The 72,089-nt window shown below is 35.9% G+C and overlaps 3 protein-coding genes across 19 annotated transcripts; 2 read left to right on the top strand and 1 right to left on the bottom strand.

Annotated features, from left to right (window-relative positions):
• Window positions 1-25,757: 25,757 nt before the first annotated feature.
• On the bottom strand, window positions 25,758-36,256 carry LOC112769930 (uncharacterized). Its single transcript, XM_025814378.2, has 3 exons — window positions 35,609-36,256; window positions 28,473-28,628; window positions 25,758-27,366 (listed from the first exon to the last, which is right to left on the bottom strand). Exons 1-3 carry the CDS (start codon window positions 36,009-36,011, stop codon window positions 25,892-25,894), a joined length of 2,034 nt encoding a protein of 677 aa, XP_025670163.2. The 5' UTR covers window positions 36,012-36,256; the 3' UTR covers window positions 25,758-25,891.
• A 5,344-nt stretch (window positions 36,257-41,600) lies between these two features.
• Window positions 41,601-46,414, top strand: LOC112770971 (coiled-coil domain-containing protein SCD2). 17 transcript variants are annotated; one of them, XR_011875855.1, is made up of 11 exons: window positions 41,601-42,056; window positions 42,209-42,313; window positions 43,098-43,208; window positions 43,331-43,434; window positions 43,912-44,061; window positions 44,330-44,426; window positions 44,696-44,812; window positions 44,902-44,944; window positions 45,159-45,260; window positions 45,393-45,571; window positions 45,794-46,414. XR_011875855.1 is itself a non-coding variant. In XM_072223996.1 (11 exons), the coding sequence occupies exons 2-6, from the start codon at window positions 42,261-42,263 to the stop codon at window positions 44,396-44,398; spliced, it is 471 nt and encodes a 156-aa protein (XP_072080097.1). In that variant the 5' UTR covers window positions 41,647-42,056; window positions 42,209-42,260; the 3' UTR covers window positions 44,399-44,426; window positions 44,696-44,812; window positions 44,902-44,944; window positions 45,159-45,260; window positions 45,393-45,571; window positions 45,808-46,414. The 17 variants fall into 17 exon arrangements, 7 of the variants coding, with proteins under 7 accessions (XP_072080097.1, XP_072080093.1, XP_072080098.1 ...); XR_003186859.2 differs by having other exon boundaries at window positions 43,326-43,434; XR_011875856.1 differs by having other exon boundaries at window positions 42,209-42,785.
• A 7,795-nt stretch (window positions 46,415-54,209) lies between these two features.
• On the top strand, window positions 54,210-56,049 carry LOC112769928 (uncharacterized). Its single transcript, XM_025814377.1, has 5 exons — window positions 54,210-54,310; window positions 54,633-55,055; window positions 55,099-55,336; window positions 55,532-55,680; window positions 55,740-56,049. The coding sequence occupies exons 1-5, from the start codon at window positions 54,210-54,212 to the stop codon at window positions 56,047-56,049; spliced, it is 1,221 nt and encodes a 406-aa protein (XP_025670162.1).
• The last annotated feature ends 16,040 nt before the right edge of the window (window positions 56,050-72,089 follow it).

Raw genomic sequence — 72,089 nt, 5'->3', positions numbered from 1 at the left:
ATCTATTCTTTCTTTTATTGCTCAAGGGCGAGCAAAATTCTAAGTTTGGTGTGGTAAAAGCATAAGCTTTTTGTTTTTCCATTACCATTAATGGCACCTAAGACCGGAGAATCCTCTAGAAAGGGGAAAGGAAAGACAAAAGCTTCCACCTCTGAGTCATGGGAGATGGAAAGGTTCATCTCCAAAGCCCATCAAGACCACTTCTATGATGTTGTGGCCAAGAAGAAGGTGATCCCTGAGGTCCCTTTCAAACTCAAAAGAAATGAGTATCCGGAGATCCGACATGAAATTCAAAGAAGAGGTTGGGAAGTTCTAACAAATCCCATCCAACAAGTCGGCATCCTAATGGTTCAAGAGTTCTATGCCAATGCATGGATCACCAAGAACCATGATCAAAGTAAGAACCCGGATCCAAAGAACTATGTTACAATGGTTCGGGGGAAATACTTGGATTTTAGTCCAGAAAATGTGAGGTTGGCGTTTAACTTGCCTATGATGCAAGGAGATGAACGCCCCTACACTAGAAGGGTCAACTTTAATCAAAGGTTGGACCAAGTCCTTATGGACATATGTGTAGAAGGAGCTCAATGGAAGATTGACTCCAAAGGCAAGCCGGTTCAACTAAGAAGATTGGACCTCAAGCCTGTAGCTAGAGGATGGTTGGAGTTCATTCAATGCTCAATCATTCCTACTAGCAACCGGTCTGAAGTTACTATAGACCGGGCCGTCATGATCCATAGCATCATGATTGGAGAAGAGGTGGAAGTTCATGAGATTATACCTCAAGAACTCTACAAGGTGGCTGACACGTCCTCCACTATGGCAAGGTTAGCCTTTCCTCACCTCATTTGCCACCTATACAATTCGGCTGGGATTGACATAGAGGGAGATATCCTCATTAAAGAGGACAAGCCCATCACTAAGAAAAAGATGGAGCAAGCAAGAGAGCCCATTCATGGAGCTCAAGAGGCGTATGAAGCTCATCACCATGAGATCCCGGAAATGCCTCAAATGCACTTTCCTCCACAAAACTATTGGGAGCAAATCAACACCTCCCTAAGAGAATTGAGTTCCAATATGGGACAACTAAGGGTGGAACATCAAGAGCACTCCATCATGCTTCATGAAATAAGAGAAGATCAAAAAGCAATGAGGGAGGAGCAACAAAGACAAGGAAGAGACATAGAAGAGCTCAAGGACATCATTGGTTACTCAAGAAGGAAACGCCACCATCACTAAGGTGGATTCATTCCTTGTTCTTATTTCTTCTGTTTTTCGTTTTCTATGATATGTGCTTATCTATGTTTGTGTCTTCATTACATGATCATTAGTAGTAGTAACTATGTCTTAAAGTTATGAATGTCCTATGAATCCATCACCTCTCTTAAATGAAAAATGTTTTAATTCAAAAGAACAAGAAGTACATGAGTTTCGAATTTATCCTTAAACTTAGCTTAATTATATTGATGTGGTGACAATGCTTCTTGTTTTCTGAATGTATGCTTAAACAGTGCATATATCTTTTGAAGTTGTTGTTTAAGAATGTTAAATATGTTGGCTCTTGAAAGAATGATGACTAGGAGACATGTTATTTGATAATCTGAAAAATCATAAAAATGATTCTTGAAGCAAGAAAAAGCAGCAAAGAACAAAGCTTGCAGAGAAAAAAAAATAGGCGAAAAAAAAAATTTAGAAAGAAAAAGCAAGCAGAAAAAGCCAAAAGCTCTTAAAACCAAGAGGCAAGAGCAAAAAGCCAATAACCCTTAAAACCAAAAGGCAAGGGCAAATAAAAAGGATCCCAAGGCTTTGAGCATCAGTGGATAGGAGGGCCTAAAGGAATAAAATCCTGGTCTAAGCGGCTAAATCAAGCTGTCCCTAACCATGTGCATGTGGCATGTAGGTGTCAAGTGAAAACTTGAGACTGAGCGGTTAAAGTCAAGGTCCAAAGCAAAAAAAGAGTGTGCTTAAGAACCCTGGACACCTCTAATTGGAGACTTTAGCAAAGCTGAGTCACAATCTGAAAAGGTTCAGCCAATTATGTGTCTGTGGCATTTATGTATCCGGTGGTAATACTGGAAAATAAAGTGCTTAGGGCCACGGCCAAGACTCATAAAATAGCTGTGTTCAAGAATCATTATACTGAACTAGGAGAGTCAATAACACTATCTGAACTCTGAGTTCCTATAGATGCCAATCATTCTAAACTTCAATGGATAAAGTGAGATGCCAAAACTATTCAAGAGGCAAAAAGCTATAAGTCCCGCTCATATGATTGAAGCTATGTTTCATTGATAGTTTGAAATTTATAGTATATTCTCTTCTTTTTATCCTATTTGATTTTCAGTTTCTTGGGGACAAGCAACAATTTAAGTTTGGTATTGTGATGAGCGGATAATTTATACGCTTTTTGGCATTGTTTTTAGTATGTTTTTAGTAGGATCTAGTTACTTTTAGGGATGTTTTCATTAGTTTTTAAGTTAAATTCACATTTCTGGACTTTACTATGAGTCTGTGTGTTTTTCTATGATTTCAGGTATTTTCTGACTGAAATTGAGGGACTTGAGCAAAAATCAGATTTAGAGGTTGAAGAAGGACTGCTGATGTTGTTGGATTCTGACCTCCCTGCACTCAAAGTGGATTTTCTGGAGCTACAGAACTCGAAATGGCGCGCTTCCAATTGCGTTGGAAAGTAGACATCCAGGGATTTCCAGCAATGTATAATAGTCCATACTTTGGCCAAGTTTAGATGACGCAAACTGTCGTTCAACGCCAGCTCTCTGCCCAAATCTGGCGTCCAGCGCCAGAAAAGGAGCCAAAACCAGAGTTGAACGCCCAAACTGGCACAAAAGCTGGCGTTCAACTCCACAAAAAGACCTCTACACGTGCAACACTCAAGCTCAGCCCAAGCACACACCAAGTGGGCCCCGGAAGTGGATTTATGCATCAATTACTTACTTCTGTAAACCGTAGTAGCTAGTTTATTATAAATAGGACCTTTTACTATTGTATTAGGCGTCTTTTTGACCATCTTTGGACGCCTGGTTCTTAGATCAGAGGGGCTGGCCATTCGGCCATGCCTGGACCTTTCACTTATGTATTTTTAACGGTAGAGTTTCTACACTCCATAGATTAAGGTGTGGAGCTCTGCTGTTCCTCAAAGATTAATGCAAAGTACTACTATTTTCTATTCAATTCATCTTATTTCGCTTCTAAGATATTCATTCGCTCTTCAACCTGAATATGATGAACGTGACAATCATCATCATTCCCTATGAACGCGTGCCTGACAACCACTTCCGTTCTACATTAGAATTGAATGAGTATCTCTTAGATCTCTTAATCGGAATCTTCGTGGTGTAAGCTAGAATGATGGCGGCATTCAAGAGAATCTGGAAGGTCTAAACCTTGTCTGTGGTATTCCGAGTAGGATTCAATGAATGAATGACTGTGACGAGCTCCAAACTCGCAATTGCGGAGCGTTAGTGACAGACGCAAAAGGATAGTAAATCCTATTCCAGCATGATCGAGAACCGACAGATGAATAGCCGTGCCGTGACAGGGTGCGTTGACCATTTTCACTGAGAGGATAAGATGAAGCCATTGACAAGGGTGATGCCTCCAGACGATTAGCCGTGCCGTGACAGGGCATTTGGATCATTTTCCCGAGAGAAGACCGAAAGTAGCCATTGACAATGGTGATGTATCACATAAAGCCAGCCATGGAAAGGAGTAAGACTGACTGGATGAAGATAGCAGGAAAGCAGAGGTTCAGAGGAACGAAAGCATCTCCATTCGCTTATCTAAAATTCTCACCAATGAATTACATAAGTATTTCTATCCCTATTTTATTATATTATTTTTGAAAACTCCATAACCATTTGATATCCACCTGACTGAGATTTACAAGGTGACCATAGCTTGCTTCATACCGACAATCTCCGTGGGATTCGACCCTTACTCACGTAAGGTATTACTTGGACGACCCAGTGCACTTGCTGGTTAGTTATGCGAAGTTGTGAAGATATGTTTAGACCATGGTCCTGTGCATCCGTTTTTGGTGCCATTTCCAGGGAATCAATTTCAAACAACAATTCACAACCTGAGTAGCAATTTCGCATACCAATATGATTTGCATGTATTCACAATTCCTTCCTAAAATTGTTCTATGATTGAAAACTTGCTTCCTAAAGATCTTTTAATTGCATAGTTTTTTTATTCTATCCTCCTTTATACCATTCGATGCCGTGATCCGTGTGTTAAGTGTTTCAGGTTTCATAGGGTAGGAATGGCTTAGAGAATGAAGAAGAAGCTTGCAAAGATGGAAGGAACACAAGAAGTTGAGGAGATGACCAGTGAGAAGTGACGCGGGCGCATGGCTCACGCGACCGCGTGAATTGGAGAAAATCACAGTGACGCGCTCGCGTGGCTAACGCGACCGCGTGGATTGAAAGCTGCTCAAGTGACGCGAATGCGTGGATTGGAAGCTGCTCAATTTAAGTGATTTATTCAATCCTTCACCCACTTATTCATGTAAATTGCATGGTTTTACTTTCCCTTCCTTATTATGTGATATATGTGAAAAACATGTTTCCTATGCTATAAACATATTAATTTTAATTATCCTTTATTTCCATTCGATGCCGTGATTTGTGTGTTAAGTATTTTCAGGTCTCCTAAGGCAGGAATGACTTAAAGGATGGAAAGGAAACATACAAAAATGGAAGGAAAGCACAAAATGGAGTTTTTGAAGAAATTGGAAGTGACGCGTCCGTGTAGACGACGCGAACGCGTGCTTTGTGCAAACTGGCATCCGCGTGAACGCGCGCATGACGCGAACGTGTGACTCACACGAAGTACAACTGACGCGGAAGCGTGCCTGACATGACCACGTGGAAGAGCAGAACTCCAGATGACGCGACCGCGTGACTCACGCGGACGCGTGACAGACGCCACGTGCAGAAACTGCAGAAAATGCCCCCAGTGATTTTTGAAACCCTTTTGGCCCAGATCCAAGTCCAGAAAACACATATTAGAGGTTATAAAGTGGGGGAATGCATCCATTCAAAGGGGAGGCCCTCTATTATTCACTTTTCATAATTTAGATGTAGTTTTTAGAGAGAGAGGTTCTCTCCTCTCTCTTAGGTTTTAGGATTAGGATTCCTCTTAAAGGATTTAGGATTTCAACTCTTTATCAGGTTCAATATTCCTTTTATATCTGTATTTATTCTAGTGCTTTTATTCGTATCTGACTTATGTTACCAATTTGGCTTATGAACTCTTTATGTTTAGATTGATTTTATCTTATTAATGCAATTGAGGTATTTCATATTTATGATTCTTATTTAGCTTTTTATATTCTTGGCTTTAATTGATTAATTGGAGACTCTTGAGTTATCAAACTCATCGTGATTGACAATTGTTATTTCTGCTAATTGAATTGGATTCCACTAACTCTAGTCCTTTCTTAGGAGTTGGCTAGGACTTGAGGATCAAACTAATTAGTCCACTTGACTTTTCTTTGCTTTAGTAAAGGTTAACTAAGTGGGATTAAAACTCAATTCTCATCACCACCGATAAGGATAACTAGGATAGGACTTCCAAATTTTCATACCTTGCCAGGAGTTCTTTTCTTTTATTAGTATTAATTTATTTACCCTGTCATTTAAATTATTTGCTTCTGATTTCAAAACCCCCAATTTACAAAACTTATAACCAATAATAAGAACATACCTCCCTGCAGTTTCTTGAGAAGACGACCCGAGGTTTAAATACTTCGGTTATCAATTTTAAAGGGGTTTGTTACTTGTGACAACCAAAACTTTTGTACGAAAAGATTTTCTGTTGCTTTAGAAGCTATACTTACAACGCGATTATGTATTTGTGAATTTCTTTACCGATAGAAAGCCCGATCGTCAAGTAGTTCCCCAACTTGATTGGGAGTTGATTAAAAGGAGAACCTTGAGTTGGAATACTCAAGAGTTCAATTGTAATTGGTTCGTTGTTGGTTGGCTTGTTAGTCACTAACTCTAATCCTTCCCAAGGGAGAGGATTAGGACTTGTGAGTAGAAGTTGACTTTTAACTTGACTTTCCTTCATTCGTTGAGGGTTAACTAAGTAGAAACAACTACTAATTATTAATTGATCTTGAGAAAATTCCAACAAGGATAGAACTTCCGATTAATCTTCTCCCGGTCAAGATTTTTATTTAAATTACATAAATTCTCTGATTTAATTTCCTGTTTATCAAACTCAAACCATTTTGGAAAACCTCTGATTAATAGAATAGCACATCTTTCTGCAACTCGTTGGGAGACGACCTGGGACTCATACTCCCAGTATTTTATTTCTAAAGTTTGTGATAACTCTTTTCTAAATTGGCAAGTGGATTTTTGCTGGTCAAGAGCTATACTTGCAAGCCATTTTTCTTAATAATTCTTAATCTGCAAATTTTTGCCACGTCAATTTTTGGCGCCGTTGCCGGGGAGTTACAATAGAATGCTAAGTTATTGATTGGAATTTATTTATTTGCATTTTATTTTATCTTGCTACTATGAGCTGCATGTTTCTTTCATTGAATGACGCATTCACTTCCTAATCTAAGCTTGCCAGTATTTGGTCCTGAGATTGAAAGAACTATTCCATGTATAAGGCAAGCTCAGCATCGGTTAGTCCTCTCCGAGGACGAATCCGAAACGTCACTTAAGGAAGAAACAAGCTCCCTTTCTATTGATTCGGTTGATTTACATGCAGGTGACATGACAACACCTAGGAGAGTTACTGTCCAGGAAGCTGGAGCCCCTGATTTTACACTGCAACCGTATCAAGCGCATCACCCAGCGGTGGCTGTAGATTTTGAAATAAAGACTGCACTACTCAACTTGATGCCCAAGTTTCATGGCTTACCTGCTCAAGAGCCTATCAAGCACCTTAGGGATTTCCAGGCAGCCTATTCTACTGTCAGGCGTGATGGTGCAGATGAAACTTCTATTTTGTTAAAAGCCTTCACATTCTCTCTTGAGGGAAAGGCGAGAGAGTGGTACTACACTCAACCCGGAGCAACTGTTTCTAACTGGGATACTCTTAGAAGAGAATTTTTTGAAAAATTCTTTCCAGCTGAAGTTACTGATAAACTGAGGAAAGACATTTCCACGATTGTTCAGGACGAATCCGAGACTCTCTACGAATACTGGGAGCACTTCAACGATCTTCTGGAAGCATGTCCCCACCATATGATTGACAAGATAGTGTTGTTCGGCTACGTCACACAGGGCATGAAGCCTCAAGATAAGACCATATTGGAAAGTGCTAGCAATGGGTCTATGAAAAAGTATAAGACCACTGATGAGGCATGGCAATTGATCAGCGACTTAGCTGAATCCACTCGGAATCACAGGCAGAAACAAAGCCGGTCAAAAGCTGTTGCAGAGGTATCTTCTAGCAAAGAGACTACTACTCTAACTCAGAGTATATGTGAAATGACCAACTTACTAAAGCAGATGCAGTTGAGTCAACAGCAAGCTCAGCCCTCTCCACCACAGCAAAGCCAACAGTTGGTTCCACAAAGAGTATGTGGGATATGCACTGATTATAGTCATTATACTGATGAGTGTCCACAGCTCCAACAAGAGGACAACACCTTGGCATCCACTCACAATTTCTATGACTGCCCAAATCAAAGCCCCTACCAACAAGGCAGCAACTACAACCAAGGTGGGAACTATAACCAGAGTTGGCAAGACAACTCCAACCATTGCTGGAGAGATAATTCCAACCATGGCTGGAGAGACAACTATAACAGAGGAGGCAGAGACAACCAAGGAAATCAGAGGTGGAATAATAACAACAACAGACAGCAGAACCAGAACCAACCTTACAGAGCACCTCACCTAAGGCAAGCCCAAGCACCTCAGAACAACCAACAGCATGTCCCTCAAATCACTTACCCCTCTTCTTCCAATGACGAGTTGCTTCAGTCCATTACACAAGGACAAAAGAACATGGAAGGTACACTTAACGGTCTAACATCCACTATACAAGCTCTCATCTCTCATATGGGATCATCCAGCACTTCTAACACTCAACCTGCAAGCTCTAGTGGAATTCCTTCTCAACCCTTACCCAATCCAAAGGGTGGCATCAATGCCATCACCCTAAGGTCCGAAACCACACTGTAAGAGAGAAATCAGGAGGAGCCAAGCCCACAGGAACACGCCCCAGATACAAACATGGTTGAAGTGGAGGATGTGAAAGAGGAAGATGAAATACAAGACATGGTTGAAAAAGAAGCAGTTCAACCAAGGAATGGAGAACCAAAAGAAGCAGAAGTCGTAAGAGCCGCTATTCCTATCCCATTTCCACACCTTGCAAGGAAATCTAGGAAACAGATGGAACTTGACCCTAAAATGGTAAAAATCTTCAAAAAGGTTGAGGTAACTGTTCCCCTTTTTGATGTTATTCAGCAAGTACCTAAATATGCAAAATTTCTAAAGGATCTGTGCGTACATAAGGATAAGATTAATGAATTAGAAACTATTCCTTTAGGTAGTTCCATATCTGCTTTAATGGGGGATATACCTGAAAAATGTAGTGACCCAGGACCATGCATAGTTAACTTAACCATTGGAGGTGTAATATTTTCTGACTGCATGTGTGATTTAGGTGCGTGTGTTAGTATAATGCCTTTGTCCATATATGATGCTTTGAGGCTCCCTCCTTTAAAAAGGTCGGTAGCTCGTTTTGTGTTAGCAGATAAGAGCATTATTACAGTGGTTGGAATTGCTGAGGACGTGCTGGTGGGCATTAAGGGGCTCACATTTTCCATTGACTTTTATATCCTGGAGATGCCCCAAAATGACTCAGGGAAGCCGTCATCAATCCTCCTTGGAAGACCATTCCTGAAGACTTCAAAGTTCAAGCTAGATGCCTTTTCGGGAACCTACTCTTTTGAAATAGACGGCCGAGCAGTAAGTTTCAATCTGAATGAAGCCATGAAGCACCCTCCGAAAGATCATTCCGTCTTCCAATGCAACATCATTGATGAGACTGTAGCTGTAGTTCATCAGGAAGAGATAGAAGGGATGCACATGGAGCAAGGTCCAAGTGTGGAGAAACACATTGAACACAATGAGGACACCTTGCCATTTTCACCAGCTCCAGAAGACCCAGTGCCCGGTCAGGAGCAAAAATTAGAATTAAAGCCTCTACCACCCCACCTCAAGTATGCTTACCTTGAGGATGATCAGAAGCTCCCAGTAATAATTGCAAGAGAACTCACTTTCCAACAAGAGGAGCAGTTACTTAGTGTGCTGAGGAGACACAAGAAGGCAATTGGGTGGAGCTTGGCAGACATAGTGGGCATCAACCCTCAAGTTTGTGAGCACAGAATATTTTTAGAAGAGGGAGAAAGGCCTGTTCGTCAACCCCAGAGAAGACTGAATCCCACTATCTTAGAGGTTGTCAAAAAGGAAGTAATCAGACTACTTGAGGCAGATATCATCTACCCCATCTCAGACAGTGAATGGGTAAGCCCAGTACAAGTGATGCCCAAAAAGTCTGGAGTCACTACAGTGAAGAATGAGCATGGAGAGCTCGTAGCAACCAGAGTACAGAACTCCTGGAGGGTCTGCATTGATTACAGGCGCTCAACCAGGCCACTCGTAAGGATCACTACCCCCTGCCATTCATTGATCAAATACTGGATCGCCTGTCAGGTAAATCACATTATTGCTTTTTAGATGGTAACATAGGCTATTTCCAGATTCATATAGCTCCTGAAGATCAGGAAAAGACCACTTTTACATGTCCTTTTGGGACTTATGCTTATAAGAGAATGCCCTTTTGGCTTCTGCAATGCACCAGCTACTTTCCAAAGATGTATGATGAGTCTTTTCTCTGATCTTATTGAGAACTGTATGGAGGTTTTCATGGATGATTTTAGCGTATACAGTGATTCCTTTAATCTTCGCTTGGATACTCTATCTAGAGTGTTAGACAGGTGTGTTAGTTCAAACCTTGTTTTAAATTTTGAAAAGTGTCATTTTATGGTCAAACAAGGTATTGTACTAGGACATGTTGTCTCTAACACTGGTATTTCTGTAGATCCGGCAAAGGTAAATGTCATTTCTAGTTTTCCTTACCACTCCTCCGTAAGGGAAGTTCATTCGTTCCTTGGCCATACAGGTTTCTACCGGCGGTTCATCAAGGACTTCAGTAAGGTAGCACTGCCCTTATCCAAACTTATGCAGAAAGATATTGAGTTCGAGTTCGGTGAGGATTGTATAGAGGCATTCGACAAGCTGAAGATCGCCTTAACTCAAGCTCCAATTGTGAGAGGACCAGACTGGAGCCAGCCCTTTGAGATTATGTGTGATGCTTCCAACCATGCTGTGGGAGCAGCGCTGGCCAAGCACGCAGGTAAGGATCCTTTCATAATTGTTTATGCTTCCAAGACATTAGATGCTGCTCAGTCTAATTACACTACTACTGAGAAAGAGCTTTTGGCTATTGTTTTTGCTCTGGATAAATTCCGAGCCTATTTACTTGGTACTAAGGTGGTAGTGTACTCAGACCATGCAACTCTAAAGTATTTATTAGCAAAAAAAGATTCCAAACCAAGGCTAATACGATGGATATTGCTGCTACAAGAATTTGATTTAGAAATTAAGGATAGGAGTGGTTCTCAAAATTTAGTAGCAGACCACTTGAGTCGCCTTGAGCACACCAAGGATGACTCCACTCCTATCAATGATGCTTTTCCTTTTGACAACTTGCATGCAATATCTGAAGTAGTTTCTTGGTATGCACCTGTAGCTAATTATCTAGTTAGTCATACTTTCCCTCCAAATTTTACTAAGCACAAGAGGAACAAGCTGAAAAGCGAGTCCAAATATTATATATGGGATGACCCTTATTTGTGGAGGTATGGTGCTGACCAGATAATTAGGAGATGTGTGCCTCAATTAGAATTCCAGTCCATTTTAGAGGCCTGCCACTCATCTGAAAGTGGTGGACATTTTGGTCCTCAAAGGACAGCTAGAAAAATCCTAGACTGTGGATTCTGGTGGCCCACTCTTTTTAAAGATGCTACTGCTTTTTGTAAATCTTCTTCCCCATGCCAAAGGTTTGGTAACATATCCAAGAGAGATGAGATGCCCCAACAAATTATGTTGTTCTGTGAGATTTTTAATGTTTGGGCATTGACTTCATGGTACCGTTTCCAAACTCAAGCGGTTTTACATACATATTGTTAGCTGTGGATTATGTTTCTAAATGGGTGGAAGCAATTTCTACCCGTGCCGATGATGCTAACACTGTTGTCTCTTTTGTTAGAAACCATATTATTTGTCACTTTAGATCACCACGAGCAATCGTGAGCGATCAAGGTACCCATTTCTGTAACAGGAGACTGAACACCCTATTGAAGAAGCATGGCGTGATTCACAAAGTAGTCACAGCATACCACCCGCAGACTAATTGACAAGCGGAAGTGTCAAATAGAGAAATAAAGTGTATCCTAGAGAAAATAGTTAAGCCTCATAGGAAGGACTGGAGCGCCAGGCTACAAGACGCGCTTTGGGCATATTGGACTGCATACAAGACACCTATAGGAATGAGTCCCTTCCGCTTGGTTTATGGAAAAGCTTGTCACCTCCCAGTAGAGATAGAACACAAAGCATTCTGGGCGGTGAGAGAGATCAACATGGACTATAAGAAAGCCGGAGCTTAACGGAAGTTGCAACTGCAAGAATTAGAGAACCTTCGCCTAGAATCTTATGAAAACTTCAGGCTGTATAAAGAGAAAGTGAAAGCTGTGCATGATAAGAACATCAAGAGAAGAGAGTTTCAACCTAGGGACTTAGTCCTCCTTTACAACTCCAAATTACGGCTCATGTCAGGCAAGATGAGATCCAGATGGGACGGTCCCTATCGAGTAGAGAGGGCGGAGCCATACGGAGTCTTTCACTTGAGTCATCCTTCAAGCTCCGAACTTATAAAGGTAAATAGACATCGCTTGAAGTTATTTTATGGCGAAAAGATGGCGAAAAACCAGGAGCTAGAGATCTTCCTCTTGGAAGATCCACCTACAGTAGAAGACTAAGCTAGTGGAGCGTCCAACTTAAGGACGTTAAAGCAAAGTGCTGGGTGGGAGACAACCCACCATGGTATGATCGTTCCACCCCCTCTCCTTAATTTCCTTTTTCAATAACTCTTCTCAGTACCAGTGCCTATAATTTACATCTGCATTTGCATATTGCATAAAAAAAATAATAATAATAATTTGGCACGCGACGCGACAGCGTCGCCGACGCGTCCGCGTCATCTATGCCTCAAAGAAGAAAAGAGATTTTACAGAGAGTCATGCGAGAGCGTGGCTGGAGGCGTGCCTTTGGCACAATTTGACCCACGTGACCGCGTCGCTGACGCGTCCGCGTCATGTGGGAAAAATGCCTCCCACGCGTCCGCGTCAAGCACGCGAACGCGTGCCTTGAAAATCGATGTAAGAAAGGGTGTATGGCAGAATGTTACGCTGGACCTGGGCCGGAATGGTGCTAGACGCACAAGCCCTACCACGCGAACGCGTGCCCCACGCGAACGCGTGCCCCACGCGTCTGCGTCATTTTCCAATCTTGGCCATTCACGCGATCGTGTCCACCACGCGAACGCGTCACCCTGAAATTTGGCAACAATGAGTTTCGAACAGAGAGTTGTGCGAGCGCGAGACTGCCCTCGCGCCACTAGCACAGATCATGTCACGCGTCTGCGTGACCGACGCGTCTGCGTCGGTTCATCTAAGTGTCATTCGCGCGAACGCGTACCCCACGCGTCCGCGTCTCTTGCGCCGCACAACTTCTCCAAATCTGCCAAAATATCTTATCTTTTTCTTCCCAAATCCTACTTTTTCTTTTCCCCTTCTTCTTTCTTTCCCCCCTTTTCTTCCTTCTTCCTTCTTCCTTCTTTCTCTCTTTCACCATCATTATCAAGGTTTTTCTTTTCTTCTTCCCTCCTTACTTGTCTATTCTTATTCTTGTTTTTTTATGTTCTCTTCTTCTTTTTCTTTTTTCTTTTATTATTATGTTCTCTTCTTCTTCCTTTTTCTTTTAATTGGTGTTGGGAATTTATTTGGGTCATTATTTTTTTTATATATACTTTGCTTATGGATTGTTAAGGAATTGTTTAACAATTATTTATATTATTTTTATAGAGTTGCTTGCATGTTCAATTTAATACTTTCTATACCTTATTTATCATGCATGCTAAGTGTTTGTGAAAAAGCCCGTATGACATTGTGCACTATTTTTAGATTTCTTTTAATCTACTACTCTGAATGCTTGCTTTTCACAAAACCCTTTTTCTATTTTATTAATTATATATAATTGTTAATACAAACAGATTGTTAGTTTGGAAGACTTGATAATCTCCCTCGGACATTGAATGCTTGATCTATGCTACTCATGCCTTTGCCAGCATGCCAATAAACATCTTGCATTTAATTGTCATTACATGCACTTGCTATATTTCCATTGATGAACTTTTCACATGTAGTCATGACCATGTATTAACGTCATTCTTCTTGCTATACATTGATTACCACATTTCCCGTTCTCTTCCTTGCTCTAACCCTTGACATTTTAACATACTTTCTCTTTTCTTTTTTTAGGATGGCCACCAAGAAAGGCAAGGAGAAAGCTACTCCCAAATCAACAGCAAGGAGAGGAACAAAAAGAGCATTAGTGGCAGAGCCATCTTCAACTACAGTTAAGCCCTCATCAAAAAGAATTAAGAGGATTATTGATGAGCGGATAATTTATACGCTTTTAGGCATTGTTTTTAGTATGTTTTTAGTATATTTTAATTAGTTTTTATTATATTTTTATTAGTTTTTAAATAAAAATCACTCTTCTGGATTTTACTATGAGTTTGTGTATTTTTCTGTGATTTCAGGTATTTTCTGGCTGAAATTGAGGGACCTGAGCAAAAATCTGATTCAGAGGCTGAAAAAGGACTGCAGATGTTGTTGGATTCTGACCTTCCTGCACTCAAAGTGGATTTTCTGGAGCTACAGAAGCCTAATTGGCGCGCTCTCAATTGCGTTGGAAAGTAGACATCTTGGGCTTTTCAGAAATATATAATAGTCCATACTTTGCCCAAGATTTGATGGCCCAAACAGGCATTCTAAGACAGCTCAAGAATTCTGGCGTTTAACCCCAAAACTGGCACAAAAGCTGGCGTTTAACTCCAAGAAAAGTCTCTACACATGGAAGCTTCAATGCTCAGTCCAAGCACACACCAGGTGGGCCTGGAAGAAGATTTCTGCATTAATTACTGATTTCTGTAAACCCTAGGCTATTAGTTCTCTATAAATAGGAACTTTTACTATTGTATTTTCATCTTTGGATTATCTTTTGATCCTTTGATCACGTTTGGGAGGCTGGCCATTCGACCATGCCTAGACCTTTTGTTCTTATGTATTCTCAACGGTGGAGTTTCTACACACTATAGATTAAGGTGTGGAGCTCTGCTGTTCTTCATGAATTAATACAAAGTACTATTGTTTTTCTATTCAACTCAAGTCTATTTCTTCTCCAAGATATTCATTCGTTCTTCAACTTGATGAATGTGATGATCCGTGACACTCATCATCATTCTCACCTATGAACATGTGCCTGACAACCACCTCTGTTCTACTAGCAATGGCTTGAATGCGTATCTCTTGGGTTTCTAATCTAAGATTGGAACCTTCGTGGTATAGGCTAGAATTATTGGCGGCCATTCCTGAGATCTGGAACATCTAAACCTTGTCTGTGGTATTCTGAGTAGGATCTGGGAAGGGATGACTGTGACGAGCTTCAAACTCGCGATTGTTGGGCGTGTGACAGACGCAAAAGGATCAATGGATCCTATTCCAGCATGATCGAGAACCGACAGATGATTAGCCGTGCGGTGACAGCGCATTTGGAACATTTTCACTGAGAGGACGGGAAGTAGCCATTGAGAACGGTGATGCCCAACATAAAGCTTGCCATGGAAAGGAGTATGAATGATTGGAAGAAGGCAATAGGAAAGCAGAGGTTCAGGAGGAACAAAGCATCTTCATACGCTTATCTGAAATTCCAAGCAAAGAATTACATAAGTATCTCTATCCTTATTTTATGTTTTATTTATCTTTTAATTATCAATTCTCCATTACCATCTGAATTCGCCTGACTGAGATTTACAAGGTGACCATAGCTTGCTTCAAGCCGACAGTCTCCGTGGGATCGACCCTTACTCACGTAAGGTATTACTTGGACGACCCAGTGCACTTGCTGGTTAGTTGTGCGGAATTGTGACAAAGTGTGATTCACGTTTGAAAGCTCCAAGTCCTTTGGCGCAATTGTTGATGATCACAATTTCGTGCACCAATTATAAAGGTTGATGAAAAAGAGAAAGCCTTCCCAGCAAAGGACACTGCGCGATTAACCAACCGCCACTGTGAGCAGATGTTCCCCATCCTGGCAGAAAGGAGTTACAACAACGAATACCTTCTTATCCTCCCAACCCGTGTTGCTGAATTTGTTGAGCCACGAATTGAGCGACGACAATGGGGATTCCTACAGAGGCAGCCATGGCAAGTTAATCTTTCCTGGGTAGTCGAGTTCTACTCTAATTTCCACCTGCCAACCCTACAGTCTGTCTATATCCGTCAGAAGTAAGTTCCCATTACAGAAGAGGCCATTCAACGAGCTCTAGATCTTCCCCCTACTCTAGAAGGACTGGACACATTTCAAGAGGCCGCACTCAAGTGCCAGACGTACAAATTTGACTGGGACGCTGTTCTCAGAGTTATTGCACAACCTGACAGCAGATGGATTTTTGGATACCATCATTCCCGCCCTAAGGGAATATCGGCTTCAGCACTAACCTTGGAGGCTCGAGTATGGGCACAGATTATGTCCCACTACGTCTTTCCGAGCACTCATGAGTCCTCCTTCACTGCAGACATGGCCGTTCTACTATGGTGCATCCTCACAGACCAGCCCCCCTTTATTCCTGACAGATGGCACTGAGGACGGTGTAAAGCCTTAAGTGTGGGGAGGTCGGTCAGTGCCTGACTTCCGGAGGTAATTTCTCTTCCTTAACACCAATAAAATAGTTAGTTTTTCAATTTTTTTTAGAATAGGATAGATTGCATAGTAATATGTTAATTGCATGCATGTTCTACTTGATTGAAAAGATAATAAGTTCCTTTTAAGACCCTATTTTTTTGAAAAATTTCACTAAATTAAATCAAAATCTTTATGTTAAATTTGTTTGAAGTTGTAATTGGAACATGGTTTTTGAGCTAAAGAACACACAACTTGTGAGACTTTGAGCCTAAATACACGGTTACATTATTTAACCATAAATATTTTTCTTGTGTGTTTACTTCTCTATGATTGTAATTTGAAATTTGTTTTATCCTATATGTCCAATGTTAATGTGTTATATGCATGCATATGATTGAGGCCATTATTTGTTTAGCTCACTTATCCCAAATAAGCCTACCCTTTTAATTACCTTTGTTAGCCACTTTGAGCCGTTTTAATCCCATTTGTTCTACATTTTACCATATTACTAGCCTTAAGCAGAAAAATAATTAAATATCCCTATTGAATCTTTGGTTAGCTTAATATAGAAATTGTGTGTTAATTGAGTTTGGGAAGATTGTGAGAACAAAGGTTAATAAGGGAATGTGTCATGATAATATAATGGAAATTTGGGTACCTACTCATGTGAAACTATAAAAAAATTTAAAACCCATGTGCATTGATAAGCTATGTTTATTTTCATGTTCAAAACAATATATATATATATATATATATATATATATATATATATAATCAATGCATATGTGATACAAGTAAGAGAAAAAGTTAATACATGAGTATGGAATGTGAAAAGGAAATTCTGGGTAGCTAGGTATGAAATTTGAAATTATATAGAATACACATATATGATTAGGTGAAAGCTTGGGTTAATTAAAGATTCAATTTATAAGCTCACTTAGCCATATATACCTTCACCCTTACCTTAGCCCCATTACAACCTTGAAAAGACCTCATGATGTTTGTATTGGTACATTAAATATTGTTGATTGGTTAGGAGAAGAACAAAAATTAGAAAGCATGATTAGAGAAGGATAGAGTGATTACCCTATACACTAGAGAAATTAGAGTACACACACACCATTAGTGAGGGTTCAATGCTTGACTCTATATCCCCTGCTTTCACGAGCTGTCTTCTTACAAATTTACTTGCTTTTACTGTATGATTTGAATTAGTGGAATCTGTTCTATGCTCTGTCTTAGAGAACTTATTTATTTTTAATCAGATAGACAAAATCATATAGTTGCATTCATATATAGGTTGCATTGTATTGCATGAGTCTTACATGTCCCTATTCATTCATATTTATCTCCTTCAACTAAGCATGAGGACATGCTAATGTTTAAGTGTGTGGAGGTTGATAAACCATTATTTTATGATTTATATTGTGTTTAATTGAGTGGTTTTATCAAGTCTTTCACCCACTTATTCATATGATTTGCATGTATTCACAATTCCTTCCTAAAATTGTTCTATGATTGAAAACTTGCTTCCTAAAGATCTTTTAATTGCATAGTTTTTTTTATTCTATCCTCCTTTATACCATTCGATGCCTGATCCGTGTGTTAAGTGTTTCAGGTTTCATAGGGCAGGAATGGCTTAGAGAATGAAGAGGAAGCTTACAAAGATGGAAGGAACATAAGAAGTTGAGGAGATGACCAGCGAGAAGTGACGCGGGCGCATGGCTCACGCGACCGCGCGAATTGGAGAAAATCGCAGTGACGCGCTCGCGTGCCTGACGCGATCGCGTGGATTGGAAGCTGCTCAAGTGACGCGAATGTGTGGACAACGTGCACGCGTGGCACGAAAAAAATGCCGGATGACGCAAACGCTTGGACAACGCGGTCGCGTGGCGTGCGTGATCTGCAGAATTTACAGAAGTCGCTGGCGTGAATTATGGGCCGCGTTCTAACCCAGTTTTCGGCCCAGAAATGCAGATTAGAGCCAGGGAACATGCAGAGACAAAGGACGACATTCATTCCGCATAATTTTTTAGTTTTTAGATCTGATTTTCACTCTTCCTCTAGGTTTTCCTAGATACTCATAATTGAGGATTTGAAGATTTTGGCTTCAGTTATTGAGAAGAGTCTACCTCCGGACTTGGTCATTCTAGTTTGTTTACCTACTTTTTACTTACTCTTTCATATCCTTAATCTGTCCAGAGTTAACATTGGATTACTTTTAGAGTTCATTAATACAAGATTATTTTTATTTTAATTGATCTCTTTGATTATTGTTTATCATGTCTCTTTTTATTTCCCCTTTTTATTTTGTAAAGTCTACATTTATGATAACGGAGTAGTTCCCCAACTTGATTGGGAGTTGATTAAAAGGAGAACCTTGAGTTGGAATACTCAAGAGTTTAATTGTAATTGGTTCGTTGTTGGTTGGCTTGTTAGTCACTAACTCTAATCCTTTCCAATGGAGAGGATTAGGACTTATGAATAGAAGTTGACTTTTAACTTGACTTTCCTTCATTCGTTGAGGGTTAACTAAGTAGAAACAACTACTAATTATTAATTGATCTTGAGAAAATTCCAACAAGGATAGAACTTCCGATTAATCTTCTCCCGGTCAAGATTTTTATTTAAATTACATAAATTCTCTGATTTAATTTCCTGTTTATCAAACTCAAACCATTTTGGAAAACCTCTGATTAATAAAATAGCACATCTTTCTGCAACTCGTTGGGAGACGACCTGGGACTCATACTCCCAGTATTTTATTTCTAAAGTTTGTGATAACTCTTTTCTAAATTGGCAAGTGGATTTTTGCTGGTCAAGAGTTGTACTTGCAACGCCATTATTAGCCCCCTTGAGCTTTTTAATCCCCTCTTGTTCTATAACCACATCACTAGCCTTAAGCAGAAAAACAAAATAAAAATCCCAAGTTGAATCCTTGGTTAGCTTAAGATAGATATTGTGTACAATTTAAGTGTGGGAAATTTTATGGGAACATGGGATGATAAACCACTATTTTATGGTTTATCTTGTGCTTAATTGAGTGAATTTTATCAATCTTTCACATACTTGTTCATACAAAATGCATGGGTTTACATTCTCCTTCCTGATTTTGTGCTATGATTGAAAACATGCTTCTTTGTTCTTAATTTTGCTATGTTTAATCCTCTCTTATTACCATTCGATGCCGTGATATGTGTGTTAAGTGTTTTCAGAGATTACAGGGCAGGAATGACTCAGAAGATGGAAAAGAAGCATGCAAAAGTGGAAGGAATACAAGAAGTTGAAGAAATTGCCAAGCTGTCCAGCCTGACCTTCTGGTACTAAATCGACCATAACTTGAGCTACAGAGGTCCAAATGATGCGGTTTCAGTTGCGTTGGAAAGCTAACGTCCAGAACTTCGCGAGATATATAATTTTCCATAGCTGCCCCGAAGTCAAGCGACGCAAATGCGTGGATCACGCAGACGCGTGACCTGGCAAAAATGCAATCCGTGCAAACGCGTGGACGACGCCTCCGCGTTTGCGCGGATTGCATTTTTGCCAGGTCACGCGTTCGCGTCACTTGACTTTGGGGCAGCTATGGCAAATTATATATCATCGCGAAGCCCCAGACGTTAGCTTTCCAACGCAACTGAAACCACATCATTTGAACCTATGTAGCTCAAGTTATGGTCGATTTAGTACCAGAAGGTCAGGCTGGACAGCTTAGCAATTTCTTCAACTTCTTGTATTCCTTCCACTTTTACATGCTTCCTTTCCATCTTCTGAGTCATTCCTGCCCTGTAATCTCTGAAAACACTTAACACACATATCACAGCATCGAATGGTAATAAGAGAGGATTAAACATAGCAAAATTAAGATCAAAGAAGCATGTTTTCAATCATAGCACAAAATTAGGAAGGAGAATGTAAACCCATGCATTTTATATGAACAAGTATGTGAAAAATTGATAAAATTCACTCAATTAAGTACAAGATAAACCATAAAATAGTAGTTTATCAATCTCCTGGACTGGCCAAGGCTGCCGTGTCCGACTTGTTGGAATAGGAGGTATTGTCGGTCCTCATTCACCAGAGGGGGTGGTACGTGCAAGAGACTCCGATGCTTAAGTCAGCAAGGGTTTTATGCAGGGTTTTTTTGTAGAATTGGAGTATCAATTATACCTGGGTGCTCTAGTATTTTTATGGTAGCGCTGAATGGCCTTCCTTTGAGATGAGTTGGTTATCTTATCTTATCTTTTGTGGAAGAGATCCTTATCTTTTTGGTCAGCCGCCTTCTAGCAGGCGGTGATCCTTCGCTCTGGGCCTCCTTGGGCCTCTGTTGCAATTTTTCGAACTCTTTGTGAAGAGGTTGGTAATGGGGCAACTTTCCAAGAGATCGGTCCTGTTGTTCTTCGACCAACTCGGACCTTGTAGCTCGGACCGGTGTATGAACAAAAGTCAAACAAATATTTTGAAATTTTAAAATTGAAAGAAAGAAAAACTAACAAAATACTAAACTTTTAAAATGTGAATTTAAAATTTTAATTTAAAATAAGATAAGATAACAAAATCTTGAAAATTCAAAGAAAAAGATAAGATAGAGATTTAAGGATTGCAAAAGATAAATAAGATAAGATCAAATAAAGTTAAACTTAAACAAAACGTTTACTGACAAGACACCAAAACTTAAAATAAGATAACAAGAAAATTCAAAATTTAAAAAGGAAAAGATAAACAGTATTGATTTTAAAAAGTTTTAAAAGAAAAACTCCAAAAGACACCAAACTTCAAAATTTTGAAATCAAACTATCACTAATTTGGAAAAAGTGGAGGGACAAACACTAAAAGACACCAAACTTTAAGATTTTTGAAATCAAACAAGGGAAGACACTAAAAAAATTTCGAACAAGAAGAAAATAACCAAGAACAATTTTTGAAAAATCAAGAAACGAAAATTTATCAAAACCCACAAGGACACCAAACTTAAGATTTGACACAAGACTCAAACAAAAGAAAAAGATGACTAAAGATGAAACAATTTTGAAATTTTTTTTTAGAAAAGACCCAAAGAAAGTTTGAAAAGTTTAACAAGAAACACAAACAAAAGAAAAAGTAGTAAAAAGTACCTGATCTAAGGAGTAAGATAACCGGTAGTTTGTCAATCTCGAACAATCCCCGGCAACAGTGCCAAAAACTTGGTGTGCAAAATTAGAACTCGCACAACTACATCAGCAAGTGCACTGGGTCGTCCAAGTAATACCTCAGGTGAGTAAGGGTCGATCTCACGAGAATTGTCGGATTGAGCAAGCAATGGTTATCTTGCAAATCTTTGTCAGGCGAATAGAAAAGAGTGGTCGTTGTAAAAAAGCATAGAACAAAATAAGAATGAAAGTAATACCAACTTGATGTAGAAACAAAGATGGAGAATCAGTTAAGGCCTTGGAGATGCTTATTCTTCCGGATTAATACTTCTTACTGTCTACCTTAACAACGAGTGATTCATTCAATGGCAACGTTGTATGTCATTAAAGTCAGGGTCAGTGGTCATTAATCTCCTCTGATCCAAACCAAATGCCAGGGTCAGTGGTCATTCAATCTGAATGAGAGTGAAGCTCATGCAATTCAATCTCTGATGATCCTACTCAAAACGCCACAGATAAGGTCAGATCTTTCGGATCGGAGAATAACGCTCCATGATTCTAGCCTTAGCGCCACAGAGACCTCATTAACCCACGACTAACGAAATTTTGTCACGTATCCTAATTAGCCCAGATACTCTCTTGGAACCTGTGATGCACTCTCAAGATGTAGCTCAATACTATCAGGCTAAGGCTTCACAAGAGCTCATATAGAATAAGGGCTCATACTCTCGTTTCACCCCAGATTCATAAAGATGAAGAACGACAATACATCATAGAATGGAATCAAATATATATTAGAGTAGAAAAGTAATAATATTAATCCATGGGAATGAGCAGAGCTCCTATCCTTAACTTAGGAGGTTTAGTTGCTCATGCTTTACAAAGAAAACAGATAAGAAGGTGTAATGTAATGTGTCTGTGCTTCTTCCCTCCTGGGAGGCATGATCCTCAGAAGGAAGGAAGTCCATTATTTATAGTAAAAACTCTAAGACTAAATCTAAAAGATATTGTTCTTAATTAAAAATTACAAAAAGAAAATAAAATAAGCTAAAAAGTGCTAAAATCCACTTTGAACCTACTTTGGTCAAGTGCTTCGTATGCCTGGCGTTCAACTTGGGCTTCCGGGCATTGAATGCCCATTAGGGGGGTGAGTGTGCTGTTTCTTTGCTCCCTGGGTGGCGTTGAACTCTAGTCTTGGGCGTTCAACGCTGGGCTTGCTCCTCTTTGGGAGTTGAACTCCAGTCTTGGGCGTTCAACTTGGAGGCTGGTCCTTCTTGGGCGTTGAACTCCAGAGGTGGGCGTTCAACGCCCATTTTGGGTAGTGATTCCAAAAGAAAAGTATAGACTATTATATATTGTTGAAAAGCTCTAGAAGTTAGCTTTCCAAAATTGTAGAGAATGCATCAATTGGACCTCTTTAGCTCAAGATATACTCGTTGAAATGCACGGAGGTATGGATTTGATAACATCTACTATCCTTTCTTTGCCTCTGAATCAAACTTTGCCAAAACTTGCCAATTTGACCCAAAAATCACCTAAAATCATAAAAAAAAGAACAAAAACTCAAAGTAGCATCCAAAATATGATTGTTGCACTAAAACATAATAAAACTTGATAAAAATGTGCTAAAAAACACTAAGAAAATGGTATTAAAAAGGATACAAAATATCCACTCATCAGTAGTAGGATTGGAAGATAATGGGGAAAGAACTATCTAAATCCCTTGAATTGAAATAGGTACACTCCTAATGGAAAGGGGTTCTAAAGTGGAGGTGTTAATTTGGGTTGAGGTGTTTTCAAAATTTTGAGTTTTTGAAGTTAAGGGTGTAATATAGGGTGTTAAGGATGTAATATAGGGGAAAATAGTTTCATAAAACAAAACGTGACAATTGATAAAGATTTTACCTTAAAAATTCATACACTTGTAACCTTTGTGGTATGGTACATAAAACGAATAACTCAATCATGAAATAGATCAATGCAATACTTCAAAATAAAATAAGCGTAGATTAATAATCTATAGAAAATATAAACAGAGCTCATAGCCCTTTGACAAAGGATTAGTTTACCCATGAAAAAGTAAGAAAACAATGAGAAGAAAGTAGTCCGAGGAACTAGTTGCTCTTCTCTCTTAACTAGGTTTGCTTATTTATATCCTAAATTCTACAATTCAAATTCAAACTATCATAATCTTATCCTTCGAAGAGAAAGATAATATAACCACTTATCTTCTAGAGAGGAAGATAAGATAACTACTTATTGACCTCAATTTCAAATTCAAAACAATAATTCAAATTTAAATCTAGCAACCGAATCTCTTATGTTTCTAGAAAGAACCAATAATTAATCTTCTAGAGTCTTAAATGTTTTGGATGTGATTAAGCCTTCCAATGATGTGGATAATTAGTCTTGGGCCTTAATTGTTGAATCCAATAGTTGTAATTGCACTTAAGTAGGGCTTGTATTAGAGAAAATTGAGAAAAAAGGCCAAAATTCTTTCTTCCTTTGGAGGACACACGCTGAGCGTGTGTTTTGGAATGCAAGAGGAGGCCCGCGCGGGAGAAAAAGGAAAAGATGGTCCGTCGGGCGTGGGGAGAGGCCATCGGGCGTGCTAGGGTGTGCAAGGGAGGCTGTCGGGTGTGTGAGGGGGCTGTCGGGCGTGGAGTTCCTTCCGCCAGGCGTGCGTGACTTCTTTCCTTTAGGGCATGTTTTGGATTCTTTAGGCCATGCTTTTGCTGTCTTTGTGTTTTTATTACGAAAAAGCTTGATTATTGCTTATTTTTTAGCCAAAAAGTTCCGAAAACACAAAATTACTATCACAACTCCAAATATTTGATTATTTATTAAATTCCAGTAGAAAACGTAAGAAGTTTGATTAAAACCTAAAAAAATAAAATAGAAAAATCGCTTAAGATGACGTGTCTCACGGAGCAGTCTGAGCAAAGATACAACAACCTTCTTGCATGAGTGGGAAGAGTTGTTGCTATCAACTTGGACTTGACGGAGAAGCTGGAGCACCTAGATCATTTGCGAGAGTAGATGGAGGTGTACAACCAGTAGATGCGCGCTGGAAACAGTGGCGCTGCTGGTTTCTACGACAACACTGCTGGTGGGGCACCAACATTAGTACCTACTCCACCGGCTCAGCAGGGGGACTCCAACAACGATGACGATGGCGACGACAATTACCGGGATCGAAAGGGTTTAGGAATTTCTTTTTGTCTACTTCATTGTATTCTACTTCTGTGATATATTATTATATTCTGAACATTTATTTTTAATAAAATAATTTGTTGATTTTTGGTAATTTTAGATTTATTTTTTAATAAGAGTTTTAATTTGATTACTGATTGTAGCTTAAATGATCCAAAAAATTTTTTAAAAAAAACTACTATAAGATTTATCGACGGATAAATTCGACAGTAACTTGGCGCCTAAAAACATGAAATCTCTCCAAAGTTAACGTCGGATTAATCTAACGGTAACCATCAACTCAGTCTCGACAAATCCATTAAAAAAACAAAAAAGAATCCGCCAGTAATTAGTGTCGGATGAAAATAATTCACCGATAAACAGTTTTCAGTATACCGTCAAATTCAGGACGATAGTAAATCTGATGATACTCAACGTTTTTCTTGTAGTGTAACGAACTTAGGATATTAGAAACTCGAAATAAGAGGATGACGGTAACATCATGTCTCCAACCTACTCTTTACAATTTTGTTCAGATAATTTCTATATTCAGAAGAACAAAAACACTTATAAACAATAACTTAAAAATGGGTAAAATACTAAATTGGTCCCCTTGTATTTGGGCGTAATTCTGTTTTGGTCTTTAAGGTTTAAAGTGTCATATTTGAATCTAAAAAAGTTTCATTTAACTTCAATTTAATCCCACTGTAAGGTCAAAGTTAGATAATTAACGAAATGTCCTACATGACAGTAGTACAAAAACAAGGTCGATAATCTGGGGAATAAGTACAAGCTCCAAAGGCACAAAATTAGCATCAATACTTTTATTTATCATTCTCCCTAGTTCTATAGAAAATATTTCATTTAAATTGTATGAAAAATGATAAATAAATGTATTGATACATTCACAATTAATTTTGTGCCTTTGAGCTTATACTTGTTTTACAAATTATTGATCTTGGTTTTATATTGCTGTCATGTAGGACATTCCATTAATTATTTAACTTTAACCTCACGGTAAGACTACAGTGAAACTAAATAAAATTTTTTTAGATTCAAATATGATACTTTAAACCTTAAGAATTTAAACAGGATTACGTCTTGCCAATTTAGTACTTTATTTTAATAAATACCCTTCATTGTTGTATAAATGCATATGGAAGTATACCAAAAGAGTATAACCAATATGACTATTCTGTGTGTAAATTATAAGTTGAATGTAATTTCTTTGTTTATACGAATTTTATTGATTCATTGTGATGAAACTGGAATTCTACTTGCATTCCTTGACACAGACTCAAAATTCAAGTTAATTTGATTTTTCTAAAAAAGAATACAAAAGAAAACCTTGTGGTTTCGGTAATTCACCAGAAGAATAATGCATTATTCCTGCTAATATTTATTAATGACGGTAATAAAAATGCTGACATAGTTCAATCTCACATAGGAGAGACAGCAACACTATAAAATTAAATGATATTCTCTTTGTTAGTAGGGATTTATCCAAAGCATAGTCATTGATAATAAGAGCATTGGGAAGTGGAATACAGAAAAACTGCTATGGGAGGAGGTGGAATCAATTGCAGAATTATCTGTCTTCCACCCTTCAAATGGAGTTGGGGCTGGTGACGGTGCTACGATTTTTCGGTTTGTCTTGTTCCAGAATCCAATGAGATACGGATTTCCTTGGTAACTGCTCTCATCGAAGGTACTAAATTGTGCATTGGATGGTGCTATACCTGACAGATTATTGTAGGATACATCAAAGACTTCTAAAAAATGCAAGTCCTGTAAATTAAGAGGAATTTGTCCACTTAGATTGTTATATGAAAAATCTAAGGCCTCTATGTTGTATAGCTTGTGGAAGCTTTCAGAAATAGATCCATTCAAATTGTTGTGAGATAAGTTGAGAGCAATAATGCCACTTAGATCTCCTAATTGATAAGGAATCTTTCCTGTCAATTGATTAGACGACAAATCTAAACTCGAAAAAATCCTTATCTTAGTAGTTGCAATTGTATCTGTGCCGGAGCAAAACATGTTCTTATCAAAGCAAGAAGGTATGGATCCGGTGAAGTAATTGCTTGAAAGGTCTAAGATCCAAAGATTTCTTAAACGGCATATTTGACTAGAAAGTTGGCCTTGCAGTTGATTTCCTCTCAACGAAAGTATCCTCAAAGATCCAACCCCATAAATGCTATCAGGAATAGTACCGATAAATCTGTTGTTGCTCAAATCAATGACTTGTGTTGATGACATGTTGAAGCAAGTGCTATCAGGAATAGTACCGATAAATCTGTTGTGGCTCAAATCAATGAATTGTGTTGATGACATGTTGAAACAAGAGGGTATAGAGCCAGATAGTCTATTGAGAGAGAGATCTATGACTTGAAGGTTAAGTTGGCATATGTCATGAGTTATTGGACCTTCAAAGCTATTCCTGGATGCAATTAAGGTGTCAAGCCGAGGTTTTTCATTCAAGGTCTTATTTTCCCGGTGCAAACGAAATAACAATGATATGTTTCCAGAAAAGTTATTTTTCTCCATATTCAACACTCTCAAGTTTGGCATCTCTCCAATTGAAGCGGCAATATGGCCATCAAACAAATTGCTTGATACATCCAAATATTCTAAATGTGGGAAAAAGGAGCCTATGTTATCGGGGAGCTGGCCATCCATCTGGTTGTTTGATATGTCCAATGTATGCACTTGATTCATGTGATATTCTGAATCAATAATGGGTAATGTAAAAGGCCCGCTGAAGTAGTTACCACCAAGTAAAATATACTCTAGTGATACAAGGCTAACAAACGAAAGTAGTGTTGCGATGCTTCCATTTAATCCGTTATATGAGAAATCAATAGTTTGAAGGGATGTCAAGTTGCCAAAACATTCATCTAAAGTTCCTTCGAAATCATTACCACCCAAATCTAGCACTTCAAGCTTCTTCAATCTACACAATCCTACAATTAAATGTTGTAATATTCAATAAATTAAATTCATTAGAACAAGAACAACAATGAAATCATACGAATAATAGTTAAGGAAAAGCATGGGCTATATTGGTAAGATTTTAATTTTGATATACTGATGGTAGAAAACGTTTTACACAGTCGTGCAATCAAAATTGGTTTTTTGTATCACTATTCAAACAGTCAATATAAAAGATAGTTATTTTTCTTAATATAGCATTATGTGATTAGATGCACATATAAAACAATTTTACACTGACAGTACATTAAAATTAAATTCTGAAGGATAATTCTAATATGATTTAATCATTTTCTGGACCATGTATATTTGATTATCTCCCTTTATTGTTAGATTTAAATTACTAAGTAACCCTCTCTTTGTTTTTAGATTCTTTTCTTTTAAAAAAATGTTCAATACAATAAAATAAAACTTATTACAAAAACTGAAAATAAAATACGGAAAGACAAAGTGAACCGAAAAAATTGTACTCTATTTCTACTAGTAAATAATTAAATTTGTCTCTAAAAGATTATTTGTTTTTTAAATTAATCTCTAAATTTTTTTTAATTAAATTCATCTTCAAAGATTTTAAATTAATCATATTAGTTATTCTGTCACTTTTTTTGTTGATGGTATCAAAATTTGTTAATGTAGCACATTAAATAATACCACAACTAACACACACCTAAAAAAACTTTTTATAGTTTGGTATGGTAAAAAAACTTTTTGAAGCACTTCATTTTATATTTGATAAATTAAAAAGCTCATGTGCTTGTACTTACGGCTTTTAAAAATGAGGATAGTTTTAAAAATACCTAAAAGGGAGCTTTTAAAAATTAGCTTGTGTTTATCAAACTAAAAAATCTAATATAACTTCGTTTAGGAATTAATATTAAGATTTAATTTTTACATTAATATTTATTATAGTATTTTAAATTTTAAAAATTATTTTATTAAATACACTTTTTGTTATTTGTACTTATTAAAATTATTTTTAAATTTTTTATTTAATTTATCAAACATAAATACTATAATTTTTAAAAAATAAAAATTTTACTAAACTAAACCTAAATGTATCGAGATACATTCATCGTACCTTTGCCAGGAAAACTACCAACGATATTATTACCGGCAAGAATTAAACTCTTGAGGGATGTGAGACCACACAAGAACTCAATTATGCTCTGGTCGAGGTTATTGTAACTGAGATCTATTGCCTCCAAACTCCTCAATGTTGACATGCTCCTATTATCTTCGAAAGTCCATAACATTACATTTATGAGCCATTAGCAATAAAATATTAAAATTCAATACCTTATTTTGCTAAAAACAACAAATTCAAACACAATTTCATGTTCTCTCTCTTTTATTGATTTACTCTTTTAATTGTTCGGTAACCACTCAAAATGCTCAAACTCAATAAGGCTCGAGGATCCAAGAAGAGCAATAGAAAAACAGATAATCAGAGTGAAGCTGACAAAACAACAAATTAAAGCTGGATCAAGGTTCCAACACCAGGCATTAGAAAAGAAAGCTACATCCTCTTATTAGATATAATGATTCATACATTTAAATTTTTAAAATAAGTAGTCTTATGACTAGGTATTAGTTTTTTTTATAACAAAATAAGTTTAAAGTTCGAACAAATGTTGCATAAGAAAAAATAAAAAAGAAAAAAATTTATGCAAAACTCGTGCTTTAAGTCAAAAGAAACTCGTGAGGAAGCATGTTAAGTATATTTATTTGCATACTTTTAGTCCTTTACAAATTTTTCCTCTAACTTCAACCTTTTGGGTATAAGCTAAGATGAAAACAAAACAAAGCACGGATATTTGTATTAACAGTTCCTTCTTAAGCTTTAGCTTATCTTCCTGACCTCTGTACAGAACTAATCACTCTTTGTGTAGAACATATAAAAGTCAATCAATAATACAAACTATTTGTCGGTTAATATTAATCAAGTTTTTAAAATTTCAATTTTTAACTCATAATAACATTTAAATGAATAGTCTTAAAACACATATCAGAAGAACATTTAAAATAATAAAAAAAAGAACATTCGAATGTAAAATAAAAACTGTTAAATTCATTTTTTTAGGCTAATGTTCAGATAAACTAACACATATAAAAAAAATATTCAAACATCCAAACGAATATAAAAAATCTAAAAAAAAATGATCTGGAAGGGCAATTAAGTTATAATGCTTTCTTAGGATTTTTTTGCTCTGTTAGGTCTTATGTGACAGAGTCTCAAGTACTGATGGGCCAACGTCTATTCTTAGTCAAAGATAGAAGAATTCTCCACTACTTTAAGCAATTATGTATCATCCGCATGGCTGATACAATAAGCGAACAAATGGAACCAAACATCAAGAGCGACAACGAGGATGACAACCCGATCCAATTAGAAGAATGTGACTTTAGCGATGACCTCAAGGGATGCTTCAATAGCTTGGTTGGCCAACTGTTTGCAGACAAAACCTTTTTTATTGGAACAATAGATGTAGCATTCCAGAAATTTTGGGGTAGACCAGACAGTTTCAGAGTAAGTGAGATTGGCCACAATTGTTTATAATTTTTCTTTGATAATGAAATAGAAGCTATGAGAATAGAAAAGGGGCTCAGCATGGCTGTTCAAGGACTTTGTTCTCCATACACATAATGGACAGTTAATATAATTGTTAACAACCAGAAAATTTATAAGTACCCAGTTTGGATGCAATTCTGGGAACTCCCTGATGAGTACCTCAAGACACTAGAGGTGGCTAAGAAGCTGGGTGCAAGAGTTGGCACAGTTTTGGAGGTTAGAATGTTTAATGTCAAAGGGAGAGAAATAAAGATCATGAAGGGTAAAGTAGAGCTAGATAATGAGAAGATAATTAAAGACGATATGAAGATAACCAAGCCAGACAATTGCATGGCAGAGGTGGTTCTGCGATATGAGAGGGTTAAGGTGGTATGCATGTATTGCGCGAAGATTGGATATCATCACAGAACTTGTAGGATGCTGATGGAGGATACCCGCAACAATAAACAAGGTCAAGATAGAATTGGAGAATGGATAAAAGGAAATCAAATAAGAAAAAGGGTGGAACAAGAAGAAGAGTTTAAGGGGTCGAACTTTCAAGAATCACAAGCAAGTGATGGTATGAGAAAGAAGAAGCCAATGCTGGATTGCCTTGTTGAATGTTTTTCCGGACTTAGCGTTAAAGAAAATAACATAAACAAAGAGAAAAGCACACTTCAAGACAACTTAACCAACATCCAGAATAGTGAGAAGACTAAGGGATAGCAACTTGGAAGAATGAGAAAATTCAAGAACGTAGCAAGAAACAATGGTGGCAAACTAATAGGGGTGTTAGGAGAAAAGAAGGGAATTGAGGTGGATGCTGAAATGGCGAGTCAAAAGAGGAGGTGTTTTGACAAAGATGAAGATTATGCTGAGATGGTGAAGGGTGGCAATCTTTCAATGGCACCTAAGTCACCAAGAGAATAATAGCATGAAATTGTCGGAATTTGGGGAGATCCCTGACAGTCCATTCCCTTAAAGGAATGTGTCAGTCCCACTCCCCCGAAGTTATTTTTTATGTGAAACAAAGAATCAACCTTACTTGGTGGAAAGAAAGCTTAGATCATGTGGTTTTAATTATTGGAGACTTATTGATCCGATTAGTTTATCTGGAGACATGGCTTTAGCATAGAAGGAGAGTGTTGAAGTGTAGATTATCCAGCATGGTGCCTTTTCCAACAGAGTGAAGGATGGTACTAAAAGAGAAGAATGTGGCTTGATTAGAGTTCACCTTAGTACAAATGAAGCTACTAGAGAGACACAGTTTTAGAATATTGCAGCGGAACTACAAAGATTTGGAGGCAACGTTGTGATATTAGGGGACTTCAATGTAATCAAGTATCAAAGTGAGAAACATGGAGGTAGTGCAAAATTCCCTAGTTCTGTGAAAAACTTTAATAGATTTATTGATGATAATGCTTTTATTGATCTAGGAATGATTGGTAAACCTTTCACATGGACCAATAGACGCAAGGGAGATACTTTAATCGAGGAAAGATTGGATAGAGTGATGGCAGGAACACAGTGGAAGGAGATATATAATGTAGCGTTGGTTAGATGACTTACTGAAAATAGTTTAGATCACTCTCACTACTTCTTGACCCCACCAAGGTGGCCGAGAAAGAGACGCTTCAAATTTCAAGAATGTTGGTACAAAAAAAGTGAGGTTAAGTAAATTATTGAAGACGCTTAGAGGATAAAGGTGAAATGATCCTCAATGCATGTTTTGGCACAAAAACTTTTTTAAGGAATGTAGACATAAATTGTTCCATTAAAAAAGACAAAATAAGATTAATTCTAAACAAGAAATTGATGATATTTTGATGAAGTTAGAAGAACTGAGAGTCGCAGGCATTCACAGGGAAAAGGAGATTGATGAACTAGAAGTCCAATTAGAAGTGGCGTATGGGAGGGAAGAAAGTTATTGGAGAGAGAAGTCGAGGTGCAAATGGCTAAAAGAAGGGGATCGCAACACAATTTTTTCACCAGAAATTTCATGCTAGGAACCAGAAAAATAAATGTGGGAACTAGTAGGAAATGATGGTGTGGTTTTTTCCACCTTGGAGGGGATTACAAAAGTATCAGAAGGTTACTTCAAGAGCATCTTCTCTTCTACTAAGAAAGCTAACCCTAATGATGAGTTTTTAGGAGAATTTCAACCTACGATTACAGCTTTCATGAACCGTAAATTGTTGAGATTTGTCTCTATGGAGAAAACTAAGAAAGTGGCTTTCAATGTTTGTCAAGTGTTTCAGGATGGTTTCACAGTAAAATTCTTTCAATACTATTGGGAAGTGGTTAGTTACGATATGTACAAGGCTATCCAAAATTTTTTTAGAAGTGGTAGAATGCTTAAAAACTTTAACCACACGCAAATTTGCCTAATTTCAAAAGTCTCTGATACAAAAGACATGACACAGGTGAGACTTATAAGTCTATCCTCGGTATTTTATAAAATTATCTCCAAAATTATTGTTCATAGAATGCAAGTTATGATGAATAAGATTCTGAGCTCGAATCAAAGTGATTTTTTAAAAGGCAAATTAATTTCAAATAATATTTTAGTTGCTCATGAATGTATGCATTATCTAAAAAATAAGAAAAGTGGGTTGGAGTTTGATATGGCAATAAAGCTTGACATGAGTAAGGCCTATGATAGAGTCAAATGAAACTTTTTATGGTTTATGATGGAAAAGATAGGTTTTCATTATAAATGGATCTCTTTGATTAGAAAATTTGTCTCTACTATTTCTTATTATGTTCTTGTGAAAGGTCAATCGTATGACTTTTATAGGCCATCTAGGGACATTCGACAAGGTGATCCCTTATCATCATATTTCTTTCTAATTTGTGCAGAAGGTCTTTCCTATTTGCTACATAAGGGAGAACAAAATAGTACAATTCAAGGGATTCAAATACATAGAAGAAGTCCATCAGTTAACCACTTATTTTTTGCTAACAATTCTATACTTTTCAATAAGGCATTCTCAAAGTTATGAAACAATATCTTAACCTTCCTCCTGCAATATGAAAGTAGTTGTGGGCAAAAAATCACTCTCAACAAATCAGTAATTTTCTTCAATAAAAATACATTGCCTCAATTAAGGGAACAACTAGCTGCACAATTACAAATCAATCACATAGGAGCACAGGATAAATATCTGGACTTACTCTCTATTGTCCAGCATTCTAAAAATGCCACCTTTGAAATTATCCAGGAAAAGTATAGAAAAGAGTACAAGCATGAAAAAGAAGCTTATTGTCAACTGAGGGAAGGTGAGTTTTGATAAAAGTAATAGGAGAAGAGGTTTCGATATACACCTTATCCTATTCTAAATTGTATGATAACCTACTAGATGATATTCACAGAATTCTTAATCAATTCTGGTGAAAACAGAAAAGGAAAGAACATAAAATGACCTGAATCAGTTGGGAGAAGATGACTAGGCCAGAATCAGAAAGGGCATTGGATTTAAGGATTTAAAGAGCCCATAATCTAGCTCTACTTGGGAAGTGATCCTGGAGGGTGGTTATAAAACCAAATAATTTGCTCACTCAATTGTTGAAAGGCAAGTATTTCAAGCTCAATTCAATACTTAAAGTGGAGAAAAATCCTCAGTCATCTTGGAGCAGGCAGAATTTGCTTGAGGATAAAAAGGTAATAGAAAAAGGTCTCAAATAGAGTATAAGTATTGGAGACAATATGAAGATTTTTAATGATCCATGACTTCTCCTGCCTTACCCTTTTGTTATAAACACCCCCAATTATAACCATTCTGAAGTCTACCGAGTTAAAGACTTATTGACTGCAGATCGTAATTGGAATTGACAATTTTTTTAGATAAATTAAATAAATTTTTAATTTTGATTTTAAATATGACAAAAGTATTCAAAAAGTATCCTATTCTTTTATAATTCACAAACGACTTTTAATTTAACAAAGCATTAAAGCAAATTTTGATTCATAGAAATTATTTCAATTTCTTTTTAAAAAAATTCAGTTATTCAAAATAATTAGAATTAAATATATTTATTTGAGGTAAAATTTTTAAATTTTATTTTTTTAATAATACTTAAAAATTTTGCATCAAAATTAAACATCTAAAGTTATTTTAAATAATATATATTTAATATCAAATTGTTTTTATCATGTTTTTAAATTTTTTAAAAATTTATTTAATTTATCATTTGTAACTTTTAGAATTATTTTTATCTGTGATATAAATTTTTGAATACCATTTTAATTTGATAGTTTAATCTTTGATAAATGGAATTTATTTTTCTCCAATTGACAATTACTCCTGTAACAGCCCAGACCACCCGCTAGCACGATATTGTCCGCTTTGGCACACAAGGCCTCACAGTTTTGCTTTTGACGATAGGGATGCTAGCCGAAGCCCCCCCACACTCACTCGTCAAAACGCGTCATGCTAGGGAGAGGTATCCACACCCTTATAAGGCATGCTTCGTTCCCCTCCCCAATCGATGTGGGCCTTACAATCCACCTCCCTAAGGGAGCCCAGCGCCCTCGCTGGCACATCGATCCGGGTTCTGGCTCTGATACCATCTGTAACAGCCCAGACCACCCGCTAGCACGATATTGTCCGTTTTGGCACACAAGGCCTCACGGTTTTGCTTTTGACAATAGGGATGCTAGCCGAAGCCCCCCCACACTCACTCGTCAAAACGCGTCATGCTAGGGAGAGGTATCCACACCCTTATAAGGCATGCTTCGTTCCCCTCCCCAACCGATGTGGGCCTTACATCGGTTGGGGAGGGGAACGAAGCATGCCTTATAAGGGTGTGGATACCTCTCCCTAGCATGACGCGTTTTGACGAGTGAGTGTGGGGGGCTTATGCTATCATCCCTATCATCAAAGGCAAAACCATAAGGCCTTGTGTGCCAAAGCGGACAATATCGTGCTAGCGGGTGTCTAGGCTGTTATAGATGGTATCAGAGGCAGAACCCGGATTGATGTGCCAGCGAGGGCGCTGGGCTCCCTTAGGGAGGTGGATTGTAAGGCCCACATCGGTTGGGGAGGGGAACGAAGCATGCCTTATAAGGGTGTGGATACCTCTCCCTATCATGACGCGTTTTGACGAGTGAGTGTGGGGGGGTTTCGGCTAGCATCCCTATCGTCAAAAGCAAAACTGGGAGGCCATGTGTGCCAAAGCGGACAATATCGTGCTAGCGGGTGGTCTGGGCTGTTACAACTCCACTCTCAAAAGTAGTTATACAATATGCAAGAATATTTATTCCAATTTCAACCCTGAAATATAAAAAAAAATAAAAAAAAAAACTTTTCCTTATCACAAAAGTTAAAAACAAAATATCATTTAAATCACTAAGGATCAAATAGTAAACAATTTAATTAAGCTTTTTTTTTACATAAAATTTTATGTTAAAATCAACTTATAAATAAATTATTTTGTATTAAGATTTTTGTCATAAAAATATTATTTTAAAGTTATTTTCCTAAATTAAAAGTGATAAAATATTTTTTAAAAAAAAAAGAAGTCAAATTTTTTGGCATTTTCAAAAATTTTTAAATAATTTTTTAAAAAGTTAAAAATATATATGTAATTTTTTTTTATAAGTCAAAAAAAAAAATACAGGCTCTAAAATAGTTCATCAATAATTAATGGATTAGACTAGAGTGTACCGGGCTTCGAAATGAATTCTCCAAAACAATTGTAGGATAAATTAAGAGTTCTCAGTTCTCTGAAGGACAGAAACATGGTCCCATTTAAGGTTGGAGAGCCATCACAGTCATATTCTCCGTTGTCATCCGGCAAAGAACCAAGTTTATAGAGAGCATAGAGTGAGAGATGGATGACGCGCCCCGAAGAGGGATGACAAGTGACGCGCTCCCAATCGCAGCAGTTGTTGTTAGGGCCATCCATCCAAGAAGGAAGCAATGAATCATTAGAATAAGCAGCCTTGAATTCAAGCAGTGACCTCTTCTCTTCTGTAAAGCAACCATGGCTATTGATACTCCCATACAATTGAATCAGTGCTATTGCTCCCATCAATACCACCCATGGCTTCTTCCAAGGACACTCCATCTAAGTCAATCAATTAGCCTGCTACTGATCACGGTTTGAGCAAGTTTAGCACGAACAAGTCAAAAATTTGTAATAAGCAAAATGAAATAATTTTTACCCTTCATTATTGAAGATTCATTTGGTCCATATATAAACGTCCAAGTTGGAAACAATTTGTGCATGATAGTGACAAGTAGGCACTGTTATTTGTAAGAGAATTTTGAAAAGAATAATACTACCACAAAAAAGTGAAATTTTGATTAAAAAAAAAACATTAATTTTTTAAGTAAAAAAAATTTCACCAAAATAAATGTTGTCTGATTTATTAAAAAGGTTGAGAATTAATATTTAATTTAAAAATATAAAATAATTAATTTTTAAAAGATTTAAAATTTATTATAAAAAATAAATTAGGTAAAATTTAGATATTAATTTATAGACATCATAAAATTGATCATTTAATAAAAGTGTTTATTTTTTGTTTTATTTTACCCTTTAGCATGGATACTTCGCTGAGTTATCGTATCCGCGTGTCGGACATATTTAGAATATGACACTCGTTCGATAAACGTGTTTATTGTGTTCAATTGTGTCTTAACAAAAAATAAAAAAAATTTCTCTAGACTTTAGACATTCATAAATATAATCACGTGTTTGCTAATCTAACTTTTATTTTCAACATGTATTTTTGAAATGAATTTAAAAATAATATATATTATTATTTATTAAAATATTATTGTAATTTATGTAAAAAATATTTTATATTTTATATATATACACCGTATTTTTATATTTTAAAAAATTTAAAATTTATGTATTCGCGTGTCCCATATTTTATCATATCTCATCTCTGTTAATGTCTATCCGTCATAGCCCTTCAACAAATAAATTTGCTTTCGAAAATCATCTGTTACTTTGTCTCAGTGGTTAATCACTTAATTGTAGTTTCTTGCTTTCTTTCCCCTATTTCGGTCTTTCCTTCTTATTACCTAATATGTTTGAGGAAAATCAACCCCGCTGCTAACGGTTGAGTTAGTAATATCACTGGTTCTTTTTGGTTATTTAACTTAGCTTGAATTGGTTGTTTATTGAAGACAACTTCGATAAATAGATAACGCTGTCAAAAAGAATTCTATTAGGTGTTAGGTGAATGTTACGAGCTTATTATTACTTTGGCTATTAATTAGCTATAAAATTTTGGTAATATTTAAAAGAGAAAGTATGAAGAGATAATAATATTAATGTATAATGTGTACAATAAAAATAAAAAAGAAATTAAAATAATATGATAATTAATTTAATTAATTTTTAATAATTATCCATTTTAAATTCAAATATTAGGGTCATTTTTTTTAACATTAACCCTAATTCTAATTCTCTTTCATCGCCGTTCTTCTTCTTCTTTTCTCTCAGTGCCGACGTCCCCTCTTCCTCCCTCGCGTTGCCACCCTCCACCGCACCAAGCCCCCCCCCGCGTCGCCCTCCTCAATCGCGCCTCAACGAGCGCGTCCTCCCTCGTGTCGTCCTCCACCATGCTGCCGCGACACCGGCCATCGTTAGCGCGGCCGTTGAACCTCGCCACCCCACGCTTCCCAACGGCCTCCTCCCTGCTCGGCACCGGGCTTGTTGTGATCCTGCTCTCTTGACTGACGCCTACCAACACGATAATCTCCTCTTTGCAGTGATGTTTCAATTTTTATGTTCTTCGTGTCATTAATTTTTCAGATTTAAATAAAAGCGTGTTGGATATTTCGTGTTTTTTTTTTTTATGTTTTGGAGTTTCTTTTTCATGAGATTTGATGTTTAATTTACTCCTGTTGAATTTTTTTTCATGGATGAGACTTAGAGAAACTATTATTTTATGGCTTTCAAAAGACCAAAGCTTTTGGGATGATATTAAAAAAGAGCCAAGGTCTTTGATCCTCTTGGTCTCCAACAAGTATCGAATCAGGATTGTTTGCTTATTTTGTGGATGAATATTCATTGATGAAGTGATTAACTAATCATTAAAAATACCTATTAAAAATACCTATTGCAAACTAATCATGTGTAGAGTAATATGAATTGTTCATTGAGCGAATGAAATAGATAGTATATGCATCACATTTGTCAAGAGTTGTCTGGTAGAATAATATGGTTAGTAACTGAAAGTAATAACCTTAGATAAACCAATTGGAAACTATTTATAGTTAATGCTTAATGTCTTTATTTAAGTTGCATTTCGTAGCAAACTTTTACATAATACATAAAAGAAGATTGTGTTAGTAAGTAGTCAACAGATAGGATTTGGATTCTCTAAAGGTTTGAATTTCACTTTAGAGGGTAAATTATAATCTATCACCATTTATTTTAGAGGTGGGACCAAGAGAAAATATGAGAGAGAAAATATTTAATAGTGAGAGATCTCAATTTGTCCTCTAAAGTGAAAATCTAAAATTTAGAGGATCTAAATTCCAACAGATAACACAAAACTTTGTCTAAATAAATATACGTTAGATGTGTGGTTGAATTTCCATTTATTCTCTAACAATTTGGAAGTGATATTGGACATTTTTATACTGCAGATATGGAGATCAGGCTGCTGAGGTGACAAAAGAAGGGTTTGGTGCTGCTGGTCATACTTTGAGTGATGCTTGGACTGCTGTTAAGATTAGAAAGACTCTTAACTCTAAGAGTGCTCTTAAATGTACTTTCCTGTCTGAAACTGGTGTTAAAGCTGCAGCTGAGGAATTCAAAGCCAAAAGTTTCAAGTAATTATGCAAAAATTAGTTCAATTTAATTTTATGTAAAGCTTATATCAACTTTCCATTACCAACTTTTTCTCCTAGAGAACATGAAAAATTGAGAACATAAACATATCATTTGTTGTTTTTAGTGTATTTATGTACCTGTATAAAGTGTGACTATTGTATTTATTTCTCTTGTGGCATGAAAACAAAATCAGTCCTAATTAGTTTGTATTTTCATTGTCACTTAAGATAGTTACACATCATTTTTTCATGTTATTTTTCCGTGTTTGGATCTACTCAAATTAATATAGATATGAGATTTATTATCACCTAATTAGATTGCTTTTTCTAGTGTGATATTTTTGCACTTTGATCTTTAACTTTATTATTAATTATCTTTGGCTACCCTTTTTCACCTAATCTTATTTATTCGACATTTTATGATGTGATATTTTATACTTTGATATTGATGTGATTCATACTAAATACTCATTTGATTCTGACCGGCTCCTTCTTTCTATGTCGGTTGAAATAATGACATAAATAAATGTGACATTTAGGTTTGTAATACAAATACTAAATTGTATTTTTCTTTAAGTCATTTAAACTAAATCGGATGTTCATTTACTATAACTGCAGATGGTTTTTTCTATTCTAAAGTATATGGTTATTTTGGGTATACTATTTATAATACAATTTATTATCCTGCTGTGTTGATGTAAACAGAAAAATTAAAAAAAAAATTAAAATAGTCCAGATGTTCATTTTACTAGGTAGGCGGATGGTTAGTTTCATTTTAATTTGGATGTTTATTTGATTTTGATTGAATTTAACATAATTTTGCATGATTAGAAGACTTTGTTTAAAAATATTGTGAGTATGGTGCGCCTATTATAAACTGAAATTTTACTAACACGTTTAACCTGTTTAAGTTAGTTATTTTCTTAAAATATAAATTAATAAATTATAAAATATATGTCACTATTAAATTAAGTGTCTAATAAATAAAAAAATTAATTGGTGTGTTTAGAATTTGTGGTCAATCCAAAATAGGGCGGGTGTTCATTTTACTAGTTAGACAGATGATTATTTTCATTCTAATTTGGATATTTATTTGATTTGAAATGAATTTAACAATAGAATCATCGAAGTCGAAAAAAGAATGAAGCATCCATACATTTGGGTCTGGACTTTGAGGGTGAAATGTGAAAAAATCTAGAACTTATTCTTCTCATGTTAATTTTGGAATTTTTAATTTTTTTTGTCCCCAGAGTAAAATATTTTCTCCACTCAGGAATAGCATATATAAGTGCACTATATATTATGAAAAGTCAGTAGTATAAATTGTAACAAATGAAAAATGATCCAGTGGAATGCATGCAGAATCAGAGGAACCAAATTTGAAATAATTTGAGAAGCCAAACTTTTGTGACCCAAAAGTTGATAAAATGTTTGAAACCTTAGAAGTATCACTAGAAGCAGAGTTCCCAAAATTAATATTATAGAAAGACAACTTATTGAAGAATCCAACAAAAAGTCCCACAATATGTGGGTATATAGTAGTGGATGTCAGTATTATTTAGGTACGTAATACACTTGTGACACAATAAATCAGTTCCAGGAGATTCATAATGCATTGCAAAACATACATCACTAGATTAAGCTGCATCAGAATGTTGATCAAATTCATTACTTGGTCCAGAAACAGACTCTTCTCCAACTGAACTAATAGGAGAAGATAAATTCCCAGAGAAAAAAATCAAAAGGCTGTCTTTTTCATCTTTCTTTTTACAAATAGGGACCATTAAAGATCTTATACCAAGAAATAACTACTGAAATTTTGTGGAATCATACCTGCAAATTAAAAAAACCCAACTTAAATTAACAAACATATAGATATAGGTTGTCTCTAGATCAACTACAATTAGTTTCAATCAATAATTTAAGCTAAAAAAATATAACCACTTACAAGACAAGAAAATTCCTTTACATGTTCATTTCACACATTTTCACATAACTGAAAGTAACTACGGGGTGAAATGCTCAGTAAACCAATGGTTATTCACAAATCCATAAACTAAAACAAGCAAAAGATCAATCACTCAATTAAAACAAACATTAATTTATTGAATGAATGAAACTCAATCATTCGTATACATTGTAATATGATCATCCATCTTATTTTGAATAACCATTCACTAGGTCAAATAATATAAGAAATCTATTTAAATCAGTCAAATATTTCAAACTCTAATCATAGTGTACAAAAGCAGAACAATCAAGTAACTCAACCAAATCCATTGCATGAACATCTAGTTATCAGCTAAACCCTCAGTCGTCAAGTATAAAAAATTTCAATAATCAATCTAAACAATTTAAAAACCAATCAGTAATCTATGCTCAACTAAATATGTTCTCAAGTGTTCAATAAACTTACAATCCAAATACTAGCATGAAAACCAATCATCCAAATACTTAATAAAATAACCATCCACATTATGGTACTAACTAAATTGATATTTAAAATTCTAAAGGCTACAATACAAAAAGGAAGGAAACCAGCCACATCTACAATATTTTGACATAAGTCCAATATTTAAAAATCCAACCCTTGTGTACACAAGCATAGCAACCAAGTAACTCAGCCAAATCCACACTACAAGAAAATTATGTTTTAGTGACAAACTTTTAGTGACAATAACATAATGGCCACTAATTTCTTTATTTAAGTTATATTTTTGCGGCAATTATATATTTGTCATTATTACTGTATATTTTAGTGGCCATTATTACTATTGTCAGGAAATTATTATATGTTTTTACTTTTAATTTTAATTTTTTTAAATTATTATGGTGGCTATTGTCATTATTGCCACTAAACTCTTATTCACATATTTTTTTATCTCATCCGTAAATCAAATTGAAACACTGTAAGAGAAAGAAATGAAAATTTTACTTTCACACAACGCGTTGCCTTCCTCTTTCACCTGCGAGCTTCCCCAAACCCTCTCCATCCTTTGTTTCTCTTCACTTTCTCACTCTCTCTTTTCTTCATCAATGAAAGATTGATTTCGCTACTTGCCTGGGCTAACTCCCGCAACCATTGCCATCGCCGACCACCTTCACCACCATGGTAACCATTGCCGATAGCCGCCGTCCATCATCCTACTCCTTGGACTTCGTTTCCATCCAATCCGCCTCAGATCCGCATCTATGTCATTGTTTGTTCATCTCAGATCTATGTCGCCAAGGTCTTCCAGCCACCGTTGCTGCTTTTGTCGCAACACCACATCTCCGCCGCTTGCACCACCGCCGTTCTTGCACGTAGACGCACAAGGTCTTCTCTTGATGTGAAATTCTGCATAAATTTGATAATATCTAATAGCTAGGTTTAGCTGAACTTGATTTCATTACAATTTTGAACTCTGAATTTTGAAATTAGGAATTGTTACACCGAATTGAATATTATCTCTTAATCTTAATTTGCAGGTTTTGAAAGATAGGAAGCTCAAGCATCAGCTATCTATCAGAAAATAGTTATATGGCAATGCTACGAAAGCTGCTGCCAAGGCGGAAAAGTGAACTGTTTTCCATGTATCTTTTATGTTCAACAATTGAACTAAATTTATCCTTTTGTTTAATGATCTCTATGTGACATGCTATAGAAAGAATTCAATTTTAGTTGTGCATTATATTCTTATTCGAAATTGACTAAATTCAAGATTAAGTATCAAACTTAACTAAATCTAAATTTGATGTGTGAAGAACTTTGAGAATTAAAAGAAATCTTGTGCTCTGGTCTCTTTCTAATTTTTCCAACATTAAGAACCCTAATCTGATGATGGACGACAACATTCACTTCTCTGCTTTCTTCAATTATGACAATCCACTGCATAAGGTCCTTCCCGCCATAGCAGAGCAACCAATAAATTTGCAGCATCCCTTGTCTTAAATTGCATCTATGAGCCTATGGCGATTTCATTTGATGGCCAAAATCTTTGCAGCCTAGAGTCAATTGCAAGACAAAATTTTCATCATTCTATTGTATTATGGTGTACATAGGGAGGTATGGGAGTGTTCATTACTTTATTTGATAATAGTCACAAAAGTGTGAAGTTGTAGGTTTCTATTTCCTGTGAATGCTAAGTAATGTAAATAGGTTTCATGGTTTGGATTATAGGAATTATCAAAGTAAAATGTTGTTGTTTTGGGCATAAAAAATACCCTTATTCAAGAAGTGAGACTCAAAGAAGAAGAACCCTTATAAAATGCAATGCAATTTCATCTTCCTGTTTCATAAAATATTTAGAAAGTATTAGCTTTGTATTAGAAGAAACTTCCATTTTGTTGCAATTGATAGCTCTGAAATATATTTCAGGTATTCTCACTGATATTGCTGAAGCAAAATACAACTACTGGTCTACCTTTGCGGCTAATCCTTTTGAAGTTGTATTAGTTGCAGGAAAGAAAGCAAAACTACCAGGAGGAGGTGGTGACATTACTTAGGATTTTTATTCTAACTTTTTTTATTTGCCTTATTCAATTAGTTGTAGTGATTGACTACTCTCAATTGTTTCTTTTTTTTTCTGCTACACATGGGTCGCAGTGTAGATGAGGAAGAAAATAAATGTGACTTGAAGGACCTTACCGGGGAGGGAAATATTGAGAGCATGCTTTTTTTCAAGCAAGGGTTACGGGAATTAGCTTCACTAAAGGTGTCTTTTATATCTTTAGTTTAAAACTGTCCAAGCATGCCCTTCTTTGAGTTTAGTTTAATGGTTTTATTTTTGTGAGTTATCCATTCTTTGAAGGATATATATACTATCCCAAAACCCATTATATCATGTTTGTGGATGAAGGGTTTCTGAATGAATGTAATCCTTTATTGATCTTCATATAAGTTAATGTTGTAGATGGTCTTACACCCTTAACATTTTTCTTGCAAGAGATGTCATATAATAACTATTTGGATGCTGATGCTGCTTGGAACTGTGTGTGTGAGTTTAGGGATCCCACATGTGTAGTAGTGAAGCATACTAATCCTTCTGGGGTAGCATCACGTAATAATATTCTTGAAGCTTACAGACTAGCTGTTCTTTACCTTTCTTTTCTTTTCTTTTTAGCTGAATATGCAGAACTAATGTCATATGAGTGCATCTTAAGCAATATACTAACTGCCAAAATATTTGCAGGCATCCCCAGTATTCATCTTTGCAAACCAAGCCGAACTTGACATGCTCGAAACTACTCTTGTCGCCCTTCAAGACATTATGCTCAACAAAGTTCTTGATGAATCTGGCAAGAAGATTCTTTGCTCTGAGTTCTCCAAGATTATGCAACAGGTAATTAACAAATAAACCTTACTTTAAGAAATATCTATAAGCATAACGGGTTGGCCAAATTGATTTGTTTGATCCATGTAGTTGACCTCATTTGTTAATGGTAGACAACAACTTATGACCTCGGTTGTTACCTGTACATGATTTGCATCTTTTTTATTCTCTTTGACATTCTAGTTTTGATCTGAGTTGATATCTTATGCAATATGCAGAGTTCAGAATTTTATTTTTCATTTTTTATTTTAACTTTAACCAATCATTTATTCTGAAGCTATGTTCATCGAGTGGGTCATATAGCAAGAGCTGGCCGAGAAGGATGTGCCATCACATTTGTGACTGATAATGACTGGTCACTTCTAAAAGCAATTGTGAGTTTCTTTCCCATGATTGTTAATTTTTTACTTCTCCTTTTTTTAGCTTAGTTTCATAATTTCTTCCTGTCTTTCTTTTAAGATAGTATAGTTAAACAAGCTGATGCATGATCTTAATACTAGTTATTTAGATGTTCCTAGTTGAATACCTTACTGATTCTTTGCTTAGACAGAATTGAAGTAGAAACTAAGAGTAAAAATAAAGTCAGTGATTTTTATTATCCTTTTTATAGTCTTTCTATTAAAGCTGGTTTTCAATTGATTAGGAAGAGAGCTGGTTCAAAGCTGAAGAGCCGAATTATAGCAGAGCAATTCATACATAAATGGTCTCATGTAATTGAGTAATTGGAGCATCAAATTGCAGAAGTACATGAAGAAGAGAGGTTTTTGATTGTTAATGGTTCTCTTATTTTAACTACTATACTGTATTTTTACATCTCAAATTCTCAATTTTTCTTTTTTTGGGGTTCAGGGAAGAAAGAGCCCTAAGAAAATCTGAAATAGGGGCCACAAAGGTATAGATCAGCGATTCATTGTTTTATTTGCTTGGAGTTCTGGGATGCCTTGGATTACAATTTTGTGTGTTCACTTCACATTATTGTTTAAGAAATAGTACTTCCTAGTAGTAGTATTATATTATGTGGCTTTGAACCTTCCATTCACTCTCTGCATTTTCTCATTCATAAGATTTTCCATTTAAATATAATCATGCTCTTATGAAATGGATAGGATGAAAACATGATTACTCATAAGGAAGAGATCTTTTCCCGCTCCAAAAGAACCTGGTTTGTAACAGAGACAGAAAAAAAGGTTGCTACAAAAGCAGCAAAGGTAAAATTTCTTGTTTCATAGTTGTGATATTTCTCAAATTTGATATATATTATTGTACCTATTAGGATATATATTCAAACTTGTTTCCATGCATTATTCAGTAATTGAATGATGGATTTTTAACCAATGCAGAAAAATTTTCCGAGAAAACGTAGAAAATTGGAAGCGGCTAGAGAGATGTTAGAAGATGAAGGAGATGATGACAGACCTGAAGTATGCACTTCCTGTTTGCATTTAAGGTTGTAGTTTTTGTCATGCACCAGGAGAGATGTCATATCACGAGCCTTGGCTAAATTTGTATCAATAAACAGGTTCGTACCTGATAAACCACTATTTTAAGGTTTATTTTGTATTGAATTAAGTTGATTTTGTCAATTATTCTCACACTTATCCATATAAATTGCATGTTTTTAAGTTTCCTTACTGATTTTGTGCTATGATTGAAAACATGCTTCTTTGGCCTTAAAATTGCTAATTTGTAATCTTCTCTTATTACCATTCGATGCCTTGATATGTATTTTAAGTGTTTTCAGGTTTTATGGGGCAGGAATGACTTAGAGGATGGAAAGGAAGCATGCCAAAGTGGAAGGAACACAAGAAATTGAAGATTTAAGAAGCTGGAGGTGACGCGCGCACATGGCTGACGCGTACGTGTGATCAAGCCATTTTCCAAGCGACGCATACGCATGACTAACGCGTACGTGTGACCTTATGCATAGTTCAACGACGCATACACGTGGCTGACACGTACGCGTGACAAGCGTCACGTGCCTTAGTTACGAGAAAACGCTAGGGGCGATTTTTGGGCTGCTTTTGACCTAGTTTCAGACCCGAAAACTTAGACAAGAGGCTGCAGAATGGAGTTGGAAGGGGGAGACCACCAATCATCACTATTCATTCATACACACTTGAGGTTTTAGATGTAGAATTCTAGAGAGAGGCTCTCTCCTCTCTCTAGGTTTAGGATTTCTTCTTTCAATTAATTCTTAGATTTAAGTTTCGGTCTTATTTTAATTTAGCTTTCTCTTACTTTTATTTGCTCTAACACTTTAGTTATCTACTTCTCTTATTGATTCCTTTATTTTGTCCATTTAGTTTATGAACTCTTGTGTTACTTTTAGTTCCCTTTTTAATGCAATTTTATGTTTCATATTTATGGCTTCTTTCTTTAATAGTTGGTTATTGATTTCTTGCAATTGTTAGTCTTAGGTTTTATTATTCCTTGTTAATTTTCTATGTTTTCATTTTGTGCCTTCCAAGTATTTGATAAAATGCTTGGTTGGATTTTGAATTATATTTTTGTGTTCTTAGCTTGGGTTGATGATTTGGAGACTCTTGAGTTATCAAGACCCTTTTGTTAATTGGTAATTGAAGGTTTCCGGTTAGCTTAAACTTCACTAAATCTAGTCTCTCACTAAGAGTTGACAGGGACTTGTGAACTCAAGTTGATTGCACACACTTGACTTTCCTTCATTGGTTAGTGGTTAACTAAGTGAAGGCAATTTACATTTACCATCACAATTGACAATGATAATGAGGATAGGACTTCTAATTTTCTTTCCTTGCTAAGGGCTCTCTCAGTTATTAGTTTATTTTCTTGCCATTTTACTTTCTTGTTTCTTATTACAAAAGCCAAAAATATACTTTTCCATAGCCAATAATAAACATACTTCCCTGCAATTCCTTGAGAGACGACCCGAGATTTAAATAGTTTGGTTAATTTTATTGGGTTTACTTAAGTGACAAACAACCTAAACGTTGATTGAGGTTTAATTGTCGGTTTAGAAATATACTTGCAACGCGATATTTTTGTGAAAATCTTTACCGATATTTTTTCTCCTATCAGTACCAGTTTTTGCTATGAAAATTCTTAGCTACCATCCAACTGTGTATATAAGTAAATCTTGTTCCCATTATGACTTGACAGATTTGTTCTCTGCACCTATGCCCAAGATGATGTTAGTGCTGGATCCTGGTTAATTAAAAATTGAAAACTTTGCTTCATTCTCTCTGTTGTATTATTGTATTGCATCTATGCTAGACTCTATTTGTTTACTTTTGATCATTAACCATGTGCTAATCATTGATGTAACATAGAATTGTAGTATTTGTGTTGTTTAAATTTGTATTATGCTTTATTACTTTTCAAGAGAACTTTGTGTATAAATATTTAATTGAATTTAATGAAATATTTCATTTTATAATAATTAATTTTAGTATATTTATATTATGTACAATAATAATTGTTGGTAAAAATAATTTAAAATTTTAGAAAAATGATAGGTTGTTATTTCTAAAAGTGAGTATAATTAAAAAAATCTTAAGATTTTAGTGGCAATAGTAATAGCAACTAAAAGTAAATAATATTACAATTTTAGAATCATTTTTAGTGGCCATATAAATTGCCGATAAAATGAGTTTTGGCGGCAATAGTAATGGCCACTAAAAGTGAATAATATTGCAATCCTAGAATTCCTTTTGGTGGCCATATAAATTGCTAAAAAAATGGCCGCTAAAAATTATATACTTTTTGCGGCCATTAAAAAGTCTTTACCGGCAAATGTTATAATTGCCACTAAAACCTTTTAGCGACAAAGCATAAGACGCTAATATTTAATTGCTGGTAAATGTATTAGTGGCTATTTTTATTGCCGCTAAAAACAAAATAAATGGCCACTAAAAGTGATATTTTTGTAGTGCCATTGCATGAACATCTAGTTATCAACTAAAGCCCTAGTCATCAAGTATAAAATTTTCAATAACCAATCTAAACAATTTAATAAAACAATCAATAATTTGTGCGCAACTAAATATGTGCTCAAGTGTTCAACAAACTCACAATCCATAGAGCATATGATGTAAACAAATCAATTATTTAGCACAAAGAAAAAAAAAACAGGAATTGCTAGAATAAAAACCAACCATCCGGATATGTAATAAAGTAATCTTCCATGTTGAATCAAATAAAGATTGACTACGGTCACCTAAATTAAGTGACTTCGCATTCAAAAGTCCATACCACATACCAAAATTACTGTACTAACTAAGCCAAAATTTGACAAAATTTTGAATGCTGAAATAGAAAAACCAAGCAAACCAACAACAACAACAATCTGTTTAACAAAGTCCAATTTTTCACAATCCAACATTTAGTGTACAGAAGCAGAACAATCAAGTAACACATCAAAATTCATTGAATAAACATCTAGTTATCAACTAAACCCTTAGTCACCACCTAACCTTTTAATGCACCAATGAGGGTGGATAGCCCTGCCGATAGGGGGATTTTGGGAGTGACGGCAATGCAACTAGGAAGCTGTGCGGCCACGTAGATGTGCGTTGAAGAGGACAGTGACACCATTGGGTGCGGGGGCTTCTGGCCGAACTGGGAACGCACGAATAAGGCTGGCCGCGCAGTTGCTGAGAGGTCGACGCCGGATGGGGATGGGTGCCGTAGCATCTACTGGTCCGAGGCATTAATCGACGAGGAATATGACTGATGAAGAGAGATACTACGGTGGTTGAAACGACCTGAGGGTGGCTTCTGGCGCAGTAGAGAGAGACAACCCTTGCAAAACAGACGCATGGTGGGATGACCTACCTTCCGCGTTGATGGCTACCGGCGAGAGAGAGAGAGAGAGAGAGAGAGAGAGAGAGAGAGAGAGAGAGAGAGAGAGAGAGAGAGAGAGAGAGAGAGAGAGAGAGAGAGAGAGAGAGAGAGAGAGAGAGAGAGAGAGAGAGAGAGAGAGACGCACGATGGGGATGAATGGGGTCCTTTCCAACTTTGTCTGCCGATGAGCGAAGGACAGACGCACGGGGGAAGGACTACGGGGGCCGACGATGGTTGACGGTGGCAGAGCTTCTACTGCCGGTGAATGGAATGATTACTGAGGGTGACAGTGGCGATTTTGGGGGAAAGAGGGTCCTTGGGTGAATGGTGCCGATAAATTAGGGTTAGGGATGTTTACTTTGGGAATTTTTTTTACTTTTTTTTAATTTCTTGTATTGGGCCAAAATTATAGTCCATTATACACATTGTTAAGATTTTTTATTGTCTCCCTAGCAAAATTCATTTAAAAATTATAATTTAGCTATATTGAGTATATTTTAAGAGTACAATAATAAATATTTTTAAAATTTTTATATATTTAATATATTAAAAATATAAAAAAAATTAAATAACTATTTTTGGTAAAATATTTTTTATAATTATTCTTGTATGATAATAATTTTGAGATGTATTTCATATTAAAAGTAATTGAGTTTGTTTCTTCTTCTCCAAATTAAAGGAGGTATAACTTTGGCAAAGAAGAACATGAAAAATAGATACCTACAAAATAAACTTTAACGTTCAAGTCCAATATAAAAGAAGAAATAAACAAAAAAACAATTATTGAAGTTGAATGAAAAATAATAGAAAACAAAAGAAATAGATTGAAATTGAATACAAAGAAAATCACTCTATTTTTTATTCATTTTTTGATGCAATAAGAAAGTGACTCATTCAACCAACTTGTCCACACCATAATTCGAAAATTAAATCGAATAGAATCAACTTAACCTTCTACACAATTTTCTGGTACAACAAGAGAGATTCATCTAATAACCTTTCTTATCCATACCATAATTTAATCACAAAATTAAAAAGTGTTTTGGCATTCTTCTAATCTATTTATATGATGGATATAAAAGTTTGGGAGGTATTTATTATAATCTATTATTAAATTAAAATAAAAAAAATTCTAAGCTTACTAATATAAAATCCAATCTAATAATTAAATAAACAAAATTAAAATACACAAAATTAAATTGAACATTTTAATATTTAAAAAATAAATTAATAATTACTAAATAATACTTGAACTCTTCCTATCATGAATATTTGAAACACGTATCATTTTTCTCTTATTCAAAAAATATTCGTATTTAAATCTTGTAGTTGAAAAATAATATATAAACAGAATAAATATATTTATTTTTTTTTATTATTTTAAATTAAAAAAATACCAAGACTTACACGACAAGAAAATTAACATCTTGACATGTAGACACTTTTTTTTTTGTTCAATTTGAAAAGCAAAAATTGAAAGATGTAAATAAAGAACACAAGAATAGAAGAATACAACGCAAGAACAATGAAGATGTAGTAATTCTTTTTTATGGGGGCATAAGAAAGAAAGGACAATAAGGACATAAAAAAAGATGTGAGGGACACTGAAATTTTTTTTTAGGACGTAAGAATAAATATAGATTAAAAAATTAATTTAATACCTGAAGTTTGATACTAAATAATATGAAAAAAGGGATAAACAAAAAGATAAGTATTGAAATTAAATGAAAAATATAAATTGAAATTGGAATAGAAAATAAAATGGATAGATTGAAATTGAATTGAGAGAATTACTCAATCTCATTTGTCCATACTATAATTTTATCACGAAATCAAAAAATGTTTTAACATTCTTCTAATCTCTCCTTATTATTGCTATATATAATAGTTTAAAAGTATTTATAATCTCTTATTAAGTTAAAATAAAAAAAATTTTAAACTCACGGACATAAAATATAATCTAATAATTAAATAAATAAATAAAAATATATGAACTTAAATGAAATATTTTAATATTTAAAAATATAAATTAATAATTACTAAATAATATTTAAATTCTTTATATTATAAAAATTTAAAATATATTTTAAAATTAATAAATATTTAAAAGATATATAATAATTCTATAAATATAGAATATTAGTTATATGTCTATTATTAAGATTAGAAGATATTTTTTATAGATAAACAATTAATAAATAACATTGATATAATCATTTGATTATTAAATCGGTAACAAAGCTCATTGAATTCGTCTGTTATAAATTTAAGATAAAGACAAATAAAATCTGCTTATAACTCTTCATATACAACAAAAATATAAGGTAGCGGATCAATAATATTTTTAAAATATATTCTTAGAATATATATTAAAAAGACTATTATTATTATTATTATTATTATTATTATTATTATTATTATTATTCCCAAACACTTGAACTTGTTGAAACGATGATGCTAAGTAATGTTACTCCCACCAATACCAAGTAACTATCAAATCAGTAGTTACTTATTTGTATATATTATTTATAACAATTTATTTTATTGAAATAATTAAAATAATTATTTTTTTACTCTGATTTTTAAATTAGCTGATCTCTTCTCCTTAGGAAATTAAATATGCGTGCAATGCTTATATTTATGGGTTACTAATACGCAACATGTTGAATAAAATGACCCAGTGCTCACGTTTCTGATTAATTAGTCAAATCGTCGTGTCAATTTGATAAAAGTTAAAATCAAGTCTGTATCCATCATTCTTCTTCGAAATTCCAAGTGGATTATTTGTTGAAATTTAACGAAACATGTCCATACTATAATTCTACAGGATGGGTTAATTTTAATTTTGGTTGAAGTTGATGTTAGGAACGCGTTGTTTTGACTCGAACTGGCGTGATGACCGGTTCAGTTGCACAGGATGAATGTATTTTCAAAATTTTTAAATAAAAAATATTAGAATATAATCAAAATATTTTAAATAAAATGATATATCATATTAGATAACAAAAAAATTTATTATTATATTAAAATAAAATTATAAAATATAACAGTTATTTAGTATGTTAATTAATATTGTAATATAAAATTTAAGACATATTGAAGAGAGAGAGAGAAAAATGAAAGAACGAGAGAGAGAGAAAGAGAGAGAGAATGTGAGAGTGACGGGGATCGGAGAAACATTGAGTGGGGTAGATTTAGGAATATACAGACAAAGGATCCTAAGATTTGGAATCGAGAAGAGTATCAACGTCTGGAAAACGATTCTTTTTCTGTTTTTGTCACCAACTTACCGCAGGACATTTTGAAGAAGGAATTGTTTCACCTGTTCCATTGGACGGGACGAATCAATGACGTCTATCTAGGCCGGAAGCTAAAAAATGGGAAAGTTTATTTGTTTGCGTTTGTTCGCTATACGACGAGAGGGGGTGCGATGAAGGCCATAGCAGAAATGCATCATACGAGTATAAGGGGGAAGACGATCTCTGTAGCTGAGGCTAAGTATAGAAGGCCTATAGAGGGAAAGAATACCAGAATACGTCGGGGAGACACCGTAAAAGCGGCTGTAGAGAGCAGGCAACCTTAGAAAGGCAAAAGCCCTGCAAAACTGGAGGAAACAAAGAAGATCACAACTACTAGGGACCCGAATGGGAATGGTTGGACGAAGAGGGTTGAAGTTCCAATAGCAAAAGAGAATTTTAACTGGCTGCTACGAAGTTTAGTGGGACGACGACGGCCATTGATTTCAAAGCGCTACAAAGAGCGATTAGCAAGAACTTTTCCCAGGTAGTAGAAGTCAGAGAACTTGGAGCATACAAAGCATTACTAGTTTTTGATACTGTGAAGAATGCGGAGGAAGAATAGTTTCCTACAATTCTTTCATAGTGTATGGAGATGGGAAGAATCAGAACGTAGTGAGACAAGAAGATTATGGTTAGAATGTTATGGAGTGCCTTTACATGTCTGGTCAGCAGAGACATTCAACGCAATAGGTGGTCTTTGGGGGGAAGTAGTCAAGTGTGATGATTTGACGAAATCTGCCTTATCTTTCAGTGCTGGTCGATTGCTAATTAATACCTGTGTATTTGATGTAATTCAGGAATGGGTGCATATCTCTGTAGGCACTAGTGGCTTTGATGTCTTCGTAAAAGAGGTAGGACGGGAGATATATGGAGAAACATGCTTCATGGAAAAGACAATCGCTAGTCCAACGGGTGAAAGCTCTAGTTCACAAGCTGGGGGAAGGGTAGCAATGGCGGCAGTATGGGATCCGGCAGCTGAGCTAATCTCAATGCGATCTAAGGCAGGGGAGGAAGACAAGGGTAGAATGGTAACACCAGATATTTTTTTTGAAAGAATGTAATAATGAACATTTAAATCGGAATCATATGCAACGAATAGCGGGATTCCTAAAATTTAAGGAAATTAATGGGGAGGCAGATCTTGAGGGATTGGGTGATTATAGAGAGATTGACTCAGAAAGAACCGTTACCGGAGATTGGATTGATAAGGAAAGTGGGTCCAAAGGAATTGAGAAAAGAAACCGTAAGGGGAGTGATAAGGGGAGGGTGGGCAAAAGCATGGAAGCCCACAAACAATGTCACAATGATTGCATCCTCCTGGGCCATGATTCGGTTGGGCCTATGCAACCTTCCCAAATTGTATCGCTATTGAACTATGGGTTTGCAAAACAAAAAGGGGCTGTGAATTGAGGCCAGCTCTTGAACTCTACAAGGCATCCGTTTCGAAGCAGGTAGGCACCAGTGACTGTGAGCCGGGTCAGGAACTCAATGCAAGGACCGGGCCAGGACAAGCCAGCTCATCCATGGAGAAGGAAGTACGCGGCGGGACGCTGGGAGCCACGCAGGTTCACATTCACGCAGCTGTTAAGGAATGTGCAACTTGCTCCATGGCGCAGCGAGGAGTCATGGCATGCGGACAATTATGCAATGAGATGGATGGAAGCCAACAAGCTTGGTCATGTAGCGTTGTTGAGGAGAGTGAGGTAGTGGCTAACAATGTGGAGGGGTGTAATCAAGGGCTGCATTTGGAGGGGTTAGTGGCAAAAAAAACGGGCCGGACAAACCAGGGGAGGGAAATGTTGCAACTGCACGAAGGGGAGAATCACAGAATTAATGTTGCAGGCGATGATGAGATTCTGAGATAGGACAACACCAAAAAAACATGGTACACATGAGGGAGTTTCCGAAACAGATGCAGAAGACAAAACCCAGAATGTCGATGAGCGGCGCACGCATGAAGGTCAGTTAACTGAAAATAAGGAAGCTTTAAAGTTAGCAGTGAAGTCTGGTGCGGTCTTATATGATGAAGAAGAAGACATCATGGCGATTCTACAAAGTCAAAATGAAGCAATTGCAGAAAAAAGAAAGATGGCAAAACAAAAGGAGAAAGCCAGGAGAAGCAGGCCTAAACATCAAAAAAGGTGTGTAAAAATTATTTTAAATGATTTATAGTTGCTGGAATGTTAGAGGTCTAAGAGGGGATGAGAAGTTGAGTAAGGTAAAAGAGTTAAAGAAAAAATATAGGTTGAACATGCTAGGATTGATTGAAACTAGGAAGGAGGTTGTAACTAAGTTTGATGTCGCACGATTGTAGGGTTGTGACACGGTGGGTTGGGATTTTGTAGAATCAGTAGGTGCCTCTGGCGATCTATTGCTAATGTGGGATGACTTGTTGTTTAAAAGATCGAGCTATTACAAAGGGGATGGTTAGCTATGCGTTGAAGGTTTGTTGACAAAAAATAGCTTGAACTGTGCATTCTGCCTAGTGTATGGAGCACATATACGGAGTGAGAAACTGGTGATGTGGGAGGAGTTAAGCTACATTGTGGGTCTGTGCCAAGTTTCGTTTTGCTTTATGGGAGACTTCAATGAGATATTAAGGTTGGAGGAAAGGAAAGGTGTTGTTAGTTTACCAGCATCGGCAGAAGACTTCAAGGAATGGGTGCAAGATTTACAACTGGTGGATTTACCGCTAACTGATCGAAAGTTCACATGGGTTCGAGGTCAATCTTGCAACCGTATTGACAGAATTCTCGTCAGTGTGGAGTGGCTAGAGGAATTTTCAGATACTATGTTGAAAGGGGGACCTAGAGGTCTATCAGATCATTGCCCGTTGATTTTGGAAGATACAAGACTTAGTGCGGGTCCAAGACCATTTCGAAGCCTGTATTCATGGTTTACACATGAAAGGTTTCTGAGGATGGTAAAGGATGAGTGGAGGTTTTTTGGGTGAGGGTGAGTTCACTAATAAACTGAAGGCCTTAACGGTACCGCTGAGGAGATGTCATAAGGATAAGTTTGGGGACATAGACAACAGGATAAAGAGGTTTGAGGAAGAGATTAGGAAGATTGATGACATGCTTAGTACTGGTAGTTATGACGGAACAGTGGAGGCTAGACGGAACGCTCTTGTGACTTGCTGTGCGAAATGGTATGCCAGAAAAGAGGTTCATTGGAAGTAGATGTCTAGATCTTAACATGCTAAAGATATGGACAAGAACACTAGATACTTCCATAACCTGATGTTAGCTAGAAGGTGGAACAATAGAATCGACTCTCTTGTAATTAATGGCAGATTGGTGAGAAACCAGTCCAGAATAAAGGTTGCAATTACAGAATTTTATAAAGATCTATATCGGCAGGGATCTGCTCCTATGATTGGGATTCGTGATGGGTTGGTAAAATGGATTACTAATGACGAGGCAGCAGTACTAGAGGTGTTGCCATCGCCTGAAGAAGTACGAGAGGTAGTGTGGGATTACGAGTCAAGTAAAGCACCAGGTAGTGATGGGTATAATATGAACTTCATCAAGAAATGTTGGGATGAGATTGGTCAGGAATTTATTGTAGCTGTGTTGGGCTAAGCGCCAAGCTACCAACAGATGCTAATGTAACATGGGTGGCACTAGCTCCAAAATTTGTGGGAGCAAAGGAGATCAAAGATCTAAGGCCGATTAGCATGGTTGGGTGTGTCTATAAGGTGATATCCAAAGTTCTGGTGAGAAGAATGCGTCTAGTGATGCCAGGTTCAGTGGGAGAGACTCAGTCTGCTTTTGTAAAAGGTCGCAAAATACATGATGGTGCGCTCATTGCTTGTGAGACGGTGCAATGGCTAAAGTTGCGTAAGAAGCAAGCTGCAATTATCAAATTGGACTTTTAGAAAGCGTACGATAGGGTGAGATGGAGCTTTATGGATATCGTGCTACAACAGATGGGCTTTGGTCCTAGATAGAGGGCATGGGTGAAGGAATGTGTGACTACAGCGTCTATGTCGGTATTGATCAATGGGTCACCGTCTAAGCCGTTCAAGATGGAGAGAGGTCTTAGACAAGGAGATCCTCTCTCTCCCTTTCTGTTCGTTCTTGTTGTTGATGTCCTACACATAATGGTGGGTGAGGCAGTCAGCAATAGACGCATTTCTCCACTGTTAGTGGGAAGAGACAACATAGAGTTGTCGCATCTCCAATTTGCAGATGACACAATTCTATTTTGCCCACAGGAAACGGAGACAATTGTGAACTATAAGAGACTTCTGTGTTGCTTTGAGTGGATGTCTGGGTTGAGTATAAACTTTGATAAGTCAAGCTTGATTTCGGTTAACTGCGAGCAGGAATGGGTAACGAATATGTGTGATTTGTTGGGTTGTGCAGAAGCTACTCTACCTGTTAGGTTTTTAGGAATTTTCCTTGGTGCAAACCCTCGCTTGGTGAAGACTTGGAAACCGATTATAGACAAGGTGGAAGATAAGCTTAGTCTATGGAAAGCGAAGTCTCTTAACAAAGCTGGTAAACTAGTTCTCATAAAATCAGTTCTTAATAGCTTACCAGTATACTACTTAAGCTTGTATAAGATGCCAAAGGCAGTTGCGGACAAAATAATTGGGCTACAGAGAAGGTTCTTGTGGAGTAAAGAAGATGGGAATAACGGTATACCTCTTGTGAAATGGAAAATAGTGCAAGCTCCGAAAAAGCTAGGAGGTTTAGGGGTGGGAGATGCTGTAATCAGAAATGCGTCGCTATTGTTCAAGTGGTGGTGGCGCTTTTCGAAAGAAGCTTGCCCGTTGTGGAAGAAGGTTGTATGTTCTTGTAATCATTTGAACCTGTCAAAACAGCCTTTACCATCAAGAGGTGGCCCGTGGAAAGATATTTGCCAGCTCAATGTTAAAGAGCATCAGGTTAGAGAAAGGATGATTAGTGGTTTGTCTATGGAGGTGGGAAATGGTAGACGTGTTCGATTTTGGGAGGATGATTGGTTACAAAGTGGCACGTTGAAAGATTTTTTCTGAGACTTTTCTCTGATTCAAATCAGCAAGGATTTGTTATTAGGGACTGTGGGTTTTGGGATGGGCTGGATTGGGTATGAAACTTTCAGTGGAGGAGAGAATTATTTCAATGGGAGCTAGAGTTACTTAATCAAGTTCATGAGCGACTACGCCAGTTAGACTATCATCTGATAGAGAGGATACAGTTATATGGAAATTTGACAGAAGAGGTATTTTTTCTACTAATTCTTTTATGCAGGTGTTGCAGCAAGAGACTCTGGAAGTGCCTGGTCGTAATTCTGAACAAAAGAAGTGGCTGGTAGGGTTCTTTGCAGTTATCTGAAACATTTGGCTGGAACGGAATAGCAGAATATTCCAAAGCTCTGAGACAGGTGTTGAGGGTATCAAGAATAATTCGTTTTTGAGTTACAGGGCATGGCGTGGTGATGATCCGTTTGGTTGTTGATGGCAATGTCGGAGATGACAACGGATTATACTGTGTTCGTATTGTACTTATTGTCTTGTTTACTGTTGCGTTTGTTCATTCATGCTCCGCGTTAGTGTGTTGAGCTCCTTTTCTTCAAAAAAAAATTAAGACATATTTCTGTAGTTGAATTAATTAAAAAAATGTCACATTATGTGTAATAATAATTCATAAAACCATAGTTTTTAAAAACTATCATAGTGATAGTGATAAAAACTGTCACAAAGAAAATGCAGACGGTATTATTGGAAGAGAACACGCCGAAAAGAAACGCAGACAGAATTGACAGAAGAGAATGCAAATGAAATTGTCGCAAGAGTAATGGCAAACTGTCGAAAAACTGCTAAAAAGTAGTGACAAAATGCGTAGAGTTGGCAAACTATCGGAAGGTGACGAAAAACATATGGTTTCTTCATGAGAATAAGTAAGTAGTGGATGAGCTATTCGATGAGGTAAGAAAAGTATCAAAGTATTGACAAAAGAGAAGGGAAAAAATGGCACGAAAGAAAGTATAAAAAATACGGTGATTTCACTAGAAGAAAATCAACTTATCCTCCTCAAGGAGGATACCATGACTCTAATACCATGTTAGAAAGGTAAGAGAGAAAGAAAGCGCAATAGAGAAAAGATTTGTGTGAATTCAAGTTGTGTAAAAGCATACAATATAGAAATGTATTTATAGGTGTTAAGAGAATCGAAATAATAAAGACGTAATATCCTATAATAAATATTCAGATATACTAAATAATACTAATTGATCTAATTAATCCTAATTGATCCTAATCATACTCTAACAATATATATTGGGGATAAAATGTCATTTTAAAATGAGATTATTATTATTAATGACATATAAATATTAAAATTGTATTAATGCATTAATTGAAATATATTATTAGAATAAAAAATTGCAAGAATTAAAATAACTGAAATTTATTAACTTTAATTAGTTAAATTAGTATAAAATAAGAAAGAGATAATTAATCAAATTAAATAAATTAAAAAATATTACTGAACAAAGCAAATGTAGAATAAAAATTAAACTGAAAATACATATGTATAAGCTAAAGATTCACTGCCATCCAATATAAAATAAGAAGGTTCAAAAGTAGTACAACCAAAGACATTCTCACAAAAAATATAAAATACAAACATTTATTCAAGACCAATCTAACAATAAAAAACACTTAGAAAACACAAAAAAATTACCTATAAAAAAACTAATTCAATCAAAACTAACTACACATGCACATAGATAAATTTATATTAAATTTATTACAATAACTCATCTTGGATAATAAGATGGGATAATGCCTTATAGTAAATAAATTAGTTTACAATGACCCAAATTGATACTCTAAAAATTACAAATAATTAAATATGGATATTAAAAGAAATTATCGTTGACTGTGTGATACTTCTATTGAAAAAAAAAACTTAAAAAATATATTGAACTAATAACATTGATGTTATTCAATAATTTCTAACATTTTTTTGTTACTAACGATACTTTTAAAGGTACCAATTCTTTAATTGCTATATATGAAATCTGCCTTTAGATATCTTAAAATAAAACGCATAAGAATAAAAAACAAAGTCATTACCGAATTGAAAAAAAGTTTTACTAAATAATACAATAATTTTTTTGATACTATACCTATACCAAAAATGACGCATCAGCCAATTCAAATAATATACATTAAATATAGACATATTATGTAATACAATTATATTGATAAATTATTTTGCTTAAAAAATTAGCTTTCAAGGAATTAAATATCACATGCATTATAGATTACTCTAACAAAGTACGTACCAACTAAATAACCATCTTCTTTAGATATTGTATGAATATTTTTGAATAAAACAAAATTGAATCCATTCAACGAAACTAAAAAATCTTGTATCGGAGGTACAATCATGTCCTTCTTGAAGTGGATTTTAAATTCGTGTCTAGTAGGCTTAAACTTGATAGTATTCAAAGCAATTGCAAAATTTGTGACCACGTACACATTGTCCTCAACGAGTAGGTTCTCGAAGATAAAAACAAATATGCCTTTAATAGAGCATTGAATTGTCTCCCGCTGAATGCATTAGTTTTATAGGATCATAGATAAATGAGGTTATTGCTCAATCATTACCAAAGAAAATCTCAAATGCAAAGAGAAAATTTTACCTCTTCATCAAGGACAACCATCTCAATAGGTTATAGGTGCCTTCATCCCAGAATTTACAAAATGAAAAACGGTCCAAAGTCTAATGACACATACTATGAGCTTTCACACCTTATGCTCTGGACCAGCATTAATACGCTTGATGATATCATACCTAAAAATCAAGGTCCTCAGATTTAGCAAAAGATAAAAAATATTATAAAATTCACCACATAGCACATGAACTTATCTAGCTGCCATTGCTACCTGCACAACAAAATTACCAAAATACTATGAATTTTAGTATAAATAAAGAGTAAGTATGGTGATCATTTATGTTATTTTAATAGAGAGCCACAGCACTATTCAGTCCCACTATTGACAAAGATTGCAGAAGTCTTGATGTATCTATCAAAATCCATTTAAGAAAAAAAAAAGAAAATTTTTGCAATATCCAAGGTTAAAGAATCTGAATTAAGTCAATAAAATAATTTTCAAATTTAGGATGGTAATTAACGACTAACTTTTATTGTGTTCCATTTACATAGCAAGATGGAGTTTAATTTTATTAAAATAAGAAGCAATATGTCTTACCATATTTAGAGTTGCACAAACGACAAACGTGACACAGAAGAGAAAAATGACCATATTTATATGCACTAATTAGGTACTGTGAATCACAAGAACTATCGAAAAGGAGCTCTATAACAACTTACCTATAAAGAAGATGGAGCTAGTGGCTTGTCGTTGCTGGGAAATCTAGAAGGCTCAGAACTTGTGTGTATGTAAATGGAAATTTGAACCATTGGAAATAGCTACTCGTGGGCATCAAGAATGATGCATGTTCAAAGAGCTATATACGTACTGTTCTCTTACCTTAAATCTTCAATGCCACATCTATCTTTATCTTCCATGTTCATAGTTTGGTCATGCGTACTGTTATCACATTCCTTGTTTCCTTTTTTTTTTGGTTCATGGTTGGGGTTTGTTTCAGATAGCTTGGGGATGATGAGCGGGTCGAGTAGTGGGTTTAGGCTTTTGGATGGGTTTGTCTTGTTGGGTTTATAGCCCATGACAAAAAAAACTTCTTCTCCTTCTCAATCCCTCACTCAAATCTCTTTCCACTTCTTGATTAGTTCTAGCTAGTAACTCATGTATCCCTTTCTTTTTTACCATGGATCCAAGACACCAATATGGCCTAGACCCAGAACAGAAGCCCTCTGACCCAACCCGACCCAGATTTCAAGCTAGATTCCCTCTTCCCTTGTGCATGTGAGACTGAATCTATGCCTTCCTTCAATAACTCACCTTCATCAGTTACACGATCGGAAGCGTCTCGATGCGACGACGATCTAAACGACGACAGCATCAGTGAAAGTCTCTTTTTGTCAGTCTGCTATCTACCTTCTCTGATCACATTAACATCTCCAATTGTCCTTGATCTCTTCGCCGGCACAACTTCATTGTCATCTCGTTGTCGTAGGAGTAACCAGTCTTCTCGTCTTTAAAGCTCTTATGTTGTCATTTTGAAGTTGTCATTCTTTAGGTCGGGCGAGTTGAAATAGGATATGGTAGATTTTTTGGGATTAGTATATTATCAATACTATATAATACCAAAATAAAAAAATGTATTGTACATATGTAATATTATTAATACTATATAAACCACCTTTGTATTCATTGCACCGTACGTATATAATATTTAATTAATACATATATAATATTTTATTAATATATATATATATATATAATATAAAGTGATTTACAAATTATTTTATTGAATATTATAATATAAAGTGATTTATCAATTATCGTTAATTCATATATAATATATAATTAAATTTAATGAATTTAATTAGAATAAACAACAAATTATTTATTTTATTTTAGACTTTATAAATGAATAAATCAATTAACTAATATAACGAATTATAATTAATGTAGTATATTTAATTAAATAATAAAATTATAATAAATTACAACAAAACAAACAACAACAACAACAACAACAACAACAACAACAACAAAACCTTGTTCCACTAGGTGGGGTCGGCTACATGAATCAAACGATGCCATTGTGCTCTGTCATGTATCATGACTACAGAGAGACCGTTTACATGTAGATATTGTTTGACCACCTCATGAATGGTCTTCTTAAGTCTTTAGTGCACGAATTCCCACACTTCATACAATTGTACCAGCAAGTGCACTGGGTCGTCCAAGTAATACTTGAGCAAGTCAGGGTCGATCCCACGAGGATTGTGGTTTGAAGCAAGCTATGGTTATCTTGCAGGTCTTAGTCTGGCAGATAGAAGAGTTGTTGATTTTGATTTGGAAGATGGAATTACAATGATAATCTTAAAACCTAGATGGATGAGGCTTGGAGTTGCTTTGTCCTTCTGGATTAACTCTGGTCTTACTGTCTCCTTCAATTGTGAATGATTTCTTCTATGGCAGGCTGTATGTGATCAATGCCGTACGACCACGATCGTCAATCTCCTCCAGATATGAACACTAGGATTAGTGCACATCCAGTCTAATTGAGGGTGAAGCTCTTGCAGTCCATTCTCCTTAATGATCCTACTCAAAACGCCACATACAAGGTCGGGTCTTCCAGATCAGAGAATGCTGCATCTTTGGGTTCTAGACCCTAATCTCCCCATAAATCGGTTGAACTGGGGTCTCGAGAAGTTTCCAATGAAGTCGTGGAATAGCCGTCTAACAGATGTATAATCAAGCTGGCGGTTTGATGCTTTCCTGGCTCGTATTCACACGAACCCAAGTAGACATGGGTGGTTGTCAGGCACGCGGTCTTAGTATGAAGAACGGAGATGATTGTCATGGATCATCCCATTCATCATGTTGAAGAACGAATATACATCTTAGATTTGAATCAAACACAGATTGAAGAGAAACATTAATACTTTTATTAATTCATAGAACTCAGCAGGGCTCCTCCTATCAACCTAGGAGATTTAGAAGCTCATACTGATAGGAAATACAATGGTAAAAACAAAATATGGCAGACCTCTCTCAATGAGAGGTGTAAAATTTCTTTAAATACTAAGCTAATGACTAAGGATTACATAGGAAAGGGTAAAATAGTCTTTTAGTGCTAAAATCCACTTTTGGGGCCCACTTGGTGAGTGTTTGGGCTGAGCTTTGATGAGATCCATGTGCTATGAGGCTTCTAGGGTGTTGAACGCTGGCTAGGGGGTCCTCTCTGGGCGTTTGGACGCCTGGTCTTCTCCTTTGGGCGCTGGATACCTGGAAGGGGACATGAGGCTGGCGTTCGATGCCAATTTTGGGCCTTCGAATCTGAAGCAAAGTATGAACTATTATACATTGCTGAAAAGCTCTGGAAGTCACATTTCCATAGCTGTTGAGAACACTCTATTTGGACTTCTGTAGCTCCAGAAAAGCTCTTTCAAGTGCAAGGAGGTCAAATCCCGACAGCATCTACAGTGCTTTCTCTTTCTCTAAATCAGACTTTTGCTCCAACTCCTCAATTTCAGCCAAAAAATACCTGAAATTGCATAAAAACACACAAACTCAAAGTAAAATCCAAAAATATAAATTTAACACTAAAACCTATGAAAACTTAATAAAAATTAAACAAAACATGCTAAAAACTATATGAAAATGATGCCAAAAAGCGTATAAAATATCCGCTCATCACAACACCAAACTTAAACTGTTGCTTGTCCCCATGCAACTAAAAACACAGTAGGATAAAAACAAGATTAAGATACAATAAATCTCAGAGTTTCTAATGAAGCTCAGTTTCAATTAGATTAGCGGGACTTAGTAGCTTTTTGCTTCTGAATAGTTTTGGCATCTCACTATCCATTGAAACTCAGAAATGTTGGTCTCTTTAGAAACTTAGAATCCAGATGATATTATTGACTCTCCTAGTTCAGTTCTTTTTTATTCTTAAACACAGCTTTTAGAGTCTTGGCCGTGACCCTAAGCACTTTGTTTTTCAGTATTACCACCGGATACATAAATGCCACAGACACTTTAACTGGGTGAACCCTTTCGGATTGTGATTCAGCTTTGCTAGAATCCCCAGATAAAGGTGTCTGGAGTTCTTAAGCACACTCTTTTTGCTTTGGACCACGACTTTAACCGCTCAGTCTCAAACTTTTCACTTGACACCTTCACGCCACAAGCACATGGTTAGGGACAGCTTGTTTGAGCCGCTTAGGCCAGGATTTTATTCCTTTAGGCCCTCCTAACCCCTGATGCTCAAAGTCTTGGATCCTTTTACCCTTGCCTTTTAGTTTAAATGGTTATTGGCTTTTTGCTCTTGCCTTTTGGTTTAAAGAGCTATTGGCTTTTTCTGCTTATTTATTATTTTTCTTTTTTTTTTAGCATGCATATAATTTTTTTCTTTTGCAACATGCTTTTTCTTTTTCTTTTTGCTGCTTTTTCTTGCTTCAAGAATCAATTTTTTTGGATTTTTCAAATTACCAATAATACTTTTCCTTTTCCATCATTCTTGCAAGAGCCAACATTCTAAAATTTCAACTTCAAATATGCACTGTTTATTCATACATTCAGAAAATAAAAGCAATGCCACCACATCAAGATAATTGAACTATTCTTATTATAAACTTGAAATTCATGTACCTCTCAATTCTTTTAAAATTTTCATTTTAAGCAAGGTGAGAGACATATGGAACACTTTATAACTTTAAGACATAGATGATCTTGCAACAAGAATAAGAGAACAAAAAATATAACAGAAAATAGAAAAAAAAATTGACATAAGGAGAAGGGGTAAAGAGAACGAATCCACCTTTGATGGTGGCGGCTCCTCCTTGAGGATCCAATGTAGTGTTTGATCTCTTCAATGTCACTCCTTTATCTTTGTTGTTCTTCCCTCATAGCTCTTTAGGAGTGGTAGAAGTCAAAAGGCAAAGCTTTTGCAACACCAAACTTAAGAGTTTTGCTCGTCCTCGAGCAAATATGAACAATGGGAAAGAATAGAGTAGAAGGGTGTGGTGTAGGTGGGGATTTTGTGGGACCTACTAGTCCTGAGAGGTTAGGACAATTGAATTCCCTGCCCTCCATATGGGCGTTGAACGCCCAGCTGCTACACCATGGCTGGCGTTCAATGCCAGCTTGTTGCTCCCCAGAGGGCGTTGAACGCCCACTCTGGCTCCTTCTCTGGCGTTCAATGCCAACAAGGTTTCTGCTCCAGGGTGTTCTGTTTCTAGCTCTGACTGTTTCTGTTTCTGTTATAACTATTACACATGATCACAAACATTAAAAAGCAAGGGAAAACTCTAAAAATAAACTAAAATGAAAATAAACAAAAGAAAAAAGAACAGAAATACATTACTTATGGTTGGGTTGCCTCCCACCAAGAGCTTCTTTAATGTCATTAGCTTAACACTCGATTATTGACTTTCTTCCTCTTTTTTTAGTTGGTTAATAGAAATGACTCTAAGGGAGAAGAGGAGGAGATTAGTGCCCTCAGATTTGAATTCCTCCTAACAAGCTTTCTTTTAGTGTGATGAGATTGATTCTCCTTGCTTGTCAGGGTAGGGGTTGTATTGTTTCTCCATCCTCTATGCATTTTCCTCTTGGGACCTTCCTCCTTGGTGGGTGATGACTGCCCAACACCAAACTTAAGTTTGATGTCTGGGGAAACTGTATGAGTTTTCACCAGGGGAGGAGGCTCTAGTATTGTACTCTGTATGGAAGTACCTCCTTTGTCAGGGGGTAGTGGAGGTTGAAGGACCTTGATAACCATGTAATCCTTCTGTAACATCATTACTAATTCACCTCTCTCAACATCAGAGAGGTTTCTTCCAGTTGATAGAGACCATTGTTCCACAACCTTAACAAAAGGAATATTGATTTGCATCTTTTCAGATCATTCCAAGGATTGTGAGCATTGTTCATCCTTGGTCTCCTTTTTGGGCATCTGAGGTGTGGTACTTCAGGCTTTCTTCCCATAAGAGGGGCATGTAACAATGTGCTCCCAGCCTCTTCTTGAGTCTCTTCTTTATTTAGTTCCTCAACAGTGTGTACCATCTGAGGCTCAGCCTTTTTGGTACTAATGAGGGCCAGACACTCTTCTCTTATCTGTTTAGATAAGTGTTGTCTAGTTTGACTCAACTGTGCCTCTATAGTTCTGTTAGAGGCTCGGGCTTCTTGCAGTATCTCTTGCAATTTCAAAATTTGTTGTGCAAGGGAGTGTAGTTGCTGAGTTAAAGACTCATTCTATTCCAGAGAGTTAGATTCAGTAGATACTGCCTTAACCTCTCCTTTCATAGAAGTCTCAGCAGTTGAGTACAGATGTTGATTCATAGCAACTGTCTCAATAAGCTCATGAGCCTCTTCAATGTTCTTTCTCATGTGTATGGAACCACCAGCAGAGTAGTCTAGAGACATTTTAGCCATGTCTGAAAGTCCATAGTAGAAAATGTCTAACTGTACCCATTCTGAAAACAATTCAGTGGGACATTTTCTTAGCATCCTTCTATACCTCCCCCAGGCATCATAAAAAGATTCATTATCTCCTTGTTTGAAGCTTTGGATGTCCAGTCTCAACTGGATCATCTTCCTTCGAGGGAAGTATTGATTTAAAAACTTGTCCACTAGGTGTTTCCAAGTTTTTAAACTAGATTTGGGCTGGTTATCTAACCACCTCTTTGCTTGGTCCTTTACAGCAAAAGGAAAGAGCAATAGTCTGTAGACATCTTGGTCTACTCCCTCATTATGTATTGTGTCAGTAATCCTTAGAAAATCTTCCAGGAACTCTGTAGGTTCTTCCTGTGGAAGTCCATAATACTGGCAGTTTTGTTGCACTAAAGCAAGGAGTTGAGGGTTTAGTTCAAAGCTACTTGCTCTGATATGAGGTATGCTAATACTTCTTCCATAGAAGTCAGCAATAGAGTTTGTATAGGACCCCAGGGTTCTTCTAAACTCTTCATTCCTATTTGGGTTCATGATGAAGAAAGGTAGGAGAAGAAGAAGAATTAAGGAATAAGATGTAAATTATGATTAAAATATTTTTGTTTTTGTTTTATTTATTTAATTAATTCAAAAATAAAAGTTAATTAATTAAAAAAATTGAAAATTAATTAATGAAATTCAAAAATAGAAGAGAGAGAAGTAGAAGAGAATTTTCGAAAATAGAAAATAGAAGAGATTAGTTAGGAAGTTTTGAAAAAGAAGAGAGAGAAAACAAGTAACTAATTAAGAAAGATTTGAAAATAAGATAAGATAGAAGATTAGCAAAGATTTAATTTTAAAAATATTTGAAAAAGTCAACAAGATAAGATAAGAATTGAAAAGATTTGAAAAAATTTAATTTTAAAATTTAGAAGAAGATAAGATAGAAAAGATTTTAAATTAAAGATAAGATAAGTTAGATAAGATAAGGAAGTTAAAAAAAAGGATAAGTTTTAAATTAAAAAGATTTGAAATCAAAATCAAATAGTTAGTTTCTAATTTAAAAAGATTTGAAATTTAAATTTTAAAAGAAAGAAAAGATAAGAAAGAATCAAATTTTAAAAGAAAAAATTTGAAAAGAAGTTGAAGAAGATAAGATTGGAAATTTGAATTTTAAAAAAGATTTGATTTTAAAATTTGAAATTTGAAATTTAAATTTTGAGTTTTGAAATTTGAAATTTGAAATTTAAAATTTGAAAATTGAATCTTGCAAAACTTTTATTTTGAAATTTTGAATTTTGAAATAAGATGAGATAAGAATTTGAAAATTGAATTTTGAAATTGAAGCAAGATAAGATAAAGGTTTGGAAAAGATTTGATTTTTGAAAAGGTTTGATTTTGAAATTTGAGATTTGAAATTTAAATTTTAAATTTTGAAATTGAATTTAAAGTTTGAAATAAGATAAGATAAGATTTTGAATTTTGAATTTTAAATTTTTTAATTTTAAAGGAAGATAAAAAGATAACATAAGATTTTGAAAAAGATATGATTTTTGAAAAGATTTGATTTTGAAAATTGAAAACTAAGATAAGATAAGATAAAACTTTAAATTTAAAATCTGAATTTTTTATGTAATTTTCGAAAATTTTAGTTAAAATAAAGATAGAAAAAATATTTCTTTTATTTTTGAATTTAATGAGGAAAGAGGAAAACAACAAAAAGACACCAAACTTAAAATTTTTAGATCTAAGGGACCTAGTGTGCGAAAATTAACAAGAAAAACACAAAGAGACACCAAACTTAAAAATTTTAAGATCAAAGCAAAAAGAAAAACAAGAACACTTTGAAGATCAAGAAGAACACCAAGAACAAAATTCAAAGAATTCAAAGAACATAAGAACATGCAAAAGACACCAAACTAAAAATTTTTGAAAACCAAACACACTATTTTCGAAAATTTTAAAATAAAAATACTAAAAGACACCAAAGTTAAAATTTTTGAAATCAAACAAGGAAAATAACCAAGAATAATTCGAATATGAAGAAAGAAAAACCAAGAACAGGTTAAAAGAAATGAAAACCAAAGTGACCAAGGGACACCAAACTCAAAGATTGATATAAGACTCAAACAAAAGGCAAACATTACTAAAGAAAAGAAAATATTTTGAAAATTTTTTGAAAAAGAACACAAGAAAAAGGTAAAAAAAGATTTTGAAAATTTTTAGAAGAAAAACTCAAGAAATTCGAAAATTCACAAGAATAAAAACAAAAGACTCAAACCAAAAACAAAGATTGAACAAAGAAAAGAAAAATAATTTTGAAAAAGGTTTTTAATTTTTTCGAAAATAAAGAAGAAGAAAATAAAACAAAATAAAAGACTCTAACAAAATTAAAGATAATACCTGATCTAGGGAACAAGATAATCCATCAGTTGTCTAGACTCGAATAATCCCCGGCAACGGCGCCAAAAACTTGGTGCACGAATCCCCACACTTCGTACAACTGTACCAGCAAGTGCACTGGGTCGTCCAAGAAATTGCCTGAGCGAGTCAAGGTCGATCCCACGAGGATTGTGGTTTGAAACAAGCTATGGTTATCTTGCAGGTCTTAGTCAGGCGGATAGAAGAGTTGTTGATTTTGATTTGGAAGATGGAATTACAATGATAATCTTGAAACCTAGATGGATGAGGCTTGGAGTTGCTTTGTCCTTCTGGATTAACTCTGGTCTTACTGTTTCCTTTAATTGTAAATGATTTCTTCTATGGCAGGCTGTATGTGATCAACGTCGTACGGCCGCGGTCGCCAATCTCTAGATCTGAACACCAGGGTTAGTGCGCATCCAGTCTGATTGAGGGTGAAGCTCTTACAGTCCATTCTCCTTAATGATCCTACTCAAAATGCCACAGACAAGGTCGGATCTTTCGGATCAGAGAATGCTGCATCTTTGGGTTCTAGCTTTTATCACAAAGACCCTAATCTCCCCATAAATTGGCTAAACTGGTGTCTCGAGAAGTCCCCATTGAAGTCATGGATTAGCCATCTAAGAGATGTATAATCAAGCTGGTGGTTCGATGCTTTCCTGGCTCGTATTCACACGAACGCAAGTAGACACGGGTGGTTGTCAGGCACGCGGTTTTAGTATGAAGAACGGAGCTTATTGTCACGGATCATCCCATTCATCATGTTGAATAACGAATACACATCTTAGATTTGAATCAAACACAGACTGAAGAGAAATAGTAATACTTTTATTAATTCATAGAACTCAGCAGGGCTCTTTCCCTCAACCTAGGATGTTTAGAAACTCATACTGATAGGAGAAACTCATGCTGATAGGAAATACAATGGTAAAAATAAAATATGGTAGACCTCTCTCAATGAGAGGTGTAAAAGTTCTTTAAATACTAAGCTAATGACTAAGGATTACATAAGAAAGGGTGAAACAGTCTTTTAGTGCTAAAATACACTTCTGGAGCCCACTTGGTGAGTGTTTGGACAGAGCTTTGATGAGATCCACATGTTATGAGTCCTCTAGGGCATTGAACACTGGCTAGAGGGTCTTCTCTGGGTGTTTGGATGCTTGGTCTTCTCCTTTGCTCGCTGGATGCCTGGAAGGGGGCAGGAGGCTGGCGTTGGACGCCAGTTTTGGGCCTTTTAATCTGAAGCAAAGTATGGACTATTATACATTGCTAAAAAGTTTTTACCTGCCATTTTTCATCTAATTTAGAGCCTCTTTTACCTCGAAGTCTCGAATCCTTCGATAGTAGTCAAAGTTTTGATCTTCTTTCCTTGTGCATAACTGACCAAGGCTCAGAAGAGTCTTCTGTCCTTCATTAAATAACTCGTAAAAGTAGCTCTTTCACCTTGCATTAATCTCCTCCTCTTGAGCCAGTACCTCTCCATCCTTATCCTTTATGCACTTAACCTGATCCAAATCTCTCGTTCTTCTTTCACAGCTCTTTGCGATTCTATATATACCTTTTTCTCCTTCTTTCGTGCCCAAAAACTGGTAGAGACCCTCATATGCTCTTGTTCTTGCTTCACTTACAGCCACTTTTGTCTCTTTCTTAGCCGCCTTATATTTTTTCCAATTATCTGCATTGCGACATAAAGACCACTCTTTAAAGAACTCCCTTTTTATCTTTATCTTTTCTTGTACACTCACATTCCACCACCAAGATTTCTTGTCTCTAGGTCCTATTCCTTTAGATTCACCAAAGCTTTCTTTTGCTGTTCTTCTAATAACTTCTGCCATCTCCCTCCACATCTCTTCCGTGCTTCCTTCCCCAACCTACTTTGCCTCTCACTACTAGTAAACTAGTTATTACAGACGGATATTTCTGACAGATTTTATCCCACAGAAATACAGACGAAATTTGAGAAGGCTTTTTTGTCGAAAAACAAAAAAATGAATTAGCATAAATTACTGACTGAAAAGAGAATCCGTCGATAATTCTGTCGAAAAAATTAATTTTGTTGTGAAATGGTTACAGACAGAAAATCTGTCTATAATTAAATGGATAAAAATGTTGCGTTTTATTAAATTATTACAGACGGATTTTCTGTCGAAATCCCTAATTATATCCCTACCCTCTCGATCCATTCACACTCCACACAAATCAAATGAGTCTCTCCGTCACCGAGTTGCTTCTTCTCTCCATCGCACCAGCTTCTTCCACCGCTGTCACCGCCGCTCGCATCGCAGGATCTCTCTCTGTCATCCCTTGCATCGCACGGGCTCCCTCCGTCGCCGCTCTCATCGCGTCTGCAGCGATTCATGAAACTTATCTCAACTCGGTGGAAACTCGGTGGTTATTGTTGAATTGCGAAGCTTGAAGCGAAGCTCGGAATGATAGTTGACTCCGTTGGTAACTTCTTCTCCGGCAAAGACCAGCTTCTCCACTAACCGAATCAAATCGAATCAAACACTTTATATACAGGGTTGCATAGATCTTCAATCTTTTGATCTATTTGCACTCCACTAACTAGGTTAGCCCTAACTGCATCCCTTGTTTCTCTCGCTAATTTTTCATTCGAAACGCGTTATTGTGTAGTGTCTTGCTCTGGTCTCAAAATTCAATTTGAAACAGTACCGATTAGTGGTTAATTGCTATCAATTTTGTATAGTTGAACATATCTCGAGAAAAACTGTCTAATTTGCTAAATATGAGAAGTTAAAGAGGGCCAAATATAATCAGAATGCTTAGAAAAAGTAGTTCTTGTTTTTTTAAGACTCTTAGGGTTTTCTAAATTCAGCATCATGAAATCGTGATCCTTTGATTCTGCCATTACTGTTATGCTAGGCGAGCTAGTTAATTCATATATAAGTTTGATTCACAATATTTAGATATTTTTGTCAGCTTCTGGAAACGAAAGCCTATATAAGGAACCAGCTCCAGATTGCTATAGCATGTTTATATTCATTCCTTGGCCGTTACTTTCAGTATAGACCGGTGTTGTCCAATTGAGAGAGAAATTAGGTTAATTGTGATATCTGATACCTTTATATAGAGCATGTCGAAAATTTGCCATGGCCTTTTCTCCAACTACTCCATAGAAGTAATGCTGGATTGTGTTACCGAGTAATGAAAGCAGCCCTATTTCTTACATATCATGTAGATGTAGGTTTTCCTTTTTCAATTAGTTAGACCAATAATACCATAAACTAATGTTCTTATCAATGAATTTCAGCAAATTAAAACCAATAAGGGAATGACTCAAAGCAATTAAGACAGTACTTTAGAAAACAAAATAAGCTTATGATCCTATAGACATTGTTCTCTTCAAAATTGATTGTGTAATTTATTTAGGAGTATCTCTGAAAGAGGACTTTATTTTATTGTGTATAAACAAATTGAAAGTAAAAAAAAAACGAAATCATCATATGTCCTTT

The sequence above is a fragment of the Arachis hypogaea genome, chromosome 18 (genome assembly GCF_003086295.3).
Source record: "Arachis hypogaea cultivar Tifrunner chromosome 18, arahy.Tifrunner.gnm2.J5K5, whole genome shotgun sequence".
NCBI classification, from domain to species: domain Eukaryota; kingdom Viridiplantae; phylum Streptophyta; class Magnoliopsida; order Fabales; family Fabaceae; genus Arachis; species Arachis hypogaea.
This window is presented reverse-complemented; position numbering and strand designations above follow the sequence as displayed.

Coding starts and splice junctions, on each gene's coding strand:
- LOC112769930 (XM_025814378.2), bottom strand. CDS start 36,011: ATGGAGTGTCCTTGGAAGAAGCCATGGGTGGTATTGATGGGAGCAATA. Junction 28,629..35,608: donor AGAATTCATTTCGAAGCCCG/GTACACTCTAGT, acceptor GGACTTTCGAAG/ATAATAGGAGCATGTCAACA. Junction 27,367..28,472: donor TGGTAGTTTTCCTGGCAAAG/GTACGATGAATG, acceptor ATTTAATTGTAG/GATTGTGTAGATTGAAGAAG.
- LOC112770971 (XM_072223997.1), top strand. CDS start 42,261: ATGGCAATGCTACGAAAGCTGCTGCCAAGGCGGAAAA. Junction 42,298..43,097: donor GCTGCTGCCAAGGCGGAAAA/GTGAACTGTTTT, acceptor AATATATTTCAG/GTATTCTCACTGATATTGCT. Junction 44,062..44,329: donor TCTCCAAGATTATGCAACAG/GTAATTAACAAA, acceptor TTTATTCTGAAG/CTATGTTCATCGAGTGGGTC.
- LOC112769928 (XM_025814377.1), top strand. CDS start 54,210: ATGGCGATTCTACAAAGTCAAAATGAAGCAATTGCAGAAAAAAGAAAG. Junction 55,337..55,531: donor AATGGTATGCCAGAAAAGAG/GTTCATTGGAAG, acceptor CTATATCGGCAG/GGATCTGCTCCTATGATTGG. Junction 55,681..55,739: donor AAAGCACCAGGTAGTGATGG/GTATAATATGAA, acceptor AATTTATTGTAG/CTGTGTTGGGCTAAGCGCCA.